The sequence below is a fragment of the Salvia splendens genome, chromosome 22 (assembly GCF_004379255.2).
Source record: "Salvia splendens isolate huo1 chromosome 22, SspV2, whole genome shotgun sequence".
Lineage (NCBI taxonomy): Eukaryota > Viridiplantae > Streptophyta > Magnoliopsida > Lamiales > Lamiaceae > Salvia > Salvia splendens.
This window is the reverse complement of record NC_056053.1, coordinates 1,363,005-1,421,643: the sequence shown is the minus strand read 5'-3', so window position 1 is coordinate 1,421,643 and position 58,639 is coordinate 1,363,005. Positions and strand designations below refer to the sequence as shown.

At 40.5% G+C, this 58,639-nt stretch overlaps 4 protein-coding genes and 1 non-coding gene across 9 annotated transcripts; 2 read left to right on the top strand and 3 right to left on the bottom strand.

Annotated features, from left to right (window-relative positions):
• Positions 1-10,504: 10,504 nt before the first annotated feature.
• On the bottom strand, positions 10,505-14,489 carry LOC121786574 (prefoldin subunit 1-like). Of its 2 annotated transcripts, none has more exons than XM_042185216.1 (6): positions 14,334-14,489; positions 13,927-13,990; positions 13,805-13,858; positions 13,604-13,716; positions 13,396-13,480; positions 10,505-10,842 (listed from the first exon to the last, which is right to left on the bottom strand). In XM_042185216.1, the coding sequence occupies exons 2-6, from the start codon at positions 13,948-13,950 to the stop codon at positions 10,732-10,734; spliced, it is 387 nt and encodes a 128-aa protein (XP_042041150.1). In that variant the 5' UTR covers positions 13,951-13,990; positions 14,334-14,489; the 3' UTR covers positions 10,505-10,731. The 2 variants fall into 2 exon arrangements, with proteins under 2 accessions (XP_042041150.1, XP_042041151.1); XM_042185217.1 differs by having other exon boundaries at positions 13,927-13,981; positions 14,334-14,485.
• A 1,613-nt stretch (positions 14,490-16,102) lies between these two features.
• On the top strand, positions 16,103-25,503 carry LOC121787566 (probable serine/threonine-protein kinase PBL17). 2 transcript variants are annotated; one of them, XM_042186342.1, is made up of 6 exons: positions 16,103-16,371; positions 23,223-23,515; positions 23,766-23,901; positions 24,023-24,159; positions 24,339-24,462; positions 24,836-25,503. In XM_042186342.1, the coding sequence occupies exons 1-6, from the start codon at positions 16,299-16,301 to the stop codon at positions 25,369-25,371; spliced, it is 1,299 nt and encodes a 432-aa protein (XP_042042276.1). In that variant the 5' UTR covers positions 16,103-16,298; the 3' UTR covers positions 25,372-25,503. The 2 variants fall into 2 exon arrangements, with proteins under 2 accessions (XP_042042276.1, XP_042042277.1); XM_042186343.1 differs by lacking the exon at positions 16,103-16,371 and adding an exon at positions 22,079-22,426.
• A 94-nt stretch (positions 25,504-25,597) lies between these two features.
• Positions 25,598-31,170, bottom strand: LOC121787946 (26S proteasome regulatory subunit RPN13-like). The gene is made up of 14 exons (XM_042186789.1): positions 31,018-31,170; positions 30,249-30,324; positions 28,081-28,173; positions 27,845-27,904; positions 27,701-27,739; positions 27,518-27,592; positions 27,366-27,432; positions 27,186-27,267; positions 26,919-27,034; positions 26,798-26,821; positions 26,611-26,705; positions 26,451-26,534; positions 26,264-26,318; positions 25,598-26,053 (listed from the first exon to the last, which is right to left on the bottom strand). The coding sequence occupies exons 2-14, from the start codon at positions 30,276-30,278 to the stop codon at positions 25,923-25,925; spliced, it is 951 nt and encodes a 316-aa protein (XP_042042723.1). The 5' UTR covers positions 30,279-30,324; positions 31,018-31,170; the 3' UTR covers positions 25,598-25,922.
• A 5,457-nt stretch (positions 31,171-36,627) lies between these two features.
• On the bottom strand, positions 36,628-54,177 carry LOC121787147. Of its 3 annotated transcripts, XR_006047282.1 has the most exons (4): positions 53,695-54,177; positions 42,206-44,860; positions 38,628-41,463; positions 36,628-38,160 (listed from the first exon to the last, which is right to left on the bottom strand). XR_006047282.1 is itself a non-coding variant. In XM_042185800.1 (3 exons), the coding sequence occupies exons 2-3, from the start codon at positions 44,852-44,854 to the stop codon at positions 39,373-39,375; spliced, it is 4,740 nt and encodes a 1,579-aa protein (XP_042041734.1). In that variant the 5' UTR covers positions 44,855-44,860; positions 53,695-54,177; the 3' UTR covers positions 36,628-39,372. The 3 variants fall into 3 exon arrangements, 2 of the variants coding, with proteins under 2 accessions (XP_042041734.1, XP_042041735.1); XM_042185800.1 differs by having other exon boundaries at positions 36,628-41,463; XM_042185801.1 differs by having other exon boundaries at positions 36,628-41,172; positions 53,695-54,176.
• Positions 44,136-44,242, top strand: LOC121788122. The gene has a single exon (XR_006047574.1). It is a non-coding gene; the product is annotated as a small nucleolar RNA R71 (small nucleolar RNA).
• Positions 54,178-58,639: the final 4,462 nt, after the last annotated feature.

Genomic DNA, 58,639 nt, shown 5'->3' with positions numbered 1-58,639 from the left:
AGGACGAGATCTCCCACTTGAAATTGCAGCTTCTTCACCCTTTGGTTGTAACACCGGGCTACTTGCTCCTTGTACTTGGCTGCTTTTATGCATGCCAATTCTCTTCTTTCTTCGGCAAGATCTAGCTCAGCTCTCAGTCCATCGTCATTCATTTCTGAGGAGAAATTTAGAGTTCGGGGACTGGGTACGCCGATCTCCACCGGAATTACGGCTTCAGTGCCGTACACAAGGCTGTACGGAGTTTCACCGTTGGAGGTTGTGGGTGTAGTTCGGTAGGACCATAGGACTTGAGGGAGATTTTCTACCCATTGTCCTTTGGCTTGTTCTAACCGAGCTTTTAACCCTTTCACCAGGATACGATTTGTTACCTCCGTTTGTCCGTTTGCTTGTGGATGAGAGACCGAAGTGAACCGCTGTTGAATATTCAGCTCTTGGCACCAATTCTTGAACGTCTTGTCGGTGAACTGAGTCCCGTTATCCGAGATGAGGATGTGGGGTATGCCAAATCGGCACACTATGTTCTTCCAGACGAAATCCAATGCCTTCGAGCTCGTTATCGTAGCTAATGGTTCAGCTTCCACCCACTTCGTAAAGTAGTCCACGGCAACGATTAGGAATTTCATTTGCCGAGGAGCTTGAGGAAGTGGTCCCACTATGTCTATGCCCCATTGCATGAAAGGCCAAGGGCTCTGCATAGTGGATAGATCGGTTTGCGGCATCCTTGGGATATTTGCATGGATTTGGCACTTCGGGCAGGTCTTGACGAGCTGCACTGCTTCTTGTACCAAGGTTGGCCAATAATATCCCCATCTTAGAACTTTTTTAGCTAAAGCTCTAGCTCCGATGTGGCTGCCGCACGATCCTTCATGAACTTCTCTGAGGATGTAGTCCGTCTCTTCTGGCCCTACGCACCGCAATAACGGCTGGAGGTAAGACTTTCTAAAGAGGACTCCTTCATGAAGTTCGTACCGAAGTGCTCGGCACGTGATCTTCCGAGCTTCTCTCTTATCCTCGGGCAATTGTCCTTGATCCAGATACTGCAAGATTGGCGTCATCCAGTTCGGCGAGCTGGACACTGAATGTACCTCGGCCTCATCAATGCTTCGATGCATTAATTCTTCCGCCTTTGAGCTCGGATCTGAGGCCAACTTACTTAAGGTATCTGCTCGGCTATTTTCCGCTCTGGGAATGCGGATTATCCGAAAATAGGAGAAACTTCGGCTGATGCTTTGCGCTTTGTCCAAATACTTCTTCATTCTCTCGTCACGGGCTTCACTTGTACCCAACATGTGATTTACTATGACTTGTGAATCACAATGGACTTTGAGAGATTTGACGAGCAGACTTTGCGCTAACTGGAGTCCGGCCAGGAGGGCTTCGTACTCGGCTTCATTATTAGTAGTGGGGAATAGGAACCGAAGTGAATAGGTTACCTCGTGTCCATCGGGAGCGATAAGCAGAATACCAGCTCCACTTCCCGTTTTATTCGAAGCTCCATCTACGAATCCGCTCCAGCAGTCCGGAGGCTCTACTTCGGATTCCAAAGGCTGTGCTAGTTCGGCATTGGCAGAATTCTTCTGTTCGGCAACAACAGGGATTGCTTGATCGAACTTGGCTTCTGCAAGAAAGTCTGCCAAGGCTTGTCCCTTGATGGCTTTCCGAGGTAGGTACTCGATTGAGTGTTCTCCCAGCTCTATGGCCCATTTGGCGATTCTGCCTGATGCTTCTGGCTTGGTCAAAACTTGCCGAAGAGGCAGATCGGTTAAGACGCATACCTTGTGAGCATAGAAGTATGGCCGCAGTCTCCTTGCTGCATTTACTAGTGCCAGAGCAATTTTCTCCAGAGGTTGATACCTTGTTTCTGGACCTCTTAATGCTCGGCTTGTAAAGTAGATGGGAAACTGCTTTAGGCCTTCTTCTCGTACAAGCACCGCGCTGATGGTTTGATCTGATGCCGCTAAGTATAAGAATATTACTTCGGCTTCGGTTGGAGCAGAGAGAATAGGAAGCTCGGCTAGATAACTTTTGAGCTCGTCAAAGGCCTTTTTCTGCTCGGCTCCCCACTCGAACTTTGGTGCCTTTTTCAACACCTTGAAGAACGGCAGTTGCTTTTCGGCTGCTTGGGAAAGGAATCGATTCAGTGCGGCTAGACATCCGGTTAGCCTTTGCACGTCATGTATGGACTTCGGCATTGCCATGTTCTGAACGACTTGAACTTTTGAGGGGTTTGCCTTGAGTCCGTCCTTTGAAACCCAACAACCCAGAAATTTTCCTGAATCTACCAAAAAGGTACATTTTTGGGGGTTGAGTTTGAGGTTGGCTTTTCGGAGCAGGTCGAGAGTGGATTTGAGGTTGTCTTCGTACTCCGAAGTGCTTTTGCTTTTGACAACTATGTCGTCGACATACACTTCAACCTGTTTCCCGATTAGGTGCCGAAAAAGCTTGTCTACCATCCTTTGATAAGTGGCTCCGGCATTCTTTAAACCGAATGGCATCTTTTTATAAGCGAAAATGCCGAAATCGGTGATGAAAGCTGTTTTCGGAGCGTCACTCTCATCCATCAACACTTGGTGATATCCTTTGTATAAATCAAGAAAACAGAAAATTTCGAAGCCGATCAAAGCTTCTACTTTTTTATCTATATTCGGAAGGGGATAGCAATCTTTTGGACAGTGCTTGTTTAGATCGGTAAAATCTATGCACATCCGCCATCCTCCTCCTTTTTTCTTGATCATCACAGGATTGGCCACCCAAGAAGGATATTTCACCTCGAATAGTACATCCGCTTTTAGTAATTGGCGGACTTCGTCATGGATGACTTGGCTTCTTTCTGCCGCAAAGAGTCTTTGCTTCTGTTTTACTGGCCGGATTGAAGGATCAATATTTAACCGATGAGTGATTACCTCGGGGGGCACTCCGGTCATGTCCAACGGAGACCATGCAAAGACATCTTTGTACTCCTTGAGGAGCTGAATGGTCTTTTCCCGGAGTAGAGGCGTTCCTGCGAAGCCGACCTTGACCGTTCTGGATGGATCATCTTCGTATAACTGAACGGTCATTGAGTTCGGCTCTGAAGTGACTTCGGTCATCTCGCTTGCCTCCGACTCCGGTTGCTGTGATTGCTATGCTTGATGGTGCCGAACTGATTGCTCGGCACTTTTAAGCGCAATCTGCAGACATTCTTTTGCTCTCTTTTGATCACCTCGGATGACCGCTATCCCACCTTTAGTGGGGATCTTGATGGTGAGGTGATAAGTAGAGCAAACGGCCCGAACTGTGTTGAGCCAGTCCCTCCCCAGGATGATGTTGTACGGAGACCGAGCTTTCACCACAAAGAACTCGATCATCGTATTGGAGCTTGTAGGCGCTTTTCCCACCGTGATCGGAAGGCTGATAATACCTTCAGGGCGGGTGTCCTCCTGGGCGAAACTTTTCAGAGGAAGTGGAGTCGGACTGAGCCGAGCTGGATCCACTTCCATTTTATCGAAACATTCTTTAAAAAGAATGCTGACTGACGCTCCTGTATCCACAAATACTCTGTGGACCAGTTTGTTTGCCACCCCGGCTTGAATGACAATAGCGTCTTGGTGAGGGGAGATGGCTGGGACGGGATCGGCATCTGAAAATGTAATCACTTCGTCTTTCTTCAGCCTTTTATGTGTTGGTTCCTCTTGATTTGAACCTCTGCGTTCTGCTTTTAGGGACGACTTAGTCTTCCCGGCTGGGAGAGCATCAATAGTCAGGATTACTCCATCGTATTGCGGCTCGTCGTCGTCTTCGGGATCCTCATGCCTTTTCGGATCCTGAGGATTGCAGTTCGCACTTCTCTGCCTTTTGTTCTTTTTCGGCTGCTTGCTTTGGTATTTTTTTAACGTTCCTGTTTTCACAAGAACATCAATACCTGCAGCCAAATCTCGGCACTCCTCGGTATCGTGACCGTGGGTTTGATGGAAGGAGCAATATTGATCCTGAAGTCGCCGTGCGGCTGATTTCGTCATCCGCTTTGGTTTTTCGAACATATCGGAATGTAGTTCGAAAATTTCCGCTCTTGACTTGTTTAATGGTACGAACTGAGCGGGCGGCTTCTCAGGATTGAGACGTGGCCCCAATCTGCCTTGTACCGGTGCCCTTTGAATTCTTTCAAAAGGAGTTCGGCGAGGAAACCTCTGATCGCTATGATCGGGCTTCTTTTCGTCTCCTCGGGATGAGCTGTCTAAAGACCGTTTTCGACGGTCTGCCTCATCCGCACGGGAAAACTGGTCCGCAATGTCCCACATTTCTTGAGCTGTTTGCGGACCGCACTCCACGAGCTTTCTGTAGAGAGCTCCGGGCAGGATTCCATTTTGGAATGCCGAAATGACAAGTAGATCATTGAGATTATCTACTTGTAGGCATTCCTTATGGAATCTCGTCAGGAAGTCGCTGATCTTTTCGTCGCGACCTTGACGTATAGAAAGCAGCTGAGCCGAAGTGATCCGGGCTTCTGCTTTCTGAAAGAACCTCCTGTGGAAAGCATCCATTAGATCCCGGTAGGATCTAATGCTGCCTTGAGGAAGGCTGTCGAACCACCTTCTGGCGTTCCCGATGAGCAGCTCGGGGAACAGCTTGCACATATGGACCTCATTGAGACCCTGGTTCGCCATATTATATTGATAGCGTCCCAAGAAGTCATGAGGATCCTCTAGTCCGTCATAAGTCATTGACGGTGTCCGGTAGTTCCGCGGCAAAGGAGTTCGGGTGATGTCGTCCGAGAACGGAGTCTTTAATGCTCCGTACATGGCGAACCCGACATCTCTTCGGTACGGAGGAGATGGAGTTCTCCTGTGGTTCCGGTACCGAGGAGGAACTGGAACATGTCGGGGTTGAGGATTCTTTCTCCTGGAAGACACGTCACTACTGCGGTAGTGACTTTCATGTCTGGATGAGGAGGGAGAATCCGCCGTTGTCTTCTCCAGCTGTTGGCTCTTCTGCAGGAAGGTTAAGAACTCCTCCTGCTTCTCGACCAAAAAAAGCTTGACAGCTTCGTTTAAATCGGGCTGCTGGGAAGACTCGGTGCGATGACTCCTGGAGTGGCTTGTTCCTCCTTCGTGAGAACCGGAGGTAGATGTCTCCCGAGGCCGTTTTTCAGACCTGCGAGCTGGACTAGCTTCCTCACGGTGATCACGAACGGTATTACGGGTGGTATGTGATCTGGTATGCATTTTTTTGGGGTGGAAAAAGGGTCAAAAATTCGCTTTATCACAAATTTGGTTCTCTGTTTCCCACAGACGGCGCCAGTGATGAATCGGCGAATTTTTGATGATGATGAATGCTCGTAAAAATAAAGGAAGATCAACTCAGAGATTTACGTGGTTCGATTTACTGAGGTAAATCTACGTCCACGGGAAGAAAAGAGGGCAGAGTTGTATTGCTTGATCTGTTTTCTACAGCTAACAATACAGACTTGCTATTTGCTATTTTCTCTCTAGAGAGCTTTATAGAAGTTAACAGAAGATCCTTATCTATCTGACCTAGGTTCTATTTATACATTGAACCAAGATCGTGGCATGCAGCATTTATTAGGTAGTGGATGTCGTGGAGGTCGTGGCGACCTTGCATGGGTCCACTATCCTGCATGAGTTAATGACTGCTTGACACCACTAAATAGATCGTCGGTGTAGCGGAGGTGGAAATCCTGTATGAGTTCACTATCTCCTAGTTCGGTCGAATACTGAGACCGGACTGCTGAATTATTGCCGAGCAGCTTTTGCCGATCTGAGAGTAGAGCTTGATGCCGACCTGAGAGCAGAGTTTGATTGGTTGGCTTTTACCGAGCTGTAGGCTGGGGCCGAACTCTTTGGTTGTGCCGAACTGAACTCTTTAGTCATGCCGGACTGATACTCTTTGGTTGTGCCGGACTGATACTCTTTAGTCATGCCGAACTGATACTCTTTCTTGGGCTTTAGGCTGATGGGCTTTACTGCTGTTGGGCTTGTTTAGTACGTACTCCATCACATGTGCTGCACAATCATAGTAAGTGGGATTTATTATGTTTTTTTTCTATCATTGTTTGGTTTGTTCTTTGTAAATGGCATATCCTTGCTGACTGTCATGATCTATTCGTTCTCTTTGATAGTTTGAGCATTCTTTTATATAGAAAAATATTTGGATAACATTTTTTTATTGACAGATGGAATTTTTAGTTTATTAGTAGATTTCTTGAGCATTCTTTTATAATAAAAACATTATGATAACATTTTTTTTATTGACAGATGGAATTTTTAGTAGATTTCTGTTTATTTTATTATAATATAGTTATATTTGATAACCGAAAAATGCATAACCATAAAGTTTTATAAACTCAAAATGTAATGTACATAAATAATCAAAAGAAAATGTAGGGACGGCCAATATTGCAATTTTGCCGTATATTCTAATTAATCAAGATGTTGCAAATCATGTTAAAAAATTTATGATGAGCTGATTTAGTTGTTGATTATTAATATCTACAAGACACTTGTCATAAGTATGTAGTACTACTATATGTCAACATAATTAGGTAAATAAGAAATTAAACATCCATAATTAGCTTTTAATTTCTTTTTACAATAGAACAAATACATGATTTTCATACAATTTATATCTTTTGTACGATTTGAAGACTATGGCAAGTGTTTTCTTTGTCTTAATTAAGAAAAGATATATACATCCAATAATATGACATTCTATCTTTGTCATTATTTTATTATTATGTATTTCACTATCAAATTAAGTTGAAAAAAAAAACTCTGGCTTGAGATTTCTGCATGGGTTTTCTTCTGTTTGAGTTGTCCTTATCTCCATGTGAACAAAATGGCATTTACAAGAATTATTAGTTTCAAATAATGGAAAAGGACAAAATAAAATAGTAAAAAATAGAGCAGCTGACTTTACTTTAGGAAGTCAACTGTGGTAGGTCGTATTTCAGTTAAATTTATTCTACTTTGGTGGCTAAAGACTTTCAAACACTATTGCTTTAAGCATGCCACTTTTTGTTCATAATTGGTTAATGTTTATTTTATGTGTTAGATTAAATGTGTATAAATCGGGCATAGTTCAGATGAGAATATATACTAAATATTATGCCAAATTGCCAATATATAGATACCCAACCTAATTTTTCAATCACGAAGATTTACTATCCATGGACATTTGTTGGATGAATGCAGTATCAAGGTTCGAATTCTATAATAAGCAAAGATTCATTTTATAATGCAGTTTATGTTATTGTGATTGGTGAATGCATTAGTTTTAATTAAACGTGTAATGTAATGTTCTTATAGCATCGGCAAGCTCTGGAATAAAAACGATGAGATGCATGTTAATTAGGGTTAATGAAATTCATCGGTTTGCCACGTGTCTACTCTGTGAATGGATAAGTGGAATCAGCTTAATTATGGTTAAAAAATACTACTAGTATTAGGGATGCCCTTACATTCTCAAAAAAAATATATGGAGTAATTTCTATGATAATATGTGTATATAATTAAGCATCTCTATTGTAGTTTGTTGAACTCTTTCTACATCATAGTTAAACATGTAGGTCAGTAGATGATGCACAGTGTGATTTATAATGTAGTAATAGAATACGTCCAGAGCCTTTGTCCTAGCGGCAATTAGCTTAGACATTATTGTATGAGGTGCCGGATTCGAGCCTCTTGATATCAGTTGTAATTTCCTTCATATAGGACTTAATTTTTAAAATAAAAAAATTGTATAAATAGAATTCTTTGTATGGCATAGCTAAATTTATGGAGTATATAGGTGTAACTGGTGCACATGATTGATTTAAGAAGATTTGATTCGTACATAAAAGGGAGATTGGATCTAGATTGTGACCGGATTTTTAATAAGTATTAGTATTACTTGATAAATACATTTGGTAAGTAAAACAATATTTATTTTAAAATTTAGCTACTGTATTATTTATACATTGACTATTTAAAATAGCTATTATATTTTCTCTCAATATTACGCATTATATTATTGTTAGCATTTTGAAAAACATTATATGGTAAGGTAATCAGTCAATATTAACTCACCGTATAGTTTTGACACGATCTCATGATTCATCCCAATTAAATTAAATTGAGATTTATTAATTTTCAACATATCTTATTTGTTAGTAGTATTATTTTAAATTAGTATTTACTTTGTTGATTAATAATTTATTTATAATGGAGGCGGCGGCCAACCATGACCGATAAGATTTACACTCAATTGTCACAATGTCCATTTCGTGTTGAATTTAGAAAGAGACGACCATCATTAAATTTTATTTGAAAATAGTGTCAAATATGACTCACAATTTAGGTGGATGTGAACCCACCATCATAATTCTCACTTGGATCACAGCTTTTTCTATGTTGGCTGCCCAATTTATATTATGACATGTATCCAAATTATATACAATCAAGAATTTTTATTATGGTACGAATGCATGAAAAGGTAGGTTAGTGTTAGGGTCCAAAAAAATTAAATATATAAAAGTAGGTCGTTTGATTTACTATTAATTAGCTGCTATTTTAGCTATCTCCTCCCCCATCAGTTCGTATTTCTTTTGAAAAATCACAAAAAAGGGAGTCAAGAAAGAGAATTTATTAATAATAGAAGATATTATGTAATATGTATTAAATTTATTCTTTAAATATAAATTAATTTGTCTAGATTATGCGTAGAATTTCAGTGTGTTGGGAAGATAAATCAAGTTATTACTAATAAATATTTAAATTTTTTAACATATAAAAACTATTTGTAATTGTTATCTATGATCAATTTGGAATGCAACAAGTATACACAAAAGATTATTGTTATATAGTCATGTATAGCTTTCTTAATGATATAAATATTTAATAGGAGTAGTACTTTACTATAAATATAAGGGATATTGACACCTAATATCATAAAACTTTCAAAAAGTTGTGTTTTTCCCACAAATTTTGAAATTGACAAATAATATCACGAACTTAACCCTGAGTTTGTTATTTCCCACCAATGAAAAAATTATGGCTATATTAATAGATTGAAGAACAAATTTGGAGAGTATGCTTCAAGAAAAACTATTCTCAAAAATTGAAAAATTGAAGCTCTTGAAGTTGTAGTCGATAAATTACGAAAAAAAATTTGTATCATGATATTATTTTCCTACATTTTTTCATTTGTGGGAAATAACAAACTCGAGGTAAAGTTCGTGATATTATTTGTCAATTTTAAAGTTCGTGGGAAAAACCCAACTTTTTGAAAGTTCCATGATATTGATGCCAATATCCCTAAATATAAATATAAATTTTATTTTTAGGTTAAGAAGAGAAATAAATTAATGAAATATATCTCGTAATTGTCTTAAATAAATATATATGTGGACATTAAGTGGACGAATTTCTCCAAATCAATGATAGTGTTGAACTATATATAACAAATAGCATATATTAATCCGATCTATTTAATAAGTGTGGCTAGATAGCATTAAAAAAAATTCAACACTTATACCTAAATGTGTGTCGCATCATTTATAGCCTATGGGGTGCCAAAATTGTCTCGCATCATTAACATCTCTCTTTAATTGATTGAGTTATTTGGAAAGAGAATTTCTGAAGAATTTTAAATCACATTCTCATCAACAAAAATAGTTGGCATAACAATCCACACTCCACAGTAAACTTTCTGAAGAATTGAGTAAATTATGGTAATTCCATTATAACCTAAAGAAAAGTTTATTATAGAATTACTAGACGTAATTCATGATTAATGACAAAGAATTTTAAGTTCTTAAAAATTTTCTCAGCTAAAAAATCATGGAATTAAAGCATATGGATGACTTCCTTCTAAACTTTATAGTCTATAATCTTCTTTTATGATTTATCACTTGATCTCACAGTCTTGAAGAGGGGAGAGGGTCGGGGCGGGCACGGCCGCAAAAGGGGCAGAAGGTGTGGCGACGGGCAGGTGATCGGATGGGTTATCGGAGAAGAGGTGTTGCGGCCGCACCATTTTTCCATGTCTTTCTCCTTTCATTTTCCTTTTTCTTCATCTTTTTCTTGGTGAATTGAAGATAATTTTTTAATTTATATAATGTCTAGTTGTCTACTACGATATTTAAAATTAGTACTATGAAATTTAGTAATTTAACTTAGAAAAGCTTAAAATCGATAGTTTGTATGTACCATTACAAATTAAAATCCATTAACAATTTTTTTGGATTAATTTTGTTTGGTTCTTAAAACTTGTAATGTCTAAAATTACTAATCAAACTTATTATTCACTAAAGTAGTTTTCAATTTTGGAATCATTTTATAAATAATTAAAATTTTAATAAATTTATTAAATTGGAATATAATTTAAAAATGAAAAATTGTTTTATGGTAGGATTGTTGGTTTTATGGGTGAAATTAAAATGCTAATGCGCAGCTGAAAATTGGAGTCGTGGCACTGAACCTTCCCTGTGTGCAAATAAAATGAAAATAGAAATTCACTAACAAAATGAAAATGATGATAAAAGCAAATCCTTCAACAATTAAAAAGACAATGTAGCTTTGCAATCTATTCCCCAAATGTATGTAAACCAGGAACTGGACATTATTACAACGCCCACGAGCCAAGGGGAGTAAACAAGAGTGGCGAAAAAAGATGGTTATGGTCAAGATTACTGCTTAGAGAAGTCGAAAATCTGCTACAAGGCTTAAGAATTCGAGCAAACCAGACTTGCATGCATCATTACATTGACATGGACATTATCTGACGAGCAAGAGCAGGATCTTGTTGCAGAAGCTCCCTTAGGTTCGTCTCGATCTCAGCCATCTGCTTTTCTAAGTACTCCTTCGAGGTCTGTCAAATGAGAACAATGGTATATTAGATTCTTCACTAAGCCTTGGAGAAGAGTTGTCACAGATCATATGAAGAGAGATTCTCGTGGTGTTTATTAAGCATAACATGAAAAAGGCAAGCTTTCAAACGCATACAGCTTTCATATTTAATAAATGTTACTACTATTCTCAGTTGCCTCTTCCAAGTCCCAACACAGTTTAGAACCAATTTATACTTGGTAAATAGGCTAATCGTGTTTGCTAACTAGAATATGGAAGGACTTCTGCAGTGGTTATTTTCGCAGAGATCTCCTTAGATTCAACGTCATTTAGCCTAGTACGAACTATCGTTGTCCCTTCATAAGAGAAAACTTAAACCCACTCCTATTACAGAGCCTTATGCGGACGTGGCAGAGTACTAAATTCATCGCTAACCTAGTGTGCAGAAGCAAAGGCAAAGACACCACTACCACCGTAGTGCAGGTTACAGAAGCTTCGGTAGTCTCAAAATTTGGAGAAGCGAGGTCAAAAATTCCAAGTGCCCACTTCAGTGAAGAAAAGGATTTCAGTCAAAGACTGCACACTGCTGCTAATCAATGCTGGAATTCTCCAACCCTGAGACCAACCCATCCTCATCTGTTCCCTCCACTAGGCCAAAGCATGTTAACTAACATGATTCGCAGGAAGTTAATGGAGACGATAAATTCCACAAGTGGTTTCACATCCAGAATTTTTTTTTTTACTTAGACAAAAATAACTTAGTTCTCTTTTACCACCCAACAATTTCCAGTCTATAATAGTTTTAAGTTTTTCCTTGGACAGTAAATACCACAATGAGAGAATAACATATGAAATATACTATAGTAGTATACCTTATTGTAGATTATCTTCCCACTGTTTCCAACTTGCTTCACAAAATACAATTTTTCCAACTAATAGTATATTATTTCCTTTTACATAGTCTTTAAATTCTTTCTAGTAAATTAGTAATTACAATATCTGGACAAAAATAAATCCTAAACATCCGTGAGTTTATAGGCATGATATTGATAAAGAAATGCATATCCTAAAATGTAAACACTTGGCATATTTATAATTACAGTGGCATTTACTAGCCAAACATTTGTAGAAGTTGCATCTCCAACTAATTCTAAATGGGCTATGATTCTTCAGCACTAGTACTAAAATCAGACATTTGTTACATTTATTCATAACCAACTACAACTCGGAATTTTCCGAATGAAAGCAGCTGTTAAAATCTTAGTTTCAGTTACTCTCGCTAACCTTGCTATAACGTGGTACTATGTGATACTCCCTCCATCCCATTCTATGGGACATCCAAAAAATTAGCAGATGAGGTCACAAAACTTAAAAACAATTGCAACTCAGTTTCCTTGCCATCTTATAGCTTTAGCAAAATCTTTTCACCCTTTTTCCATGATATGTTATCCAGCAAAAGCTTTCAAACCGTTTTCTTTTTTGCAGACATGAATACCTAACAATAACCTTCACCCCCTTCCCCTAGCAATATCTATGTCATTTAGAATATTATGCAATCTTAAACCCATTTCAAGCATTGCAACATGAATCATATCACTTTCAAGTGGCGAAGGTAGATTCTTTGCATTCATATCATTTACTCAACTGTCCCATATGCGACCCACTATGTATAAAGGGAAACATGGATAGAATCAACATGTATTAGTTTGACCTCCAGTAATCAATTTGACACTTCTAGGTTCAGAATAACTTATCACAAAGCGACTAAACTGCATCATTTATAACATACTCCCTGTTTTCAGTTGCAGTACTATGCCCTTTCTAGACTTAATCTGAAAGCATTATCGTCAAATAATTCTAGAACTTCTTCAAAAACACCACAATGGATTTGATTATAGTTTTGCGTAATATATCTGTGATAAGGGTTTAGGTTGTAGGCACACCTAGATCAAATCAGCCATTGACATATGACATAACCAAATACAAAGACACATATAGTGTAACATTAGAATATTCAGAATGTATTTACAAACTTCCTCCGTATTGGCTTGAAGAATTAATATTGATTTTAAAATGTTAATAATAAGTAATCAAGGAAACCAACAATTCGTCTGCAATCCCTGCCTTATAATTTCTTTCACCCACCTTGTAGGTATGATGTCTCGGATACATATTACATCCAGTTAGATTGTAACTTACACCGAGAAAATGAATGCACAATGCTTTTGATACGACAACCTAATGGAGTATGATCAAGTATAATCAAAAGTTATAGAAATCCTCATTCTAGATGGTCAAAGGCCTCCATACCATGAAGCCAGAGAAACAAGATATGTTGCATTTTCATAATGGCATGGTTTAGTATATTATATCTATATAAGGGGTATAAATCCAACACTACAGACCCCTATTGGCTTAGGGTTATATTACTCAATATCCACATGTGCAACTAGTATCATACTTGAAGAATAATATCAATAATAAATACACAGCAGCTATCTAGCTTGAAATACAAATCATCGAAACTCTCAAAAGCTAAAATTCCACATGTCCATAGTCACAAGTTTAACCATACCTGCAAAGAGGAAATAGCAGCCTCACTATCCTTAAACTTTCCTTCTTGTTCTTCCATCAAAGCTGATTTTGGCTCCAATACAAACCTGCCCATTTTTAAGTGTTACTTGCAATCATATTCAGAGCTACACAATGTTACAACTACACAACATATGATGCCATATATTAACCAAACTGCAAATAACAAAACGTTCATTTAAAAAACTAACGTTCTGCCGATGGATTTATATGTATTTGTATCATCAGATAGCTGCTTAAGTTCCTCCAAAGTCAAGTAAGCCCTCTTCTTTTCCGTTTCTTTATTTCGCATCTGATTTTGGACCTGAATAAAAATTCGAGAAAAGCAAACAATTTTATACCATATTTTTCTTTATTCCAAAGAAAATCATTTAAAATCACTCATGAACTACCTGCTTCAACTTCCCAGTAGTCTCAATCATACGCCCTTGAATTTCCATAAATGCCTAAAACCGAAGAAACATTAACACAAGTAAACATCTTTTGTCCAAAAAGCTAGGGTTTGATTGCTTACATTTCTGATTGTTTCGTCTCCCATTCTTTCCTGCTTGTTGATTCTGCTCAATCCTCTGAATAAGCTTCAAATATTTGAATACTTCAAGTTAATCAATTAGCCATAAGTTTGCATAATTTATTACTGAATTTAACAAATAGCTATCAAAAGATGCATAATTACGCATTCTACAGCTTCAACCTAGTCATAACTATTTACTATTTAGCTTTTCATTGACAAAGATTGCACTTTTCTGGAATTTCAATTTACATTGGGAGAAGAAAATAAAAACTAGGATTTAATTTTCATAGGATTAACTGCGACAGATTTCAGAATACAGGCAAAAAAACCGACACAAGAACAATATATATAAATAAACAGCGAACATCGAAAGCTAAAAGAGGAAGAGCAATTGATGAATGACGAACCAAAAGAGACGGCAGATGGCTTGGACAGTGGTTCTTCTTCTTACGCACTCTACCCTTCCTTACTGTTATTTGGGGCTTGCGATTTATTTTTATGTAAATTGAAATGAAATGTTCAATACATTGGTGCAAAAATAACAATTTCCTATATTTTTTTTATGGCAAACAAAGAGATTATTAAAAGAAATCAGAAACCAATCAAAATTTGATATTTCTTACTAAACTTAAATTTGGTTGCAAAATTCATGAACTTGTAATGTGGCGAATTTTCTATAATTAGAAATTCCAACAAATTTTGTGATAAAATATTAAACTTAAAATACTCACAAAACGACGTCGTTTATACCTATTAAAAGTGACGATGTTACTTATATTGATCAGTTTATCCATCAACAACTGAACTCACGGAAAATGTGATATAGAGCATAAGTTCATAATGTTAGCAACTAAATTTTAAATTCCTGAAAATAACCAAAATTTGACCAAGGTTTGTGATTATCGTCCCTAAATAAAATTAAAAGCTTTATTTTGAATGGAAAAGACAAGATGAGCATAAGCGTCACCCTATAGAGAGCGAAGAAGAGGCAACATTGTCCTCCACAGAAGATTCATTCTCCACAACTTCATTTAAATTGGCGAGAGATTGTTCGTGCCTAATGGTGGGCCCAATCACGGGCCATTGTCGTGTCTTATTATAGGCACCATCGTGGCCCACCACTTGTTTCACTAGCGTGTTCCAATGTGTTCAAAAAAATAAAATTGTATAATGTCTTAATGATTTGCCATAGTCCCATAAGATCCGAACACACCGTTATTTAATTATTTTAGCCTCTTTACACTAAAGTTTTGAGTGTTATACATGGAATACTACTTTAAAATTTGTTTTTTTATAAATCACCTTAACACTGAGATGCTTTTGCTATGAATTCTGAAAAGTTTATGATGTGATTATATTAGTTATTCCCTCTGTCTTAAATTAATTTTGAATCGCATTCCTTCTCAGGAATTTTCAGATTAATTGACATGATAATACAAAGATGAAGTAAGAGGGGTTACACAATTTGCAAATGAAATTATTATAATTTCTCTTTTTTTGCCCGCTGTTGGTTTGTAATATCCTTATCTTGATCAGAGTTTTGCACTCGGCCATTCAAATTCAATGAAATACTGAATTTGTTCAGCCAATGAACAACTGAACAAACATATTGATGATTGAAATGAGATGAATTGTCAGAGCATGAAGTTGAGGTTGCAACTTTGACTTATAAAACTAGGGCCAAATTGCATGAAAAATTAATGAAAATTGATTTTTACTTCATCCCCAAATTAAAAAAAATAAAATTTGAAGTTTGAATTTGTTTGTAATTATAAGCAATCACTGCGTATGAGTTAAAACGAATGTCATCTACGTGTCTATTTATAAGCGACGTCGTTCGGTCGAAAAATATTAACAATCCAAAATTTTAAAATTGCTCTAGGTACCAACAATTCATGATTTTTACATGCACTTATTTCAACTTTTTATAAGTCAAAGCTTCAATCTTGCATCATGCTAGAAAACAACAATCTTTGGTAGACTTGGTAGCCCACTAGAAGGCCAGGGCAATCTTGTTTGATTATACTATAAAAATTCTTCATAAATGCATAATTATTTGAGTGATGCATTGTGAATTCCGGAAAACAAAAGCTCGTTACTTTCAAAAATCATCACCCACTAGTAAAACAGCCAGTAAATTCACAACTGCTAGTTTCATTTTTTTCACCGCCCCCTTCCTTACCTGATTGGTAGACATTTTGCCGCCGACCCACTTGGGTTTTTTCTAAAAAAAAATCCTTTTTTTGGGTTGAGATCGCCACAGATATAGAGAAGGGGGGAAAGATTCAATCTTTGCGTTGAATCCAGTTGTGTAAAATGGTGGGAGCTGAAAATGTGAAACTTGTGTAGTTGCCTAGTTGGTCTTAGGAAAAATGGGTTCTTGTTTCAGCGTTGAAGGCGACGAGCACCCACAATCGGAGAGCAAGCTTTCAAGTAACAGACCAGGTTTCTTGAATTTCTCTTGCTTCGTTTTGTTGTTTGTTTTTAGTTCTTTATATCTCTCATGTGTAGAAATGCATCCTTATTTGGAGGGATTGAGAATTTAAATAGTTTGTGTATGATTTGCTTTGTGTTGCATGCATTAATATAAACATGCATGCAACGTAAGCAAGGGACATGCGCATGCAATATTGTGTTAGTTGATGACATGGCGTTAGTTAGGAAATGCATCAGCCAATAAGAAGAGAGCAGTGACGTGTTGCTAGCCAATGAGAAGGAAGCGAGCTAAGATGCAGTGAGTATAAATAGCCGTAGTTGTTCTTCTTTTGAATTGTCGTGAATATTGTGAGTTGTATGTTTGTTAAGCTCCGATCGTGGATCGCGAGCTCCTCTTTGCTTCTTATTCGATTGTAGAACATTATCATTGTTAATGCAATCCATTCTATTGATCATTCAAGTGTTGAGATCGGCGTTTTATCGCTGAGTTCGGCAACGCCGAACTAAGAGAGGAAGACCGAGAAGAGGTCACTGAGCTCGGCAGTGACGAGCTAAGATAGGCCGACCGCGAAGAAGTCACGGAGTTCGGCAGCCGACCGCGAAGAAGTCATTGAGTTCGGCAGTGACGAGCTACGATAGGTCGATCGCGGCGTAAGATCGTAACAATTGGTATCAGAGCAATCGATCTCCGGACGTCGGAACGGTGACTAGAGGCGCAGAAATGGAGAAGAAAATGATGGAGATGATGGAGCAGAAAATGCAGGAGATGCGAGAAGAGCATAAGATCGAAATTATGGAGCTGACACAATCAATTGCTGCAATTAACTTGCAAAATCGAAGGAATAAGGAAACAGAGACTGGTGAAGGTAGTAATAGAGGTAATCGGTATGAAAATGGAACTGATTGGGGAAGATCAACACGGTATGAATTTCCAAAGTTTGACGGTGACGGCTATGAAGGATGGATGATGCGAGCTGAATATTTTTTCCAAGTAGCCAAAGTACCAGAGGAAGAGAAGGTTAGAGTGGCTGCAATCCATCTGGAAGGGAAGGCGTTGCAGTGGCATCGAGGTTTTGAGAGCTTACATGGAGATATGGCATATGCGAATTGGTCGTGCTATAGCTCATCTCTGGCTGCTCGCTTTGGTGCTCACGCATATGAAGATCCATTGGCTGATCTCAGGAACCTCAAACAAAAAGGTACGCTACAAGATTACATGGATACTTTTGATGAATTATATCCTAGAGCTGGAATTAGAGAGGATCAAGCCTTGAGCTTCTTTTTATCTGGATTAATTGATGAGCTACAAATGCCTGTGCGTATGTTTAGACCTAAGGCATTATCTGAAGCTTACTCTCTAGCTAAACTACAAGAGCTGACTGTAAGAGCTTTAGGTGTTAAGACTAAGATGAATCAGAGCCATGTTCAGTCGAGCAGTAGTTACTACTCCAATAGTAAACCTATGTCTGTGACTGCTACTAATAAGGTTGGAACCTTGAGTAATTGGAGTGGAGGTAATAAGGATGGTAATAAGTATGGAGGAGTTAGAGCTAGCACAAACTTAACTCCTAAGGAAATTGATGAGAAGAGAGCAAGAAAAGAATGCTTTTGGTGCACTGAGAAGTTTACTCCAAATCATCAGTGCAGCAAAAGAAAATCGTATGTGGTGCAGCTGATTGAAGTAGGAGAGACAGAGGAGAAGGCAGAAGAGGAGAGTGATGGAGAGGAGACAGGTGAGAAGTCTGAGCTGCAACTCTCCTTACATGCTGTGTGGGGAAAAGATGGACCTCAAGTAATGAGGATTCGAGGAAAATGCCAAAAGAAGGTCTTGAGAATATTGATAGATACGGGTAGCACTCATAATTTTTTAAGTGCTAAAGTGGCCAAGAAAATTAATTGTGAGCTATCCCTTGTTAATTCAAAAGCTGTGGAGGTAGCTAATGGTCAGATTCTGCAGTGCAATCAGAAATGCAGTAGGCTGGAGTGGGAAATGCAAGGGTTTAAGTTTCAAGGAGAAGTCTATCTTATTACTCTAGAGACTTATGATCTCATATTAGGAGGTGAGTGGCTGTCTACCTTGGGTGAAATCAAATGGAATTTTAATAATCTCAGTATGGTGTTTTGTCTCAATGGTGAGGAAGTGAAGTTACAAGGAGAGAGGTGGACACCCAGAGCTGAACAATTAAACTTTCTACATATATTGAACCCAGAAGAGATAGATGTGAGGGAAAGAAAATGGAAGCAGTGGATACCTACAGCTGAGATGGAAGCAGGCTGTTGCTATGAAATTAGTGTGGAAGAGATTTGGCCAAATCTTAGTGGTATTCTTAAAGAGTTTGCTGCGGTGTTTGAGGAGCCAAATTCATTACCTCCTCAAAGAGAACAAGATCATAAAATAGTCTTGAAAGAGGGAGCAGAGGCAGTCAACATGAGACCTTATAAGTATGCTGCCCACCAGAAAGATGTAATTGAAGATATGATTGAGGAAATGCTTAAAGCTGGAGTTATAAGGCAGAGTGAGAGTTCTTTTGCAAGCTCTATTGTGTTAGTTAAAAAGAAGGATGCTACTTGGAGAATGTGTGTGGATTATAGAGCTTTAAATGCCATCACTGTCAAGGATAAGTATCCTATTCCTGTGATTGAAGAGTTATTGGATGAGCTGGGAAGGGCAGTCTGGTTTTCTAAAATTGATCTGAGATCAGGCTACTGGCAAGTGAGGATGAGACCTGAAGATATTCACAAAACTGCCTTTAAAACTCACTCGGGGCATTATGAGTTTTTAGTCATGCCATTTGGCTTGACAAATGCTCCAGCTACCTTCCAGAATTTGATGAATACCATTTTCAGAAGCTATCTGAGAAAGTTCATACTGGTTTTCTTTGATGATATTCTTATTTACAGTGACAGTCAAGAAGCTCATGAGCATCACTTAAGAGTGGTTATGGAGTTGATGATGAAAAACAGATTATTGGCTAAAAGAAGTAAGTGCACTTTTGGATGTAAAAAAGTAGAGTACCTAGGCCATGTTATATCTGAGAAAGGAGTTCAAACTGATGAGGGAAAGATAGAGGCTGTAAAAAATTGGCCCCAGCCTAAGAATGTTAAACAGGTGCGAAGCTTCTTGGGTTTAACTGGCTATTACAGAAGGTTTGTACACAATTATGGGGTGATATCTAGGCCATTGATTGAGGTAATTAAAGGAAATGTATTCAGATGGACAGAGGAAGCCCAAGCAGCTTTTGGGAAACTTAAAACGGCCATGATTACAGCTCCTGTGCTAGTCTTGCCTGATTTTTCTAAAGAGTTTGTGGTGGAGACTGATGCATCTGGAATTGGAATTGGAGCTGTGTTGATGCAAGATAAGCATCCCATAGCCTTCATTAGTAAGTCTCTATCCCCTAAATATCAGACTTTATCAGTATATGAGAAGGAATTGTTAGCTATTTTGATGGCCATCAAGAAGTGGTACCACTACTTACAGAGTAAGAAGTTCATTATATTGACTGATCATCAGAGTCTTAAGTACTTGATAGAGCAAAAATTGACTACCCCTACTCAACAAGCTTGGATGACTAAGCTCATGCAATTTGATTATGAGATCAGATATAGGAAGGGCAGTGAAAATTCAGTAGCCGATGCTTTATCCAGAGTACCTGAGGTGATGACCTATGCTCTGACTTCCTTTGTAATTCCTCTAGAGTTGATTGCAAAAATTAAGGATTCTTGGAAAAGGGATCCTCTGATACAAAAGCTGATAGTAGAAAAACAACAGAATGTATCTCTGCATCCAAAATTCACCTGGAACAATGGAGAGCTAAGGAGAAAAGGAAAGCTAGTGGTGGGAAATGACTTGAATTTAAAAGCTCAGATTTTATCTATTTTTCATGGATCTGCTTTGGCTGGACATTCTGGGGTATTGGGAACTTTTAAGAGGATAGCTGCTCTAGTGTATTGGCCAAAATTAAGAAAAGATGTCAAAGAGTTTGTCCGAATGTGTGTCACTTGCCAGAGGTACAAGCCAAGCAACACTTCTCCAGCTGGATTACTACAGCCACTTCCTATACCTGCTGCAATCTTCACAGATATCTCAATGGATTTTATTGAAGCTTTACCAAGTTCTCAAGGTTATGATACTATATTTGTGGTGGTTGATAGGCTGAGTAAATATGCACATTTCATGGCTTTATCTCATCCCTTCACAGCAAAGAAAGTGGCTGAGGTCTTCTTGGATTCAGTTTTCAAGCTCCATGGAATGCCAATGAAGATTGTGAGTGATAGGGGGGCTATTTTTGTGGGAAATTTTTGGAAAGAGTTTATGAGTTTATTGGGTGTTGAGTTGCTTTATTCCACGGCCTATCATCCAGAGACTGATGGTCAAACCGAAGTAGTAAATAGAAGTTTACAATGTTACCTAAGGTGTGCTATGGGGGAGAAGCCACATACTTGGGTGCAATGGCTGGGCTTAGCCGAATATTGGTACAACACTACCTATCACTCCAGTGTCCAAATGACTCCTTTTGAAGCTTTGTATGGATTTGAACCTCCTCTACATATACCCTATCTGCCTGGTGACTCAAATGTTGAGGCAGTGAATCTTGCTCTACGAGACAGAGAGGAAATGCTTGCTATACTCAAGAGAAACGTACAGAAAGCAGCTGATAGAATGAAAAGACAAGCTGATCAACATCGAACTGATAGAGAATTTGAGATAGGAGAATGGGTTTGGCTGAAACTGAAGGAGTACAGACAGAATTCTATCAGAGGAAAGCATCACAAATTCGAGCCTAAGTACTTTGGACCTTACCAGATATTGGACAAAATCGGTGCAGTGGCTTACAAGCTCAATCTACCATCCTCGGCCACAATCCATAATGTGTTTCATGTTTCTCTATTAAAGCCGGCTTCCCCACCATCCGGCCCTATCAATGAATTACCTGATGTGTCTCACATAAATGATGCCGTTCCTCAAGCTATCTTGGATAGGAAAATGGTGAAAAGGCAGAATTGCGCAGTGACGAAATGGCTCATCCATTGGAAAGGGAAGTCCCCGGTCGATGCTTCTTGGGAATTTGCCGATGTGATTCAGGCTCGATTTCCATGGTTCCTTGAGGACAAGGAACCCTAAGAGGGGGGTATTGTTGCATGCATTAATATAAACATGCATGCAACGTAAGCAAGGGACATGCGCATGCAATATTGTGTTAGTTGATGACATGGCGTTAGTTAGGAAATGCATCAGCCAATAAGAAGAGAGCAGTGACGTGTTGCTAGCCAATGAGAAGGAAGCGAGCTAAGATGCAGTGAGTATAAATAGCCGTAGTTGTTCTTCTTTTGAATTGTCGTGAATATTGTGAGTTGTATGTTTGTTAAGCTCCGATCGTGGATCGCGAGCTCCTCTTTGCTTCTTATTCGATTGTAGAACATTATCATTGTTAATGCAATCCATTCTATTGATCATTCAAGTGTTGAGATCGGCGTTTTATCGCTGAGTTCGGCAACGCCGAACTAAGAGAGGAAGACCGAGAAGAGGTCACTGAGCTCGGCAGTGACGAGCTAAGATAGGCCGACCGCGAAGAAGTCACGGAGTTCGGCAGCCGACCGCGAAGAAGTCATTGAGTTCGGCAGTGACGAGCTACGATAGGTCGATCGCGGCGTAAGATCGTAACACTTTGCATTTTATTTGGTTTGAATCGAAGATTCTAAAGTTTCTATAGATAGAGATGCTTCTTTGTCTTGGTGAAAGAGAAAGAGGGAGAATTTGAATAGTGTGTGTATGATTTGCTTTGCGTTTTTGCTAGTTTGAATCGAAGGATCCGAGGTTTCTGTATAGAAATGATTCGTTGTTCTTCGCGAAAGGGGGAAGGAGAATTTAAATAGATTTGAATTGCATTTTAGCTAGTTTGAATCAAAGATTCGAGGTTTTCATATAGCAATGCTTCGTTTTTCTTCGTGAAGAGGGGAGAGAGAATTTTAATAGTTTGTGTATGAATTGCTGAGCATTTTAGTTTGTTTGAATCATAGATTCCGAGATTTGCTGATAAAAAGGCTTCATTGTTCTTGTGGGGTGAGAGAGAATTTGAATAGTTTGTGTATGAGACTATGAGTTGCTTTGCATTTAGTTAGTTTGAATCATAGATTCTGAAGTTTCCTTATTGAAATTTGAAATCCTTCCTTTTTCTTGGAGAGAGAATTTGAATGATTTGTGCATGATTAGCTTTGCATTTCAGTTAGTTTGAATTAAATAATCCGAGGTTTCCATATAGAAATGCTTCCTTTTTCTTGTAAAGGGTAAAAGTGAATTTAAATAATCTGTGTATGATTTGATTTGCATTTCAGTTAGCTTGAATCAAAGATTCCTTGGTTCCATATAAAAATCCTTCCTTTTTCTTGGAGGGAGAAAGTGAGAGAATGTAAATATTTTGTGTATGATTTGCTTTGCATCTCAGTTAGCTTGAATCGATGATTCGGATTCTGAGGTTTACGTATAGAAATGATTCATTTCTCTTGGAGATCAGAATTTAAATATTTTTTGTATGATTTGCTTTGCATTTCAGTTAGTTTGAGTCGAGTTTTTTACAAAATGAGGATGACATCGTGTCTAGTGGCCAACAAAGTGTGCAATTGAATCTTATGTTTGTTTGGTTTGTTATCTGAAACTGATGATATGAAGCATAGAAATGTTGAATGGTAAACCACACAAATCGATAGAGTCAATCTCTCTCGTGAAAAAATTGTACTCTCTTTCTGAAAACCATAATTATCCATGACTTTGAATCAGATGCATCATGATTCATGGACAAGTATAGTTTTCAGTGAATGTGCTTCACTTTGTTTGTTAACATTCTAAGATGCTCATACAGATACTGCTCATTCGAAAGGGGGCTCTGTTGGTTCGAATGGTTTTGTGATCATCCCCAAAAATGTTAAGGATCTACGACAAAATCCGGGGAATGGTGATCTTGACATCTTCACATATGAGGAAATGAAGTTGGCAACCAAGCACTTCCGGCCAGACCAAGTGCTGGGTGAGGGTGGCTTTGGCATTGTCTATAAAGGTGTGGTGGATGAAAACTTGCGCCCGGGCTATAAGATGACTCAAGTTGCCATTAAAGAGCTTGATCCCGAAGGTCTACAAGGAGACAGAGAATGGCTGGTAATTTCATGTCATTTGATTGAAACTTAAAAACTGGTAGAAGTTTTACTCATTAGTTTCCTTTCACAATTCGACATGGAGTTTCACTCTAGAGTTAGAGACGACAAAATTTATTAATTTAGTCTCTCCTATTTCCTATGGGAACTGTAGAGATTCTTCCCTTTATTTTCAGCTCATTTTTTATTTACTATCTGCTGAAATTAAGGTCTTCAAACTCAGAGACGTCTCACGATGAAGTGTTCACTTGCAGGCAGAAGTTAATTATCTAGGGCAGCTCCGACACCCTAACCTGGTGAAATTAATCGGCTACTGCTGCGAGGGCGACCATAGGCTGTTGGTCTACGAATATATGGCGTCTGGGAGCTTGGAGAAACACCTTTTCTTAAGTGAGTAGCCAAAAACCGAAACTTCTCTATGCATTCTATCATTTGCTTTAGCTGAGCTTCTTGTGACGAGTAACGTTATATTAGCTAGTGAATAGCTGTCTGATCTGTCTGCATCTTGTAGGAGTTCGCGCAACTTTAACGTGGCAACAAAGATTGAAAATCGCTTTGGATGCTGCAAAGGGGCTTGCATTTCTTCATGGAGTGGAGAAGCCCATTATCTACAGGGATTTCAAGACTTCGAACATTTTGCTCGATCTGGTCAGTCGCAGTCTGACGTTGAAATCCGTGAATTGTGAATAATGTATTTCTGGACTAACCAAAAATGATACTACTAGTACTCAATTCAACTGAAAAGCAACAACGTTAATCTCTTTCGGTTATGCAGTTTTTTGTGTTATTATAGTTTCCATGGCTAAGGTGAAGAAAACTATCTGCAGGATTTTAACGCAAAGCTTTCTGATTTCGGATTGGCTAGGGTCGGCCCCACTGGTGATCAAACACACGTGTCAACACGGGTTATGGGCACGTATGGTTATGCTGCTCCCGAGTATGTCATGACTGGTGAGTCCAACGATAGCAGGCTTTTACTGTATCTAATGTTCAAGATGTTGATAGCATTATATGCCCTTTATCGGATGTTGGCTTTTCCCCCTAGTCGCGAACGTACATTGTAAATGCGTCCATTTTCGGGTCTTAGCAATGTCTCATGGTTGCATTGTGCATCTTTCCAGTTCTATCATTGTAAATTTAGGAGTATGTTGTTACATCATCTCTAGGGGGTTTACTTTGATTACGCGCTTCAATGGTTGAAAATTTCTGAACTTGTTCGATTGTGTAATCCTTCAAATACTCCATCTTTATCGATTGTCAATCTAATCTATCGCTCAACGTAACGTCCTCTCTAACAGAGTTGATATGTCGTGTACTTGTTCAGGACATTTGACAGCAAGAAGTGACGTTTATGGCTTCGGAGTAGTTCTGCTGGAGATGCTGATTGGCCGGCGAGCAATGGACAAGAGCAGGCCGAGCCGAGAGCACAACCTCGTGGAGTGGGCTCGGCCCCTGCTAAACCACAGCAAGAAGCTCGCGCGAATACTCGATCCAAGAATCGAGGGGCAATACTCGGGGCGAATTCTCATGAAGGTGGCCAACCTGGCATATCAGTGCCTGAGTCAGAACCCGAAAGGGCGGCCTGTGATGAGTCAGGTGATTGAGATACTCGAACCCCTTGTGGCTCAAGAAACGAATAGAGGGGAGATGGTTCCGAGCAACGAAGGTGGCGGTGTAACGCTATATGAAGTTCCGAAGACGCCCAAGGAACAGAGTTTCCCCAAAGGCAAGAGCGAGAGGGAAGTGCAGCCTCCGAAGAGCAACGGGAGAAGCAAGAGCGAGCCGCCCAAGGAGTGCGACCTTTACGATCAGTCGCCGGAGGAGTTGCATCTTGAGAGATCAAACTCAGGTAGACGTTGAACTGCATTTGAATTGTTTGTAAACTATTATTGAAACAAATGCATCTTCTTGCTGCCATGTTTTACCATAACTACATATTTTTTGCACCTTTTGTGCCTTAATAAAGTTATATTTACACCGGAGATGTATAAATATAGAGATGACCCTACAACGTCCCAAAAAGGAATATGAATCAATTAACTTGGAATAGAGGGAGAATGACGCTATGACGACATGCACAAGGAAATACAGCAAAATCAGAAGTGAATTAAAATCATCCACAGCTATAAAGCCAATAATACGACCAGAATGGTTTTAGCAATACAAGTCCAAATAAGTCGCAAGTTTCTGCTTTCAGTTGAATAATATATATAGAGAGAGATATGAGTAATGAAGCATGCAAACATCTTGAAATATATATAGGCAAAGTATCAAAATGAATTGACATTTTGTGATGAGACTAATATCTTCAAAGCTGGGCTAGAAATGGAGCAGAGCATCAACATAATCAGCAACGATGTCGAACAAAAAACAGCAGCAGCAGAAGCTATAACCGAAGTATTAATCCAACACTAATGACCTTCATCCATCGCGTCACTGCCTTGACATGTCTGAGACCTCAGGTCACCACTGCCTTCAGCTTCGTTTTTCTTAGCAACTGAGTCTTCAAGGGCCTCGAGAAACGATGGAACAGTGAAGTTGTCTGCAGGAAGATCAAAAATAAAATTGAATAAAGTTTTTTATAGGAGATCTAAATAAGGGGTAAATTAGGCAGCAACAACAATGTTAAGCATATGCACATATTCTGTAAGGTGGACATAAATTTTCCCGGACATTACTCCATTTCTTATGATAATGATGAAATGATATTCTAAAAAGCATAAATGAAGATGTGATAGATTTTCATACTTACATTGACTGGGATCTATACCAAACTGGGTTAGATCCACCTGTCCTGTGCGCAGCACCTAAAATAAGAAAAACAAGAAAATGAAATGTAACACACTTGAAAAGTAGCAAACAATATTATTCTCAAGCCAATTTTCTTATCATTCGGCGTAAGGTGATTGGGAAAGAAAAAGTGGATAAGAGAGCCTTACGTAAGTAAACGAATCTAGTTGTTGGCGGAATGGAGGGCTCTGCAGAAGTTCCAGCAACTCCTCTGGAGTCCACGTTCCTGGTAGCTACAGAGGGAGACTTCTTAATAATGTCGCAGATAGAATGAAACGGATTGCTGATAGGGCCAGAGTAAAAACTAACCTCAGGTAAATATGACATCAATTCTTTATCTAAGTATAGCTCTTGAATATGAGGCAATAAGAGTTCTGGCCTTAAGATATCACCTAATCCCAAGCCTAAACAACCAGAAGATTAGAACATCATAAAGCTGAGAGGGGGAGGGGGGTTATAATAACCAAACGCAAAACTCGCAAACGAAAAATCATACCTGCATCCGGGTCTTCCTGTGCATCTACATCATGAAGCAAGTAGATATAAGTTTTAATCGGTGAGGAAGTAATATGTACCGAAGGAAGATCCAATTTTTCATATAACTTATCGAAGAATACCTGAAGATCCTATGTTGCTAAGTATCCGTTGCAGATCTGCCAACTTTACAGGTCCTGCAGATGTTACATCACTACTCGCTTCTGCACCCATGCTAGGACCTACCAAATCTCTAGCCCTGTGAAAGTAAATGCAGCACCAAGTTAGAGATTCTCCAACGAGCTCCTACTGATACATGAGGTATTCGTCTGACTCAAATTTAGATAAGAAGAATGGAGGATCTTATCCATGTGAGCTATCACTAAACAGGCTTCGAATGTTAAATATACCTAGATGAGATATCTTCTTCAAGAACCATTTCCGCAGTTTGTAAAGGGATGGAAGAATCTGGTTCTTCATTAATAGCTAACTCTGTTCGACATTAAAGGAGGAGGTGTAAGAAGAACACAGAAACCATGGCCCTTACTTCTGGCATAGAAAATTATCAAATAAGATTGTAGTCCAAATACCTAGAGGTTGATTCAGGTAGAAATTGACTGAGTTGCATAACTGTGTATCATTCTCAGGTTTGGGCTCCTGAAACAGATAAAAGCAAATAAATGTCGTGAATTATAGACACATTGCACCCTAATGTGCACATAGAGCCAACTCATGATATAACCTGCATCCAGAAGAAGAACTTTCTGTCATCTGTAAGAAACTTCAGGATGTATACTCTTCCAGAAGATTGGTTAACCTGAAAAAATAGAGACAAAATGAGATGTATACAAATTATTAGAATAAAAAAATAGTTATAGAAGATATCCTCAGGTACGATATTCCAAAGAATGATAGAAAGATGTACCTTTTCAAAACCGGCCTCTTCAGGAAAAACAATTTGGTCCTATATCCAACTTAATTAAGGAACACAAAACTAAATATTAGATTGAAAATGGAACTAGTGAACATAAATAAGGCAATCAGTCCAATGAAAGATGGACTAGGATACATCCTCCATTATGTTTAGGGATCTGTCGAGCCATTGGAAATGGACTAGCCCTTCTTCACCCTGCAAAAGGTACACATGGATGATTATTGAAATGATAGAAATTCAAGAATCAAGATGCACCATAGATTCACTAAATCTATTGCAGAGGGCAAAGTACTTAATTTGGGAAGAAAGAATATAAAAGGCTAGATAAATTATCACGGAGTGTGATGAAAGTGAGTTGTTTCTTCTCTTACCCTCCCAATACGAACAAGCCCTTTACGTGAATCAGGGAGCACACGTGTTCCATCCATAAGCATTTTCCCAGCACGAAACTCCAGAAAAACTTCCTAAAGCCAGAAAGTATCAGTTATATTGATCACATGAAAATTTATTTAGGGTACATTCAAACATATGAAAAGCTTTAGCTAGCCTCAAAACAGAAAAAATAGGTTGCCTGTACAGTTGGACTAAAAAGTCTAGCATGTTGTGAAATATATTAAAATTAGAAATTACAGCATCATAGTCAAATTTAAACTCTCATTTATAGATCACCCAAAAATTCATTCATTATCACAACTCATGAAGAGGAAATAATGACATCAAGCTTCCAAAATTTATGATTCTTTCCTTCCATAACTCCAAAAAAATCTACCCAGATACTCTTGTCAGACATCAGATATCAGAAGAAACACATGTTTCCAATATATCAAAATGACTTGGAGGAAAGCAAAAGTTGTTAGAGTGAGATCATCTAAATATCTGATGCTTAAAATATTTTACTTGTGGAGTGACTGGAGTCAAAGGGAGTAATTATATTATGCTAGAGACAGAGAATTTGCCAAGCCAAGATTATGTGAATAGGTCACTCAGATAAACATGCTTGTGAGAAATAAAGCAATAATACAGCAAATGCATTGATGTGTGCTTGATTCTAATAGTAATAATTACTACTCTACATAAGAAAAAATGCACATTCCCTTTGTTCCACTTGAGAGATACATGTCTACTAGTAAACTACAATTCCACCAAGAGCTAGTATAATTTATGAAAACCTCTTATCACTAATGAGAAGCTTTTCCACCATATCCTGATTCAAGGATCAATTTTACCCAGATCGCTTGGGCACACAAACTGCATCAACGTAATTGGTGGGTGAACCAATTAATAATAGTTAAAAAGACTGATCTTACCTAGATACTTATATTGGTAACAGCCTATTGGAATATTCGTTATTTTTAGATAAAATATCAGTGGATAGGTGGTATGACTCAATAAATCTGTTCTCTAGTGTTTCTTAGCATCGACAGAGGTGTAAGAGATATTGTTTTAGATGAAAGGCTCAGATGCGATAAAAATGGAGATCGTTTACAAAATTGATGAGTACGTATTCGGTTCGCCTCTTGCAAGAATATGAAATATGGAATTATATTTGTGGGCTGTGGGCCATGGGCCATAGAAAAGGAATGTTCTATTATTTTATACTCTAGCATAAAATATCTCGGGTAGTTTCCATAATTTAAGAACATGTTCTTCATGTTGAATACATTTAAAGCAGTAAGGAGCACAGGGTGATTAGGTCAAATCCAGGGAAAAGATCTTATGAGATTTGAATGTTCATTGTATTTTTTGAGTTATTTTAGGAAAAATGGATTTAATAAGATTCGAAGGCTTTGGGTTTAGGGATTGAAAGGTTATAGATCGCCCCAGCCACCTTGAGGCGATTGCCAATTGAGTCTCATGTGCTCCGCTTTCAAAAACATTCATTTAAGTTATGTGTTAATTAGTAAAGAGTTATCTTGATTGCACCTTTCAAACATACTTGGACAGGTAATTGCACACCGAGGTAGCCTAAACCTTTTTACCTAACACGAAAAGTATTGTCGCAAATTCACATGCCCATCCTAATCCTTAGATCAAGATCATATCACAACCACAACTAGAATAATTATGTTTATAACTTTATACTGCACCAAGTTTTTGTATCTCCCAAATAGTTAACTGAAGCATTAGCCAAACAAATGCAGAACTCAAGTAAACTATAAACAAACAAATTCTCAACAGCAACTTAAGAACTATAGGTTACGTCAGCGTAAAAATTAACATAAGCATTGTCGAACAATGATATAGCCTTCTCATCACTATACGAAATAGCATTGCTTAGTTTTAAATGCAACTTAATAAGGACAAAGAAGAATAGGATTCACACAATTTCAAAGTTAACACGTTACCAAAATTTCAAGCAACCCCAACATTAGTCTAGTCTAACTGAATGCTAATCAACATCCAACAGTACAAGTCATAAACTCATAATACAATGTACCAACTCCGACAGTACAAATTCCCATGTTCACCGTCACAAATTTACATTAACACTGCCACAGATGCAAAATTACATTGAATGATATGGCAAGATTACACATACCTGAATATGTGCGAAAGAATCCATGACCATAGCAAAAACCTTGTTTATATCCCTTGGTATATTTCTTTTATGATAACTGCAATCAGAACACAAAAAGATCAATCTCAACTGAGTCATTTTTTTAGAACTGGGTTCCACTGCCGTACTAGTTTGATGCAAATTATTAGTACTTCCATTATGAGCTTAATCTTTAACCAAGTGACTGCGTGAACCTGCCCGGCATTGCATAAACACATCGAGATGCAGCCTAGTTCACTGCCTAGCAACTTCCCAAACACTGTGCTTTGTGAAATTGAAATACCAGACTTTATTCAATTTCCCCCATTAATGCTAATTCTATACGCTAATTGTGAGATTGATTAGTATAGGAGTTTAAAATTCAAGCTATCACCCTCACCATTAATCAACCCTAAACCTAACCCAAACACAAACCACTGCATGAACAAAATTAATTCAACTCAATAGACCCCAAACCACTCCATGAAAAGCAATTTATTCACCCCGCACATAGAACAAATTGGGGCAAATTGATGATTCTATTCAATCGATGAACATCACAAAGCATTGTAATAGTTTAGTTCTTGCAGAAACTAACGCGTTTCATCTTGGAACCAATCAGAATTTGCTAAATAGTTTTAAAATTGTAAATTTCAGCGGATAAAGTATTCAAAATTGATTAAATTCTTAAAACCCTAAACATTCGAAGGTAAAATTAGAAGGGAGATTGATAAAAAGTAGCTGGCGGCAGCTGAATTCATCATATGTTTACCTGTTTTGGCTGTCTGAGAGAAAGAGAGAAGAGGGAGGGAGAGAGAGAGGGAGAGATTTAAATGAGATTCAGAGCCGACTTTGGCTGGGCCAAGTGAACGGAAAATTGGGCTTCTGTAGAATCCAATTTATTGTCACAGGTCGAATATTTCTTAAGAAATTCAAGAGAATAATATTTACATTTTGCATGAAGATAATTGTAAGCGTTTGCTCAGACTTTTTTTTTCGCTCATGGGTGCAGATTTTAATAAATTTTTTCAAATAGAGGAGTACGTCATGCTAATGTGCATCCACATCTCATGGTCGAGCGCCGATGAATACATTGGGTTAACCATATGGCTAAAAGTTAAAAGCTTTCGTGACTCAAATACAACGATAAAATTATAGTAGCGTGCCCTACGTACCGCTAAGCTAATAGCTTGAGTTTTCGATGCGGCTGAGAGCGACACAACCTAGACATAACCACGCAATTACTAGGGGTGCATGCAATCTATCTACCACTAAGCTAATAGTCCGGCTGTGTGAGCCTCCCACTGTGGGCCGCTATTTCAAAAGTGAAAGAAACCACATCCCTCTCTTTCCTTTTATCCCCTCCATATCACACGGGAGGTATGAGGACGTGGCGATCGTAATTTTTTTTGAAATCTTTTTAGTATAGGGATACATGCATGCATGGAGAAAGCACCATTTTTTGTTAAAATGGTGTAGGGCGTGGGTCATCGTAAATTGAGAGTTTTCACATATGGATGAAATGGGTGGACGAAAATGATAAATGGAGAACATTTTTACGAATTGATGGAATAACTCCTATCAAAATTCTCAATCTAATCTAATGTGTAGTTCCTTTTAGAAATATTATAACGAATTGTGTTGTGATTCTATTCTTAGGTATTACTATAAGCTAACATTTAACATTTAAAAATTACACATTTCATCCACGAAAAAAGTATGATACACAGTAAATTAGGACGAGTTTGAACAAACATAGCTTTTCAATTTAGTTGTGGAGTTTTAAACATAGGCTAAATTCAAACACTTTTAAATTTATGCATTTTCTTACTGATTTTTTTACAAATAGCTAATCTAAATTAAATTGTAATTTGTCTATTTACAGTACGTGATATATTCTTAGGTGCTCTTGGTTGTAGGTACAGTTTTAGAGGGTGTTTGACTAAGCTTATTTTAGGATGCTTACAATAAGCTTCACGACTTAAAAGATGCAATGTGTGAAGAGTTCATAAGTTGTCAAAGTGTTCAGACTCTTAAAGGTTTGCATGCTTTAGAGCGTCCACAATGGGGCGGACGATAGCACCCCGTCACTGTGGGTGCGCGGACGACGGACGATGAGTCGTCAGCGCCCTAAGCTTAGTCCGCGGACGAAGCGCGGACGATCGGCATTGTCCGCCCACTGTGGGCGACGCGGACGATGCAACGCGTTTTAGTTTTTTTTTTTTATTCGAAAATTTTGTTTATATAAATACTTCATCCTCAGATTTCATTTGTAACTTTTCGATTCACTTTTTAACTCTCAAATTACGCTATAAAAAGGATTCTGATAGATACTCAAGTCCTGGTAGCCCGATATTTGGAGATGGCGCACAGTGGCCGGGTACACAACCTGGCGAATATCGATCTTTCGACGACAACACGCAGTACAACCCCGACTTTAATTAGTTTGCATTTATATATTTGAAAATATTTAAATTAATTAACAAAACAATAGTAAAACCTATAGGGCGCCCCACTGCAGGTGGAAGGGCAGGAGGATAAAAATGCTGACGTGGCGGTGCATATGGCGGGCTTTAGGGCGCCCCTTAGGACGCCTCACTGTGGATGCCCTTGGGACTCTTAAATTTCATTTACCAGATTTTAAAATAGTAAATTACACCCATTTAATTTCATTTGCCAAATTTTAAAATACAATAAATAACACTCGTTTAATGTCATTTGCCGGATTTAAAAATAGTAAAATCACCCTGATGGGGTGCGTACTAAACAAGCCCAACAGCAATGACGGCCCATCAGCCCGAAGCCCAAGGAAGAGTATGAGTTCGGCATTACCAAAGAGTTCGGAGGAGTTCGGCATTACCAAAGAGTTCGGCCTCAGCCTACAGCTCGGTAAAAGCCAACCAATCAAGCTCTGCTCTCAGGTCGGCATCAAGCTCTACTCTCAGATCGGCAACCAAAGCAGTTCGGTCTCAGTATTCGACCGAACAAGGAGTTAGTGGACCCATGCAGGATTTCCACAACTTCCAACACACCCACTACCACGTGGCGTCAACTCAGGCCACGATCTTAGGCCATGACCTACACGACATCCACGACTTAGGGTGATGCAAGCCACGATCTTAGTTCAATATATAAATAGAACTAAGATCAGATAGACGGAGGTTGGAAGCTCTCTAGAGATAAAACACCATATAGCAAATAGCAAGTTTGTATTTGTAAGCTGTAGAAAACAGATCAAGCAATACAACTCTGCCCCCTTTTCTTCCCGTGGACGTAGATTTACCTCAGTAAATCGAACCACGTAAATTCTTTGTGCCGTGATCTGTATTTTCCTGCATTTACTAACATCAGAAATTCGCGGATCCATCACTGGCGCCGTCTGTGGGAACCAGAGAACAAAATTTGTGATAAAGCGAATTTTTGACCCTTTTCCACCCCAAAAATGCGTACCAGATCACGTAACACCCGTAACACCGTTCGCGATAACCAGGAGGAAGCTAGTCCAGCTCGCAGGTCTGAAAAACAGCCTCGGGAGACTACCTCCTGTTCTCACGGTGAAGGAACTAGCCGCTCCAAAAGCCGTCACACCGAGTCTTCCCAGCAGCCCGATTTGAACGAGGCTGTCAAGCTGTTTTTGGCTGAAAAGCAGGAGGAATTCTTAACCTTCCTGCAAAAAAGCCAAAAGCAGCCGGAGGCGAAAACGGCGGATTCTCCCTCTCCCTGACTCGTGCTAATTTAGTATTCAAAAGCGTCACCCGCAAGTGTACGAGTTAAGTAGCACGTGGTAAGCTAAATTATCGATCCACGGAGACTAAAAGCCGGTTTGAATACTATGATGTAACTTTGAACACTATCTAGACTAATAAAAGGGGTTTTGGTTTTCTTAACTAAGATCAAAGAACAAATAAGCTAGTAAGACAATTAACTAAGAAAAACAAACAAACAAAGATAGGTTTTCACACAAATTGGGAAAGTATAGGGAAATGGATCCGTTAGAATGGATCAAGGATTTCATCTATGGGTCATGCTCATCTATTGGGCCTCAAATGCGGTTAGGAAAGTCGGGATAATCGGTTAGACCCCCTCTCGGGTGCATCTAACACGTGGGTCAATCTCTAGTGTAGGAGTCTCGTCCATACAATTCGAGATTGACTCCAAAGCACAACGGACCCAAGCCCTCTCTCTAGCTTATGCATCTCTCGATTACATATAATGCACGGAGTTGTTGATTACACATCTATCCTAATCTTGTATTTCTCAATAACATCAATTAGGTACAAGATTTATCTAATTGGTAGCTAAGCAATTAGATATTAAAAGACCAAGGTTCAACAAAACCAACAAAAGAGATAGATACGCATTCAACCATAGATTCAATCCATACAATCCATTCAAACTTCACCAAATCCCTACTAAAAGCTTAGCTACTCATAGTCAAAGCTAACATAAAAGCAAAAACAAGGAAAACAAAGCTACACATAATAGAAATGATACTAGAACTCCCTATGGTGGAATTGATGGTGGGGGGTCTCCTTCCTCCAATCTCTTGGAAATGGGAAGCTCCTTGACTTCAAATCCTCTCAAAACCTTACTTTCTTGCTAAGATTCGTGGTGTGGGAGTTAGGGTTTGGAAATGAGTGAGAACCCTTTTATATCCGGAGTAAGAAAGAGGCAAAGTTGGCAACAGCGACAAATCGCCCGGTCGGGCGATCTGTAAGTCGGAATATGCCCGGTCGGGCGATCTGGGTAAATCGCGATGAGGCTTCAAACGCCCGGTCGGGCGTTTTGTTGGATGAAAAACGCCCGGTCGGGCGAACTTTCTGTTTTCTTCGGCTTGCGCCCGACCGGGCGTTTTTTATATGAAATTCGCCCGGTCGGGCGAACATTCTGTGGTCAGCCCGTTCGCTCCGTTTTGCCCGTTTTAGACCTGTTCTTGCATCAAAACTCCGACAAACTTGTTAACTCTAAAAAAATAGCTGAAAAGTGGGTGAAACATATACTTTATACCTCAAAAGATTCGACAACATGTGTTAATCACCCATCTAAACATCCTAAACTATGAGTTTGTCAACTCCCCCAAACTTAAACATTTGTTAGTCCTCGAACAAGAAGTAAAGAAACAAGACATACAAACTCATGCAAGGATGTGGAGTGTCATCATTGCCTCAATAGAAATAAAATACGACAAGTATCAATGGCCTCGGATGCATGTAAAGTATTATGAAATATAGCTTCAAGTTACTATCATGTACTCAACCTTGCCAATTTGCCCTCTCAAGGAGAAAATGCAATGTGCATTTTAGAAATTTCACTCACTCTCAAAGTATATAAACTCTTGACATAACTCTCAAATCATCAAAACATGCATAGTTTACCATAGGCTTGCTCGAAATTTACACTCTCCTCTACTATGGTGTGATTAAAGATATAAGGTCCGAAAGGTCTTTTCAATAGGTTGTAATGTAGGCTCTTTGGATAGGTGAGACAATTTTCGGCTAAAGTGACTTTAATTCCCAATATCTTGCTCAACTTCACCAACTTTCTTCCCCAATCTAGCTAGTTCTAGGCTTCCCTAGACTCTTCTCATCTACCAACATTCCATTTTTGTTCTTCACCTCTTTTTCAACCTTCACACACCCTTTCCAATAAATGCCAATTATTAACTATTTCTCACTTTCAATTTTCTTTTCTTTTCTCTCTCTTTTTTTTTTTCTATTTCTTTTCTTTCTTTTTCTCCATGCTTTGCATGGTAACATCACTATTCTTTCTTTCTTTTTCTTTTGTTTTTCTACCTCAATAAGCTTCTATTTCATTTGCTAATTCCCCCTTTCAAACTTTCATTTCCTTTTGATTTTTCAAAAATAGAACACAAGAAATCCAACCCCATGGTTTGTCAAAGGAAAGGTTATTGGCTCAAAGTGGGCTAACAAAGATTATTAACATGATAACGGGTAAAAGTAGAATTTGGCTAACAAGGATGGCCTAACGTCCTCCCTTATCTCTATGATCACTATGTAGACTCAAAGAAATCGCGAGCAAGTTCTAGAAACATACGACATGTTTGAGATAAATCACACATTTAGGAACAATATAGGCTCAATTCTCACAAGGTCATTTTGGCAAAAGACAAGGCACCATGTAATTCACTTTAGGCAATTTGAAATGAAAAATCACATGTTCTTTAGCCATATCAACAAGGTTTTCGAAAGTTTTTGCACAAAATCATCATTGGCAACTCCTCCATCATGTCTCACACTCGTTCAAATTTCAATTTTTCTCAACCCTACTATCATCCTAGCCAAGGGAGATAATTCAACACAAAAGGAAACAAGAAAAACAAACCTAAAAAGAAAAACAAAGACACAAACACAAGAGGAACAAGGAAACAAAACCACATAAGTTTACATGCCCACATATCATCATCAAATATCATCAAAAGAATAGGGGTACAGGCCGGGGTATCATCATCAAATAAAGAGGGAGAGAGGTAAAAGAGGGAATCCACTAGACACCCCCCAAACTTATTCCAAGCAAAGCTAGGATAAGTTTGAAAGAGAGTGGATCTCCCATGGACCTTCACTGCGGAGGAGGAGGCGGATGCTGCCACTGGCCACGGAATTCATCGAATCGGGCATTGATGTTGGCCCATTGTGCATTGTTGAAATCAGTGAATTGGGTCCAGTTGGTTTCGAACTGGTCCCATCGCGCTTCATTCTGGACCCAATATTCCTGCTGACGCAACTCCATCCGTGTCAACCTCTCATTGATCGAGCCGTAGTCCTCCTCTTGTCGCTCTTGTCGGCTTCGTGTCCTCTGCGTGCTTGTCCCGGCTTCATCTCCCCCTTGGTAGGTCGGTTGATCCTCACCTTCCTCCTCATTTTCTTCTTCATTCTGCTCGTCCCCCATCTCGATCTCGGGAAAGCCCATGTGGGGCGCTTCATCAACACTCGAGCTCGGGCTCACATCCCTAAATTGCAAGTTCCGCGGATTCACCGCCGTGACTTGTTCGTGGACCGCAGCCTTCATCTTCCAGTTTTCCTTGTGGAAAGGACCGTTCACATAGGTGTTGACGGTGTCCGGGAGGGGGTAATGATCTGCTGCCCTCTGTATCAAATATATCTGCCCTCGTTGGTCCACTCCGACCAGCCTTGTTCTTCTCAGAAAGCCGAAGTCCATCAAGTTGTCACCAATGTCGGCGACCAAGCCCCTCGTCGACACTCCCAGATGGAGTGCAATAGCTGACACAACCGCACCGACACAGAGTGTGCCGATTTTCTTCTTCGAAGCCCTCTCAAGATGTTTGATCATGAAGTGGCCCAAATTCAAGGGAGCCTCCTTGTGCAAAATAGTCCATAACAGGAAGAGCTCGTCTCTCTGCACACTCCCATGCTCATGACGAGCGAAGGGGTAACATACACACGCCTTCTGGAGTAAGCGCAAGGCTGGGTTCCTAATGAGAGAACCCTTTGCCCTGTTGGCGGCGAAGTTGTCATCAACGGTAGTGATGGCCTTCCAGAAGTCATTCGCATTGTGACTGAAGTTAAACGGCTCTCTATACACCTCCCCTGAAAATCCAAAGATCTCCTTGAATTGTGCCATCGTCACTGTGTACTCAGCATTCCTCATACGAAACTTGATGGCAACTATCTCCCTCCTGTTCATGATTACCTCAAGGGTAGACAAGAACTCTAGTGTAAGCCTCTGATAGGAGGGGTTCCTCTGTGCCATGAAGAGCCCATTTAGTTGCCCCTCTTCACATAGCTCATTGAAGCACTGCTCAATGCCCAACCGTCGGATTGTGATAGGGCATGGATATCTAGCTACCCGGTATGGTAGTTGTGAGAGTTCGGCCCATTTCTTCTTCTCTTCGGCATTCAAATTAACTCCAGAGTGGTTGGGCGCCATCGTTCACTACCTAAAAATTGAGAGTATTAGATCAATTCGACAAGAAACCACAAAGATGCATTAATGTAGACACTCTCCCCCAAACATACTCTATACTAAAAGAACTTCTCATTCATACATTTATCGAGACTAGAATCAACCCCCCATTGTGTCACACAATGTCTCTTCCACAACAATAAACCTCAATCATGCTTAACTCAAACATTCCACCAACATGCATCACTTATCTAACATTGCATCTATGTAGACATCAACAAATCAAAGCATGCTAGTTCCCCACACTCAATAACCACAAACCCATGAAGGAAATTGCACAATTCATGCTCAAAGCAACCATTCAAACCAAATTCATCCTCTAACTAGCAATTAGTCAAGAAATCTCCAAACAAACGAAAGACATGCTAGTTTCCAACCCTCGATTCACCAATAATCATCTAAACACCGACATAAGTAAGAGAAGAATGAAAAAAATCATACCTTTCGGGCTTAGAGTGATAGAAAACGGATTTCTCTCCTTTTTGCTTGTTCTTGAGTAAATCAACCGATTAATCGGTTCAACCCTTGAATTAGATGGATTGGGAGGATGGTATGTGTGTGAAATCAGTGTAAGTGGAAGATTTGAAGGTGGAGGGGCGAGAGAGAGTAGAGAGGAACGAGAGAGAAATGGGGGTAGGGTTTTGAAAGTGTAAAAACTGACCTGGTTTGCGTCTTTAAATCGCGCGAAGAAATCGCCCGGTCGGGCGATTTGCACTTTCAAAATCGCCCGGTCGGGCGAACTTTCTGGACAATCCCGATTTCATCAAACGCCCGGTCGGGCGATTTGCACTTTGCAAAACGCCCGGTCGGGCGAACTTGATTTCTGGAAACGCCCGGTCGGGCGATTTGCACTTTGCAAAACGCCCGGTCGGGCAAACTTTCTGGACAATCTCGATTTCTGTAAACGCCCGGTCGGGCGATTTGCACTTTGCAAAACGCCCGGTCGGGCGAACTTTCTGGATTCCAAGTCCATTTCGCCATTTCGCCATTTCTCCAGTTTTTTTGTCCGCTTTTCACCCATCAAAGCCTATCTCCTGTTCCACTTAAAACACACAAAACACACCAAAAACAAGAACAAAATAAAAACACACCAAAAACACAAAAGCTATAAATTTTACCTACTAGGGGTTGCCTCCCCCATAGCGCAATTGTTTAACGTCATTTGCCCGACGCTTTGCAAGCTCCACTACTCAATCAAGGCAACCACAAAGACCTCGTCTTGTTGCTCCTTGGTAAAGAACCTCTTGAGATTTTGACCATTTGCCTTGAACGTGCTTCCATCGGGTCCTTTGAGCTCCATTGTGCCATTGCTCATGACCTCCTTGATAGTGAAGGGTCCCGACCACTTAGATTTTAGCTTGCCCGGAAAGAGTCTCAACTTGTGGTTGAAAAGCAACACGGCATCCCCCTTGTGGAATTCACGCCTCTCAATCATCTTGTCGTGATACGTCTTCATCCTCTCCTTGTAGATTGAGGAATTAGCATAAGCTTCATTCCTAAATTCATCAAGTAAATTGAGGTGAAGCTTCCTTTCCTTGCCGGCCTTGGTGAAGTCCATGTTCATTTGCCTCACCGCCCAATATGATGAGTGCTTCAATTCAACCGGGAGATGGCATGATTTCCCAAAGACCAATTGATAAGGTGACATCCCGATTGGCGTCTTGTAAGCCGTCCTATACGCCCATAGAGCATCGTCAAGCTTGAGAGCCCAATCTCTACGGTTAGCATTGACACTCTTTTGCAATATTTGTTTGATCTCTCTATTGGCCAACTCGGTTTGACCATTAGCTTGTGGATGATAAGGAGTTGTCACCCGATGCTTCACTCCATGCCTTGCTAAGACCGCCTCTAGCCACCTATTGCGAAAATGAGACCCTCCATCACTTATGATAGCCCGAGGTGCGCCGAATCGCGTGAATATGTTCTTTTGAACGAATTTAATCACCACCTTTGAATCATTAGTTTGGGTAGGAATGGCTTCCACCCACCTTGATACATAGTCAACGGCTAGTAGAATGTATTGGAACCCACTAGATGGAGGAAAGGGCCCCATGAAGTCAATGCCCCACACATCAAACAACTCGACTTCAACAATTGTCGTCAATGGCATCTCCTTCTTCTTAGAAACACCCCCCATTCTCTGGCACTCGTTGCATCTTCTCACGTAGTCCTGGCAGTCTTTGGTGATGGTTGGCCAAAATAGACCACTTTGGAGCACTTTCATAGCAGTCCGGTTAGCTCCAAAATGCCCCCCACTAGGTGCGGTGTGGCAATGCATAATAACGGACTCCCACTCCTCTTGAGGGACACATCTTCTAATCACCATGTCGGCACATCTTCTAAAAAGACAAGGCTCGTCCCAAAAATAGAACTTCACGTCGTGGAAGAACTTCTTCTTTTGATAGTCCTCAAGTCCTTCGGGAATCACCTTAGCAACAAGATAGTTCACAATATTGGCATACCATGCCACTTGACCCTTGGCCACATAAAACAAATGCTCATCCGGGAATTCTTCATTGATGACCAACTTCAATTTTTCCTCTTCACTAGCATGCTCCAATCTTGAGAGATGATCCGCCACCACATTCTCACACCCTTTTCTATCTCGGATCTCCAAATCAAATTCTTGAAGGAGCAAGATCCACCTTATAAGCCTTGGTTTTGCATCTTGCTTAACAAATAGATGGCGGATGGCGGCATGGTCAGTAAAGACAATAGTTTTGGCCCCAATAAGGTAAGGGCGGAACTTGTCAAAAGAGTAGACCACCGCAAGCATTTCCTTCTCGGTAGTGGTGTAGTTAGCTTGAGCCGAATCCAATGTCCTACTAGCATAATATATCACCCGGAATATCTTGTCTCTCTTTTGTCCCAAAGCCGAGCCTACCGCCACATCACTTGCATCACACATGATCTCGAAAGGTTGAGACCAATCGGGGGAGATCAAGATTGGGGCACTCACCAACGCCGCCTTGAGCTTCTCAAATGCCTGCGCACATTCAAGAGTGAAATCAAATTTTACATCTTTAGCTAGTAAATGGCAAAGGGGTCTAGCAATATGTGAAAAATCTTTGATGAAACGCCTATAGAACCCCGCATGGCCTAGGAAGCTCCTCACGGCCTTCTCACTACAAGGATGTGGCAATTGCTCAATGGCAACTATCTTGGCTCTATCCACTTCAAGTCCTCCGGCTGAAATTTTGTGTCCCAACACGATCCCATCACGGACCATAAAATGACATTTCTCCCAATTGAGTACTAGATTGGTCTCCTCACATCTCTGCAAAACTTTGGTTAGATTATCCAAGCAACTATCAAATGTCATACCAAAAACAGAGAAGTCATCCATGAAAACCTCCATAATATTCTCAACCATATCATGAAAAATGGACATCATACATCTCTGAAAAGTAGCCGGGGCATTACAAAGCCCAAAAGACATTCTCCTAAATGCATAGACACCATAAGGACACACAAAAGCCGTCTTATGTTGATCCTCGGGAGCTATCAAAATTTGGTTATATCCCGAATAACCGTCGAGAAAACAATAATACTCATGTCCGGCTAACCTATCCAACATTTGATCAATAAATGGAAGGGGGAAGTGATCTTTCCTAGTGGCCAAATTTAAAGCGCGATAATCAATGCAAACTCTCCACCCGGACACCACTCTAGTAGCTATCAACTCATCATTTTTCCCTTTCACCACAGTGGTGCCCCCCCTTTTTAGACACCACTTGAGTAGGACTCACCCACTCACTGTCGGATATAGCATATATCATACCGGCATCTAACCATTTCAACACTTCTTTTCTAACCACATCTTGCATAATAGGGTTTAGTCGCCTTTGGTTTTGTACCTTAGGCTTATACCCCTCGTCTAAATGAATTCTATGCATGCAAACGGTTGGGCTTATTCCCTTAATGTCCGATATGGACCACCCAATGGCTCTCTTATGCTTCCTAAGAACTCTCAACAATTTATCCAACTCGAAACTAGAGAGAGAAGATGATACAATTACCGGAAAAGTGTCATTCCCTCCAAGAAAGGCATATCGCAAGTGTAGTGGAAGTGGCTTCAACTCAAGCTTCTTGTTTTCCCCATCTTTATTGCTATCTTCACTTCCACTCCTAAGAGGTAGAAATTGTGGACGAAGTGATCTAGGGATTTCTTTAGCCGAGTCCAAAGCACCTACAAATTCCAACAACTCGGGGTTAGCATCCAAAACATCAAAAGGATGAGAAGAATACATGGAATGAGAAATGCATCTCTCTAATTGATCATCCAAGTAAGAGGTCGGTGCCACTCCTCCAACACACTCATCCATCACGGTCACAACATTGCAATGTTGTAGGCTTCCTCCCGGTTCCGCATCATGCCTCTTTAAGGCCTCATATATCGAAAATGTCACGCTCTCATCATTGAGGCGAAGTGTAAGTTCCCCTTTTGAAACATCGATCATGGCCTTCCCGGTGGCAAGGAACGGTCTTCCCAAAATAAGAGGTACAATTCTATCCTCTTCCATGTCCAACACCACGAAGTCAACGGGGAATATGAACTCATTCACCCTCACCAATATATCTTCTGCTATGCCCGAGGGATATGCCACCGATCTATCCGCCATTTGCAAAGTAATGCTAGTCGATCTCAATTTACCAATATTCAACTTGTTGAAGAAGGACAATGGCATAAGATTAATGCTAGCCCCTAGATCGCACAAGGCATTCCCCACAAAGCAATTTCCAATAGTGCACTCAATAGTGAAGCTTCCCGGATCTTGCATTTTGGCCGGCAACTTCCTTTGAATAATTGCACTGCAACTCTCCGTCAAGTTGACCGTCTCATAGTGCCCCCATTTCCTTTTTTGTGATACCACATCCTTGAGGAACTTTGCATAACTTGGCATTTGTTGAAGTGCTTCAACAAGAGGGATGTTAATTTGAACTTTCCTAAAGATATCCAAAAATCTTGAAAATTGTTCATCCTTCTTTTTCTTTTGCATCATTTGAGGGAAAGGAAGTTTAACTTCCGTGGGCTTAGGAGGAACTATTGTCTCGGCTTGATCTTTTGGTGGGCTCTTCGTTGATGCCTCCACTTCTATTGTCTCTTCTTCTTCGGGTTGCACAATAGCTTCCTTTTCGGGCATAGGGGGGCTCTTATAGCTTGTTCCACTCCTCAAATTGATAGCCTTGCAATCCTTTGGGTTAGGAATGGTGTTGCTTGGGAATTGCCCCGGTTGATGAAGTTGGCCCACGGCTTGGGCAATTTGACTCATTTGATGCTCCAAAGCCCCCATTCTCGTGGTGACCTCCACTACCGCCGTCTCAACCTTATCAATTCTCTTAGTAGATTGTGTCATGATTCCATCGGTCTTCTCCATTAGAGCTTTTAGAAGCTCATGGGTGACATCATCACTTGAAGGTTTAGAATTGGTGGGCACATTAGCGGCCCCACTTGTCGACCCACTAGGTGTAGGGAAACGAGGTGGTGGAGGTGGTTGGATAGCATTGTTTGGATTGCCATAAGAAAGGTTTGGATGTGCATTGAAGGGTGAGCGATAGCCTTGGTAATTACCACCCCCATTGTTAGGGCGATAGTTGTAGAAGTTCCTTTGATTCCCTCCTTGATGCACATAATTGACATCTTCCACGGTATGTAAAGGCTCTCCCATAGGTGCCACTCCCAAACTAAGGCCATCCACCTTTTGATTCAACAACATCATTTGTTGGTTGAGAAGATTGAATGCATCCGAATCCACAACCGAAGCCACCGGCATTGAACTATCTCGGCCCGAGCTCCAACCCTTGCTAGTATAGGCAAGCCTTTGAAGCATCTTCTTGCACTCCTCGACCCCCTTGTCCAAGAATGAACCCCCCGAACCAAAGTCTAATTGACTCTTGATAAACTCCGAGCATCCATTGTAGAAGAGGCTCACTTGATGGCCCGGAGATAACCCATGGTTGGGGCATTTCTTTAGCAAGGCGTTGAATCTCTCCCAAGCCTCGAACATAGACTCTTGGCCCTTCATTTTAAAGTGGGAGATCTCTGCTTGGAGGTTGAGAGTGGAGCTTAGAGGGAAGAATCGATCCAAAAACTTTTGGGCTAAGTCGTCCCAACTTGTAACCGAGCCCGGCTCAAGGTTATCAAACCAATCTCTAGCATATCCCGACAATGAGAATGGAAATAGCCTAAGTTTGATTGTATCGTCGGGAACCCCATTAAGCTTAGTTGTATTGGCAATCTCTAAGAATTTAGATAAGTGCCTATTAGGATCCTCCGTGGGCCTTCCCGAGAAAACACGTTGCTCCACAAATTGAATCAATCCTGTCTTCAACTCAAAATTGTTGGCATTCACCCTTGTATCATAGGGTGGATGTGGGATATTGACGTTCCCAAATGCGTCTCTAACCGGAGCCTCTCGCCTCCTTTCCTCCTCTCTTTCCCTTCTCATCTCCGCCATTTCTTGTTGTAGTTGGAGAATGATTTGGTCTTGATTTAATGGAGGTGGAGGTGGAGGGGGAATTCCCTCATTGTTCCCATGTGGATTTTCCATTGGCTCAACTTGATGTTGAGCTCTTGCTCTTCTCCTTCGTCCTCCTCTTCTTCTATTGGCGGCTTCTATCTCTAAATTAATCGGCTCAAGGGGTAAACGACTTGAGCGCGTGAGCATAAAAACCTACACAACACAAGAGAGGAAACAAAGTCAAAATAGAGCTAAACTAGAAAACTAAACTAAATAATTAAAGCAAGTAAAATATCTAAACTAGTATTCTCTATCTTTTCACAATATCAAACACAAAAGCAAATTTAGTCCCCGGCAACGGCGCCAAAAACTTGATGCACTATTTATTAGCACTAAAAATACCTGCAAGCATACAGGGTAGATCTAGTATAGCTAAAGGTCAGTACCGGATATCGAACACGGGGAATAAGATTGCAACTGGCTATCATATACTAAGCGTCATATACTATTTAGAGACACGGAGAATTTTGTTTTTGATTTTATAAACTTGACATAAATATGAACAAATATAAAAATAAAATAAAATAGACAAAGCAGGCTAAAGAATGTAGAGTTTTAGGATACGACTACTACGACCTAGTGATGATTGATCTCACAAAACCTTTACCTATAAGTGTCTCCAGGATTATTAGGAAAGTCGTGATTCTAAGATAAGCCCTCTCTCGAGTGCACTTATCCAGTAGATTAGACTCTAACTATCAAAGTCTCCTTCCAATAGATTAGATTCTAACTCCTTATGGTTCCTAAGACTCAAGCCCTCACAAAGGGTCCCCTCTCTCGAGTGCAGATAAACCTATGTGTTGTACTCGTTCCTTTTACCACGTAAAACTAGCTATCTCTCGATTAATCTAGTTAACGAACATAGTTCTAAAGTTGGCCAGACAAAAGAACAATAAAAGCACAAGAACAAGCAAAATAATCACAAGAGCTAGGAAAAGGTTCAATTCAATCAATCAAAACATATTCATAATAATTTTCACCAAACAAATCTACAAATGATGTTTAACTACTCATAGACAAGTAGTAAAAACAAGAATAATAGCACTAGATATGAAAGAAATCGATAGAACCCAAGGTTGAATCTTCAATCTTCAATCGTTTCTTGCCTGGATCTGCAGAGCTCCGCTCCAATGGAAGATGGATGAGTTATGTGTGAGAGATGGAGTGGAAGAATGTGTAGAGGGAGGAGGATTGGGGCTCTGAGATGTGGGAGACGAAAACCCTCGGTCTCTTTTATACCCGGGGTGGAAATACAGACGTAAAGCCTCGCAGAACACATCGCCCGGTCGGGCGATTTTAAGTCGCCAAAACGCCCGGTCGGGCGAACTTTCTGGAGTTCGCGACTAAAACGCCCGGTCGGGCGTTTTCCCCATAACAATCGCCCGGTCGGGCGTTTTCTCTGGAATCCTCCAAAAGCATTGTCTTCGTCTTCGAAAGGGCTTCGCGTGAGTATCTTGCACGCCCCCATCGGAGTCCGGATGAGAGAGTTATGGCTATTATACGAAAGTCGCGCATTGAAGCGCAGATGACTTGAATAATATAGTGGGCGATTCTTCCTTCAAGCTCGTTTTCAAGTCATTTTCACCTGTTTTAGCTCCAAACACTCGACAAACTCGTCAAAACACTAATTAGTGTATGTGTGGATAAAAACCTAAATTAAACACCTTAAATCATCAAAATCACCATCTCATTACCCACAACACCATCCTAAATTATGAGTTTGTCACTCCCTCCATACGAGACAGTCACTACCGCAGTAGTGTCAGGTCTTCCAGGAGAAAGAATCCTCGGTACCGGAATCACAGGAGAACTCCATCTCCTCCATACCGAAGAAATGTCGGGTTCGCCATGTACGGAGCATTGAGGACTCCGTTCTCGGACGATATCACCCGAACTCCCCTTCCACAAAACTACCGAACTCCGTCGATGACTTATGACGGATTGGTGGATCCTCATGACTTCCTGGGACGCTATCAGTATAATATGGCAAACCAGGGTCTCAATGAGGTCCATATGTGCAAGCTGTTCCCCGAGCTGCTCATCGGGAACGCCAGAAGGTGGTTCGACAGCCTTCCTCAAGGCAGCATTAGATCCTACCGAGATCTAATGGATGCCTTCCACAGGAGGTTCTTTCAGAAAGCGGAAGCCCGGATTACTTCGGCTCAGCTGCTTTCTATACGTCAAAGTCGCGACGAAAAGATCAGCGACTTCATGACGAGATTCCACAAGGAATGCCTACAAGTAGATGATCTCAACGATCTACTTGTTATTTCGGCATTCCAAAATGGAATCCTGCCCGGAGCTCTCTACAGAAAGCTCGTGGAATGCAGTCCGCAAACAGCTCAAGAGATGTGGGACATTGCGGACCAGTTCTCCCGAGCCGATGAGGCAGACCGTCGAAAACGGTCTTTAGACAGCTCATCTAGAGGAGACGAAAAGAAGCCCGATCATAGCGATCAGAGGCTTCCTCGCCGAACACCTTCCCCACCAAAGGAGGGATAGCGGTCATCCGAGGTGATCGAAAAAGAGCAAGTGTGTTCGCAGATTGCGCTTAAAAGTGCCGAGCAATCAGTTCGGCACCATCAAGCATAGCAATCACAGCAGCCGGGGTCAGAGGCAGGCGAAATGACCGAAGTCACACCGGAGCCGAACTCAATGGTGTACGGCATTGAAGCCGTGATTCCGGTTTAGATCGGCATACCCAGTCCCCGAACTCAATTTCTCCTCAGAAATGAATGGTGACGGACTGAGAGCCGAACTAGATCTTACCGAAGAAAGAAGAGAATTGGCCTGCATAAAAGCAGCCAAGTACAAGGAGCAAGTAGCCCGGTATTACAACCAAAGGGTGAAGAAGCTGCAATTTCAAGTGGGAGATCTCGTCTTGAGAAACAACGAAGTAAGCCGAGCAGAAAAGCTGGGCAAACTCGAACCCACATGGGAAGGTCCATATCGGGTGTCAGAAGTCCTCGGCAAAGGGTCTTACAAATTGACTCACGTGTCAGGAGCACAAGTACCCTGAACATGGTACGTTTCCAACCTCAAAAAGTTTCATTTGTAAGAGACAGTCCGGTCAGTCAGTCTTGAGTTCTGTTCGGTCAATGTGCTTTCTTTGGTTTGCTTGGTCTTTGTTTGTCTCTGTGCGTTTTCTCTGTGCGTTTTGTCTGTCTATGTGCGTGTCGTCTCTTACAAATGTTACTGAGGTATCTTGTTCTTCGAAGGCTGATCCCCTTCTTAGAACATATACAAGCTAAACGATTGTGAGTCAAAGCTTCTAAAGAGGATACAAGACCACAATTCAGCTTAAACAAGCAGTTCGTCTGAAACGAGCTGCAACAAGCCCACGATTGTGAGTCAAAGCTTCTGAAGAGGATACAAGACCACAATTCAGCTTAAACAAGCAGTTCGTCTGAAACGAGCTGCAACAAGCCAACGATTGTGAGTCAAAGCTTCTAAAGAGGATACAAGACCACGATTCAGCTTAAACAAGCAGTTCGTCTGAAACGAGCTGCAACAAGCCAACGATTGTGAGTCAAAGCTTCTAAAGAGGATACAAGACCACAATTCAGCTTTAACAAGCACTTCGTCTGAAACGAACTGCAATAAGGGAAAGTCCGATCCACGCGATAAACCTCGCCGAATTAGGACGACCAAGTTCGGTCAAAGCAGTTTACCTCATAAGACCGAGGACGACCGTGTCTAGTCAAAGAGGTTTACTGCATAAGACCACTTCGGTTAACTGGGAAAGTCCGATCCACGCGATAAAACTCGCCGAATTAGGACAAGGGAAAGTTCGATCCCGGCGACAAAAATCGCCAAATTAGAACACAAGACGAGTCCGGTCAAAGATGTTTATTTCATCAGACCCAAGACGAGTCCGGTCAAAGATGTTTATTTCATCAGACCAAAGACGAGTCCGGTCAAAGATGTTTTATTTCATCAGACCAAAGACGAGTCCGGTCAAAGATGTTTATTTCATCAGACCAAAGACGAGTCCGGTCAAAGATGTTTATTTCATCAGACCAAAGACGAGTCCGGTCAAAGATGTTTTATTTCATCAGACCAAAGACGAGTCCGGTCAAAGATGTTTATTTCATCAGACCAAAGACGAGTCCGGTCAAAGATGTTTATTTCATCAGACCAAGGACCAAGTCCGGTCAAAGAAGTTTACTTCATAAGACCGAGGACAAGTACGATGAAATTTTTCGCTAAGCTGTAAATACAGTGTTAGAAGCGAAAACAAAATTTCATTTTTCAAATCTTGTTCGGCATACAACTTAGCTACCCTACAAAATGGCGTTACGCTATTACAAAGGACTATTCTACTGTCCAGGGTTGCTGAAGTTAAGCCACCTATCTGCAAAATCCTCTGGAAGCCGAGTTCGGTTGTTCCGAGCAGATGAAGAATAAGCAGGTCGACGAGATGCTATCCTCGACCCAACGCCTCTTCCCCGAGCCCGAGAAGTCCTAACACCTCGGCGATGAAGAGTCTCTGCAATAAGCATCTGCTGATCTTGCTCGCTCATAGTCACAACTCCTCGGCGAATTTCAGTCCGTCCCTGTCTTGACGATTCCGGTTGCTCCTGAGCCCGTTCTCGTCTTGACGTTTCCGGCTGTTCCGGAGTTCGTTGTTGGCTGGGAGTAGGATTTTGAACAAGGGAACCAGAGGTTTGATCTGGAGTGCGAGCATCTGTTGGCGCGATATGCCGAAGGAATCTTTCTATGGAGGGGCGCCGAGAAAGAACAATGTTGTACCGAGAAGCCCAACGCCGCAGTGATGTCACAACTTGTTGGCAAGCCGGGCTCTCCAGCACATTGTTCATACGGAGTACATGATATTCCTCCCACAGTTCGTCAACTCGACTCTGAACATCTGATATGGTCATTCCCCCGCGCACACGGATGTAATCCTCATATGCAGTCCTCTCAGCAATGGCCGTATTCAGCTCGGCCTCCAGATCTTTCTTATCGGACTCTAAGTCCTTGATATCGGCCTCCAGCTTCACTAAACGAGCCAGAAGCTCGTCATTCTTCGTCTGATCGGCTATAGCTCTTCTCTCAGCTTCGTCCAAAGCCGAAGAGTACAGCCGTTTCCAGTGAAGTATCTCCATCTCCTTGGGTACAAAGCAGCTATATTAGTTCGGCAGCTTGATGCACTATTTATTAGCACTAAAAATACCTGCAAGCATACAGGGTAGATCTAGTATAGCTAAAGGTCAGTACCGGATATCGAACACGGGGAATAAGATTGCAACTGGCTATCATATACTAAGCGTCATATACTATTTAGAGACACGGAGAATTTTGTTTTTGATTTTATAAACTTGACATAAATATGAACAAATATAAAAATAAAATAAAATAGACAAAGCAGGCTAAAGAATGTAGAGTTTTAGGATACGACTACTACGACCTAGTGATGATTGATCTCACAAAACCTTTACCTATAAGTGTCTCCAGGATTATTAGGAAAGTCGTGATTCTAAGATAAGCCCTCTCTCGAGTGCACTTATCCAGTAGATTAGACTCTAACTATCAAAGTCTCCTTCCAATAGATTAGATTCTAACTCCTTATGGTTCCTAAGACTCAAGCCCTCACAAAGGGTCCCCTCTCTCGAGTGCAGATAAACCTATGTGTTGTACTCGTTCCTTTTACCACGTAAAACTAGCTATCTCTCGATTAATCTAGTTAACGAACATAGTTCTAAAGTTGGCCAGACAAAAGAACAATAAAAGCACAAGAACAAGCAAAATAATCACAAGAGCTAGGAAAAGGTTCAATTCAATCAATCAAAACATATTCATAATAATTTTCACCAAACAAATCTACAAATGATGTTTAACTACTCATAGACAAGTAGTAAAAACAAGAATAATAGCACTAGATATGAAAGAAATCGATAGAACCCAAGGTTGAATCTTCAATCTTCAATCGTTTCTTGCCTGGATCTGCAGAGCTCCGCTCCAATGGAAGATGGATGAGTTATGTGTGAGAGATGGAGTGGAAGAATGTGTAGAGGGAGGAGGATTGGGGCTCTGAGATGTGGGAGACGAAAACCCTCGGTCTCTTTTATACCCGGGGTGGAAATACAGACGTAAAGCCTCGCAGAACACATCGCCCGGTCGGGCGATTTTAAGTCGCCAAAACGCCCGGTCGGGCGAACTTTCTGGAGTTCGCGACTAAAACGCCCGGTCGGGCGTTTTCCCCATAACAATCGCCCGGTCGGGCGTTTTCTCTGGAATCCTCCAAAAGCATTGTCTTCGTCTTCGAAAGGGCTTCGCGTGAGTATCTTGCACGCCCCCATCGGAGTCCGGATGAGAGAGTTATGGCTATTATACGAAAGTCGCGCATTGAAGCGCGGATGACTTGAATAATATAGTGGGCGATTCTTCCTTCAAGCTCGTTTTCAAGTCATTTTCACCTGTTTTAGCTCCAAACACTCGACAAACTCGTCAAAACACTAATTAGTGTATGTGTGGATAAAAACCTAAATTAAACACCTTAAATCATCAAAATCACCATCTCATTACCCACAACACCATCCTAAATTATGAGTTTGTCAACTCCCCCAAACTTGCATATTTGTTTGTCCTCAAACAAAACAAGAGAAAAACTAATAAAGAAACACGGATGCTAAGAACTAGACTTCATAGTTGCCTCAAAAATTGTAACAAGAAATAAAGAGTTTGACAAGAATACAAATCAAATCAAGCAAAGCTTATTAGTGCATTTTCATTACTAGCTCGTTGATCACCTTGAAGTACATGCGCTCACAAGTGTTTAGAAGTGTGTTTATCACTCACTCACAAAGTGTATATTGGAAAAAGTATATGCTCTCAGATCATGCAACATGCAAAGTTTACCATAGGCTTGCTCGAAGTCTAATTTCTCCTCTACTTTATGCGATTAAAATCAAAAATCCGAAAGGTCTTTATTTAAGGTTATAATGTAGGCTTTTTGGTAAGGTGAGGAATTATGGCTAAAAAGTGACTAAACCCAAACATAGCAAAAGTGATCAATTTCTACTACATCAAACTTAGCACCCCACCAACAATTCACATCTCAGTAAATTCTAGACTTTGTCTAAATTTCTTCTCACTTCCCAAATTCCTTTGATTTTTTTTTTTTACTTTTTTCTTTCTTTTGCACATCCTCTTTTTTTTTCTGTGCACGACCAATTATCTTATTCAAACCACAGATGTCTATGCACGTTTCACAAGTAAGCACACTACTTTTCTTTCTACCTTATCTCTCCGACTCTTTTCACTAGATATGAACTAACTTTCTTCAAGAGTGTATGAATATTCCCCTTTATTTAGCTTTCAAAGAAAAAGGCTTTAAAGGCTCAAAATGGCTAGCTAGGAAAAATATTTTGAGTAAGGTCAATAATTTGGATATATAAAGTAGCTAAGAAGGATGGCCTAACGTCCTCTTTTATCATTTAAACACATTGCAGACTTAAGCAGACTAGGAGCAAGTTCTAGAAACAAATACATGAATACAGATAAATCACACAAGGAAGAAATCTATGGCTCAAGTCTCACAAGGTGTATGCAAGATTCAAGGCAAACAAGCAATTCATTATTTATGCACATTTTCACTAAACCTTCAAATCAATGCATCAAGTCAACTCAATCAACACAAACATTTAATCGTAGGCAACTCGGTCTGATGTTCCTAAACGTGAGTATTTCTAAATTTTCTTTGTTATGCTCATGACAAGATTCACCCCGGGATTATTAAAAAAAAAAAAAAAAATAATAACAAAAACAAGCAAAAACAACTAAACTCACGGTCCACCACTTAATCCCCCCAAACTTATTCAAAATTAAATTAAGAATAAGTTTGTAAAGTCGGTATGGACATGAGTAAACTAAGAAAACACATTAAACTAAAACAAAAAAGAGAAAAATGATACCGATGTTGGGTTGCCTCCCAACAAGCGCTTGGTTAACGTCTTTAGCTTGACGTTCTTTGAAGCTCAAAAGTTAACCCCCATTCTCGGGATTTCCTTTGGGATGCCTTTTGTGCAGGAGCGGAGGGTAATCCATTATTGTGCTCCGTGCTCTCCTCAAATAGCAACCCTTGTAAAAACAGATAAAGAGAAAAAATCACAATAAAACTATGCAAGATATTAAACTCTAAATTAGTATTATCAACCGTTCTACAATATCAGCTTAATGCAATAATATTCCCCGGCAACGGCGCCAAAAACTTGACTCGTGCTAATTTAGTATTCAAAAGCGTCACCCGCAAGTGTACGAGTTAAGTAGCACGTGGTAAGCTAAATTATCGATCCACGGAGACTAAAAGCCGGTTTGAATACTATGATGTAACTTTGAACACTATCTAGACTAATAAAAGGGGTTTTGGTTTTCTTAACTAAGATCAAAGAACAAATAAGCTAGTAAGACAATTAACTAAGAAAAACAAACAAACAAAGATAGGTTTTCACACAAATTGGGAAAGTATAGGGAAATGGATCCGTTAGAATGGATCAAGGATTTCATCTATGGGTCATGCTCATCTATTGGGCCTCAAATGCGGTTAGGAAAGTCGGGATAATCGGTTAGACCCCCTCTCGGGTGCATCTAACACGTGGGTCAATCTCTAGTGTAGGAGTCTCGTCCATACAATTCGAGATTGACTCCAAAGCACAACGGACCCAAGCCCTCTCTCTAGCTTATGCATCTCTCGATTACATATAATGCACGGAGTTGTTGATTACACATCTATCCTAATCTTGTATTTCTCAATAACATCAATTAGGTACAAGATTTATCTAATTGGTAGCTAAGCAATTAGATATTAAAAGACCAAGGTTCAACAAAACCAACAAAAGAGATAGATACGCATTCAACCATAGATTCAATCCATACAATCCATTCAAACTTCACCAAATCCCTACTAAAAGCTTAGCTACTCATAGTCAAAGCTAACATAAAAGCAAAAACAAGGAAAACAAAGCTACACATAATAGAAATGATACTAGAACTCCCTATGGTGGAATTGATGGTGGGGGGTCTCCTTCCTCCAATCTCTTGGAAATGGGAAGCTCCTTGACTTCAAATCCTCTCAAAACCTTACTTTCTTGCTAAGATTCGTGGTGTGGGAGTTAGGGTTTGGAAATGAGTGAGAACCCTTTTATATCCGGAGTAAGAAAGAGGCAAAGTTGGCAACAGCGACAAATCGCCCGGTCGGGCGATCTGTAAGTCGGAATATGCCCGGTCGGGCGATCTGGGTAAATCGCGATGAGGCTTCAAACGCCCGGTCGGGCGTTTTGTTGGATGAAAAACGCCCGGTCGGGCGAACTTTCTGTTTTCTTCGGCTTGCGCCCGACCGGGCGTTTTTTATATGAAATTCGCCCGGTCGGGCGAACATTCTGTGGTCAGCCCGTTCGCTCCGTTTTGCCCGTTTTAGACCTGTTCTTGCATCAAAACTCCGACAAACTTGTTAACTCTAAAAAAATAGCTGAAAAGTGGGTGAAACATATACTTTATACCTCAAAAGATTCGACAACATGTGTTAATCACCCATCTAAACATCCTAAACTATGAGTTTGTCACAGCTGTACCGAGCAGATAGTAAAATACAACAGGAATAAAGGCGAGTACGAAAAGCTATACGAAGACAAGTGTAGAGAATTTTTCATTCACAAGGAAAATTTTTTACACTAGGGCTTCAAGGCCATTTTACAAGGAAGAAACTAGACTAAGAGAAGAGAGACGAAATCATACTCCGCCAGCTTCGTCTCCGGCTCCTCGGTCTGGTACAGCTTCTTTCTCCTGGGCTACCTCAGCCTCAGCCTCGCCTCCTGCCGGCCTCGCCTCCGCCTCCTGATCGGCTTCCTTCTCCGGATGCCCGGCCTGATCGACTTCGGCCTCCCGCTCCAGCGGCTCGGCCTCACCCTCTCCGTTGTAAGTCGAAGCGGGTGAAACGGGTCCCACGGAGGCAAAGATAGCCTCCAGGTTCTCGTCCCGATCAGCTCGACAACTCCGGACTCGGTCTGCAGAAAGCAGGACCGAGGACGAAGCGAGCTCCTCAAGGAGCGGCAGATTCTGAAGCCGAGCTGCTATCTCTCGGCTGTACAGAGGTAGCACGACGTCGGCCCCCTGCTCGCCCTTATCGGTAATTAGCCTTACCAGACTACCGACAAAAGCCGAGAACTGGCTGCTCAAAAAGAGTTTCTCCGTGTAAACACGGAGAGCCTCCCCCTGGGCGACCACGGCGGCAGCATCACTCCGTTTCGTCTGCTCTCGCTGGATGACGAGCTGGTTTTTGGCAAACTGAGCTTCATCCTGGGCCGAAATCCTAGCAGCTCTGGCCTTCTCAAAGTTAGCCTCAGCCTGTTCGGCCCGATGACAAGCAGCCGCCAACTTCCTCTGCATCTCAGCATAGTCATTGGACGCTTTGGAGAGCTCGACGGCGACGAGCTTGGAGAGCATATCGTTCCTCTGAAAATGGATAAAGAAAAAAGTCAACAAAGGGGCCACAAAAAATACAGGAAAAAAGCAAGACCATAAAGTCAAGAAGAGAATTCACCTCGGCAAAGTCCGTGGGCCATAAAAACGGCTCACAGATATGTTCCGAAGGAGGCGCCAAGACCACGTCCTTTTCTGGCGCTCTCGGGGGCTTCTGGGCCCTCCCCTTCCCCTCTGCCGAAGTCGACTCCGGCTTCTTCGGATCCGAAGAGGTTTTTTGCCTTTTCGGAGTCCTCTCGGCATCAGACGCCGAGCTGGTGGTTTTCGGCCTCTCCGGCTCCTGGGACTCCGAAGATTTTCGGGTAGCCTTGTTCAGCATGAACACTGCCAAAAAGCAAGAAAACAAGGTTAGTTTTCTTCGTTAAAGCAGTAGAGCATAAAGATAAAGAGAAATCCTCACCCTCGGCCTCTTCGTCCGAAGACGAGATATTGAACACGAGGTCGCCCTTGACGAGCTCAGTTTCCGAATACTGTTTCCTAATCATAGGAATCTTATTGAGCTCGCCCTCGAGCTCGGCCAACGGTTCTAACCGAGGATGGGGAATCACGGACTTCGGCCTTCTCCAAGGAAAGCCCGGAGCCGAAGTCCTATTATAAAAAAAGAAACGGTTTTGCCATTTCGGCCACTTGGTTTTGCAGAAGGCCCTAAAAGGCTGTAAGGGGATCAAGTAAAACCAAGATCCTTTCCTTTTAAACTGGAAAAAATTAAGGATTGCCCTCAGAGACAGATCCTTATCTAGCCTACGCAGTTCGGCAGCAAAAGCCGATAAGTGCCTCCAAGAGTTCGGAGTCACCTGACCTAAAGGGAGTTGAAAAAAATCAAGAAGCTCTACAAAAGGTGGGGGAAGAGGAAAACGAAGCCCGCATTCTAAGCAGGCTTCGTAAACGGTGGCATAACCCTCCGGCGGGTCGTTAGCCCTATGATCATCGTCGGGAACCACCGCTTTCCCCCCAGGAAAAGAGTATTTTTCATGAAGGGATATCACAGTATCCTTACTCAAGATACTGTGAAAATACTCTACGGTCTTCTCCCCGGATTCTTTCCGGCTAGAAGACCCCTTACCCCCTTTTCCACCGCTACCAGACTCAGACGAAGAAGAAGCAGACATGGTCCTTACTCTTTGCAAAATCTGAGGAAATCTTTGAAAGCGGAAGGAAATTTTTCACGCAAAAGATAGAGAGTGCAGAAGAAGCCAATAGCAAAGGTGTTCGAATGATGAAGAAAGGCGATATTTATCAGATTTGGAAAAGATTTCAAATCGTCGCACCGTTTCATATCCCACCTTTTCAGGATTCAACGGCCGGATTTTACTGTCGCATTTAATGCCGCATTTAATGCAGTCACGCGCAGGGCACGTCCCCTGACTTCAGCCTCCCCCGTACCCTTTTCCAAAATGCCGAAGTGACTCACTTCGCCGAAGTGATTCACTTCGCTTTTCGGGGGGGGTAGTGATGGGGTGCGTACTAAACAAGCCCAACAGCAATGACGGCCCATCAGCCCGAAGCCCAAGGAAGAGTATGAGTTCGGCATTACCAAAGAGTTCGGAGGAGTTCGGCATTACCAAAGAGTTCGGCCTCAGCCTACAGCTCGGTAAAAGCCAACCAATCAAGCTCTGCTCTCAGGTCGGCATCAAGCTCTACTCTCAGATCGGCAACCAAAGCAGTTCGGTCTCAGTATTCGACCGAACAAGGAGTTAGTGGACCCATGCAGGATTTCCACAACTTCCAACACACCCACTACCACGTGGCGTCAACTCAGGCCACGATCTTAGGCCATGACCTACACGACATCCACGACTTAGGGTGATGCAAGCCACGATCTTAGTTCAATATATAAATAGAACTAAGATCAGATAGACGGAGGTTGGAAGCTCTCTAGAGATAAAACACCATATAGCAAATAGCAAGTTTGTATTTGTAAGCTGTAGAAAACAGATCAAGCAATACAACTCTGCCCCCTTTTCTTCCCGTGGACGTAGATTTACCTCAGTAAATCGAACCACGTAAATTCTTTGTGCCGTGATCTGTATTTTCCTGCATTTACTAACATCAGAAATTCGCGGATCCATCACACCCATTAATGTCATTTAAAGCTAGTTACTATCCTTTTCATCTCCAAACAATTTAATTAATTTGCCTTTTGATATTCTAAATAAACGTATTGCCTTCGACTTTGTTAAATGAGATGTTTCCTTTCAGCATGAGATTTCAGAAAATGGTGTTTAGTTAGTTAAATAGTACATGAGAGGGAGCTTGCGTAAGATTTGTGCCCAAACGAAATACATGAGTTCTATGTATGTGAATGTGACATATATATGGAATTGAAGTAGACATGGTTATGATTTTGGTAATTGTGAATGAGTATTGTGGATAGGTTGTGTTATATTCTACATGTCTATAAAGTAGCGATCTATTTGATTATTTTGGTCCGTCCATAGTGTCTCATTCTATTTTTTTATATGAATTACTCTTTCACAAAAATCACAATTCTAACTTACATCAATTAAATAATTCAGTTATTATGCTAATTCGTTATTAAAATTTAATTGACTAATATGGATTCAAAATCTTAACAATATTTCCTTGATATTTTCAAGGAAAGAATAAATAATCATGAATCGTATTATTTGAAAGCATAATTTTAGAAATTATAATTCCCAATATAGTTTCTTGACAAATAAATGGCCACATTAATGCCTGGGGTCAATCATTCCAAGGAAAAGAAAAGAAAATAAAAGAAAATAAAAGAAAATAGACTTTTAGAATTGGTATTGACTTACCTATATCTTGAGTGGTAGTAATGTTTTTAGTAGTGTCAATTCTCATACCTATCCTTGTAAACTTTTGAGTGCTTAAGTATTTAAATTTTACTTAATTTTCTTGAGTTAAATTACTACTATTTATTAAAAATATACTACCTCCATCTCACAATAGAAATCACATTTGGTGTAGGCACGTGTTTTAAGAAATGTAAACAATAACAGATTGAAAAAATTAGTAGAATATGAGACCCACTTATTGGTTTCATAATAAAATGTAACCAATAATAAAATGTGAGTGAAGTGAGTTAGTGGAATGTGGATCCTACTAACCATTTATGTAAAAGTGAAATGTGAACTCTTATTGCGGGACGGACCGAAATGACAAAATGTGAATGTTATTGTGGAACGGAGGTAGTATTAAATTAAAAATAATTCTTTGATTATTACTAAAATAAAGATAAATATACAGATTGAGTTGTTAGATTTACAAATTGTACATATACACAATCACAGATTATATATGTTTACATAACTAATAATACTGGTTATGTAAATAAAATATACATTGCACATATTGTATTTACAGATTTTTTATAAGAGGGAACATCTTTTTTGGTCCACGAACTTTGTCAAAGTATCATTTTAGGTCCGTGAACTTTGAAAATATTATTTGAGGTCCGTCAACTATGAG

What these genes read in the sequence shown, in the direction of transcription:
- LOC121787566 (XM_042186342.1), top strand. Translation starts at nt 16,299, where the DNA reads ATGGGTTCTTGTTTCAGCGTTGAAGGCGACGAGCACCCACAATCGGAG. An exon ending in GCTTTCAAGTAACAGACCAG is followed by an intron (nt 16,372 to 23,222) that starts GTTTCTTGAATT and finishes ATGCTCATACAG; the next exon opens with ATACTGCTCATTCGAAAGGG. An exon ending in GGAGAAACACCTTTTCTTAA is followed by an intron (nt 23,902 to 24,022) that starts GTGAGTAGCCAA and finishes TGCATCTTGTAG; the next exon opens with GAGTTCGCGCAACTTTAACG.
- LOC121787946 (XM_042186789.1), bottom strand. Translation starts at nt 30,278, where the DNA reads ATGGTCATGGATTCTTTCGCACATATTCAG. An exon ending in GGCTTGTTCGTATTGGGAGG is followed by an intron (nt 27,905 to 28,080) that starts GTAAGAGAAGAA and finishes TACCTTTTGCAG; the next exon opens with GGTGAAGAAGGGCTAGTCCA. An exon ending in AACTAGATTCGTTTACTTAC is followed by an intron (nt 26,319 to 26,450) that starts GTAAGGCTCTCT and finishes TTCTTATTTTAG; the next exon opens with GTGCTGCGCACAGGACAGGT.
- LOC121787147 (XM_042185800.1), bottom strand. Translation starts at nt 44,854, where the DNA reads ATGCTCACGCGCTCAAGTCGTTTACCCCTTGAGCCGATTAATTTAGAG. An exon ending in GAGGGAATGACACTTTTCCG is followed by an intron (nt 41,464 to 42,205) that starts GTAATTGTATCA and finishes AAAGTTTTGCAG; the next exon opens with AGATGTGAGGAGACCAATCT.
- LOC121786574 (XM_042185216.1), bottom strand. Translation starts at nt 13,950, where the DNA reads ATGGGAGACGAAACAATCAGAAAT. An exon ending in GAGACGAAACAATCAGAAAT is followed by an intron (nt 13,859 to 13,926) that starts GTAAGCAATCAA and finishes CTTCGGTTTTAG; the next exon opens with GCATTTATGGAAATTCAAGG. An exon ending in CTGCTATTTCCTCTTTGCAG is followed by an intron (nt 10,843 to 13,395) that starts GTATGGTTAAAC and finishes CTCATTTGACAG; the next exon opens with ACCTCGAAGGAGTACTTAGA.